Source organism: Gossypium arboreum, chromosome 1 (assembly GCF_025698485.1).
Source record: "Gossypium arboreum isolate Shixiya-1 chromosome 1, ASM2569848v2, whole genome shotgun sequence".
In the NCBI taxonomy this organism is placed as follows: Eukaryota; Viridiplantae; Streptophyta; class Magnoliopsida; order Malvales; family Malvaceae; genus Gossypium; species Gossypium arboreum.
Window position 1 is genome coordinate 3,076,147 of NC_069070.1, and position 70,163 is coordinate 3,146,309.

At 32.0% G+C, this 70,163-nt stretch overlaps 5 protein-coding genes and 1 pseudogene across 12 annotated transcripts; 4 read left to right on the top strand and 2 right to left on the bottom strand.

The window, feature by feature from the left end:
• Positions 1-4,900: 4,900 nt before the first annotated feature.
• LOC108481432 (cytochrome P450 87A3-like) lies at positions 4,901-7,360 on the top strand (annotated as a pseudogene).
• Positions 7,361-14,347: 6,987 nt separating this feature from the next.
• Positions 14,348-16,924, top strand: LOC108481431 (cytochrome P450 87A3-like). Its single transcript, XM_017784570.2, has 9 exons — positions 14,348-14,697; positions 14,783-15,104; positions 15,203-15,352; positions 15,463-15,714; positions 15,797-15,886; positions 15,974-16,052; positions 16,159-16,265; positions 16,380-16,507; positions 16,603-16,924. The coding sequence occupies exons 1-9, from the start codon at positions 14,501-14,503 to the stop codon at positions 16,700-16,702; spliced, it is 1,425 nt and encodes a 474-aa protein (XP_017640059.1). The 5' UTR covers positions 14,348-14,500; the 3' UTR covers positions 16,703-16,924.
• Positions 16,925-22,203: 5,279 nt separating this feature from the next.
• On the top strand, positions 22,204-28,540 carry LOC108480293 (probable serine/threonine-protein kinase SIS8). 8 transcript variants are annotated; one of them, XM_017783232.2, is made up of 15 exons: positions 22,204-22,643; positions 24,269-24,659; positions 24,778-24,894; positions 24,990-25,094; positions 25,445-25,994; positions 26,374-26,414; positions 26,509-26,577; positions 26,662-26,762; positions 27,015-27,093; positions 27,182-27,280; positions 27,365-27,433; positions 27,602-27,651; positions 27,748-27,829; positions 27,925-28,019; positions 28,115-28,540. In XM_017783232.2, the coding sequence occupies exons 1-15, from the start codon at positions 22,348-22,350 to the stop codon at positions 28,215-28,217; spliced, it is 2,247 nt and encodes a 748-aa protein (XP_017638721.1). In that variant the 5' UTR covers positions 22,204-22,347; the 3' UTR covers positions 28,218-28,540. The 8 variants fall into 8 exon arrangements, with proteins under 8 accessions (XP_017638721.1, XP_017638722.1, XP_017638723.1 ...); XM_017783233.2 differs by having other exon boundaries at positions 24,269-24,656; XM_017783235.2 differs by having other exon boundaries at positions 22,507-22,643; positions 24,231-24,659.
• Positions 28,541-43,724: 15,184 nt separating this feature from the next.
• On the top strand, positions 43,725-48,207 carry LOC108480227 (protein IQ-DOMAIN 22-like). Its single transcript, XM_017783141.2, has 4 exons — positions 43,725-44,396; positions 46,343-46,543; positions 47,190-47,267; positions 47,352-48,207. Exons 1-4 carry the CDS (start codon positions 43,932-43,934, stop codon positions 48,072-48,074), a joined length of 1,467 nt encoding a protein of 488 aa, XP_017638630.1. The 5' UTR covers positions 43,725-43,931; the 3' UTR covers positions 48,075-48,207.
• A 3,095-nt stretch (positions 48,208-51,302) lies between these two features.
• On the bottom strand, positions 51,303-54,536 carry LOC108481430 (protein AGENET DOMAIN (AGD)-CONTAINING P1-like). The gene is made up of 4 exons (XM_017784569.1): positions 54,051-54,536; positions 53,470-53,943; positions 51,650-52,153; positions 51,303-51,548 (listed from the first exon to the last, which is right to left on the bottom strand). The coding sequence occupies exons 1-4, from the start codon at positions 54,534-54,536 to the stop codon at positions 51,303-51,305; spliced, it is 1,710 nt and encodes a 569-aa protein (XP_017640058.1).
• A 2,339-nt stretch (positions 54,537-56,875) lies between these two features.
• Positions 56,876-57,994, bottom strand: LOC108481429 (protein AGENET DOMAIN (AGD)-CONTAINING P1-like). Its single transcript, XM_017784568.1, has 2 exons — positions 57,515-57,994; positions 56,876-57,385 (listed from the first exon to the last, which is right to left on the bottom strand). The coding sequence occupies exons 1-2, from the start codon at positions 57,992-57,994 to the stop codon at positions 56,876-56,878; spliced, it is 990 nt and encodes a 329-aa protein (XP_017640057.1).
• Between the last annotated feature and the right edge of the window lie 12,169 nt (positions 57,995-70,163).

Genomic DNA, 70,163 nt, shown 5'->3' on the forward strand with positions numbered 1-70,163 from the left:
TCTCTCATCTTATCACATCCTTAAGAGCTTCATAAGTAGGTACCATATTTTGAATTAAAAGTGATATGTACATAGGTGTTATTTTGATCACATCAGAATGTTACAAGACTTTTGTTGTAATTAGTATTTTAATGTTTATACTAATGAAATGGTACAAAAGTTTATATAGTATATATGGTATTGGTTGTTTTTGGTTTGAACTTGCAGGGGGTTTTTATTCAAAATAAGCAGAAATGCTGCCGAAATTTTGAAAAAAAAAATTGTTCCACTCCTAATACGTATTTTGGGCCTCGAGGATCTATTATAAAGACTTAAAAGTTAAATTATGCTATGAATGTTATTTATTTATAAATTATTTCTAAGTTGTCCAATATGTCTGATAATGCTCTATAACCCTGATCGAGTGACGGTTTAGGGTTAAGGGGTGTTACATCCGTCTTAGTAAATCGAGTTCAAAAATAATTATTAGAAATATTTATGAGTCTAATGATCTTTTAATTAGGTTTAAATTAGGTGAATTTAGCTTAATTTAGAGTAATTAATGAAAATGACTAAATTAAATAAGGTGTAAAGTTTAATTATAAAGTAAAAAAATAAGAGGGACTAAATAGGTAAATAAGCCAATGGCTTAAAATGAGACAACAAATGGGTAATAAAAATCTAAGATTTTCTTAGACATTTATTATTAATTAAATTAAGAAAAGAAAAGTGTAAGGTAAAAATAAAAGACAAGTGTATTAATTTAAATAAGTACATTTGTATTATTTATGCATAATTATTGAAAAGATATTTTATTATTTATTATTAATTAGTAAAAGATATTTATTAGATGTTTATTATTATTAAAATTATTAATTATATTATATTATGAAATAGATTAGATCAAGACAAATGTAGGGTGGATATGGGATACAATTGTAATATATACATTTGCTATTAAATATATATTTTACATTTAAGAACTAATTAAAATGATAGTAGAGTTTTCATTACTTAAGTTGTTAAGTCAATATATCAAGTATGATTCATGTATATTTCAGTGTATAAATATATTGGTTGAAATTCGGAATTGGTTTGGTTTCGATTTAAAATTTATAGAGAAGGTTAGATATTTATAAAGGAGTTATATTGAATTTTTATTTAAAATAATAATAATAATAAAATAATGAATGAATTCAATTAGTAAAAGTTCATATGAATTTATGATTATTCTATAACATGTTTGTTATTTATTTAAGAATTATTTGTAAATTATCTGATATGTCTGGTAATGAATGTCTCATAACCCTGTTCCGGTGACTGTTTAGGGTTAAGGGGTGTTACACAATTTTACTTTACAAATGCCACAATCATCCAATATTCAATTATCAAAAATTCATATACATTCAATTCAATATGATAATGATAATTACTCACCTCATTTGCTTACCATAGTAATATTCAAAATACAACAAATAGTAATTACTAGATTCGGATTATAGAAATAGAAACTAGAATTTCTAAGCTACTCCTTGTCGACTTTATCTTTTTCCTTCTTAGCCGAGGTTTCTGGCACAACGTTAGCTATGGAATTAAAACAATTGAAATTCATCAATACAATACAATTTCACATTGAATATTCCAATTTTTATTCAATTTTTGCCCAAATTCCAATTTAGTCCCTAAATCGAGACTAACTTTATTTCTTTAAAACTAATTCTGTATTTTCATTCAATTTCCACTTTAAACTAATTTCAACTCTCTAATTTCACTTAAATCCCTAAATTTTAAAATTTTCTCAATTTAGTCCCTATTACACAAAACTTATAATTTATTTTACAATTCAATCCTTTTCTCAATTCTAACTTAAAATTCTATCCATTCAACCCCTAATGCTTAAATTATTCAACATGAACAACATTTAAAAATCCAATAATTTCTAAAATTTTGACATGGACTAGGTAGTATTTAATACTAAGATAGTATTTAATACTAAGATTCTAAAAAATAAAATTTATAAGAAAAGGGACTAAATTGACTTACCAATTAAGCTTTGAACTTTAAAATCCCTAATTCTCCTTTCCCTTCCTTCTTTCTTTTTTTTCCCTCTTTCTCTTTCATTTCTACTATTTGTTCTTCTTTTCTTTTTGTTTCTTTTATTTGTTTTATTTAATTAAAATAATATAATATAATAACATTTACTCAAATAATTAGTAAATAGGTAATTATTATAAATATATGCATTTTATTTTGACACATGTCATCACCATCACCGTACACTTGTCAACTTTTGGCTTAATTGCTTATTTAGTTTTTCACTTTTCTCTATTCTATATTTCAACTTTTACACTATATGCAATCTGATTCTTATACCTAATTATTCTTAATTTGGACAAATTCAACTATTCAAAACCTAATTAGCCACACAACTAACTTCATAAATATTTTTAATAAATATTTACGAATCCGTTTTTCGAAAACAGAGACCTAAAAATACACTTTTCGATACCTATAATTATCGGGTCGTTACAAAAATAGGGATGGCCAAATGAAGCTTCATCCATGACTTCTTTTTCCTTTCATGTACGGTGGAAGAAGAAAAGAAAAAGATGATGCCTTTTAATTGTTTTAACCTTTATTGACTATTTACTTATTTAACCTTGAAAACTAAACAAAATTTCAATAAAGCCAAACCATTGCCATCCACTACCAACTATAATGGTCTAATTTCCATTTAAAGGCTTCCATTTTAAAGTTTTATAGCTATTTAATACCTTTAGCTAATAAAACTCAAATTTTGCACTTTACGCTATTTAGTCCTTTTATCAAATTGAACATGTAAACTTTAAAATTTCTTAATAAAATTTTTATACGATAATACTATCATGCTGTAGATCATAAAATAATATTAAAATAAAATTTCTAACCTCAGATTTGTGGTCCCGAAACCACTGTTCCGATTTCATTGAAAATGGGCTGTTACATAAAAATAGTTTTCTGTTACAGTGAAAAATTAAAATTTTTAAAATCGAGCCGGTTTGTGATATTTATATCAATAAACTTTTCTTGAAAAAGTACATGTGCTTTGCTCGAGACGGGTTTTAGATGTTCCCGACTTTCAACCAAACGACCTTCTCCACTATTCTTGTTAGATGAATCACTTCGAGTGTGGGCTTGAACAATCACAAAGTAAACACAAAACTAAAAATATAGGCCTAAAATTTTGCCCAAATCTGCCCATATTTGCAAAAGACTAACCTAAGCCCATTTTAGACCTGCCCATATTGTATTTTCATTTTTTTTAATATTTATATTATATTATTTTAATATTTAATAATTTTATACATTTTTTACTTATTGAAAATTCTTATATAGCCATATTAACATTGTTTCAATGTTTACCTTAAAATAGTATTATATATTTAGTATAGTTTTTACTTTTTAATGTGTTCTAAATTACATAATATAAAGTATTATAAACTTAAAAATAGGTCGGGCTAGGCACAAGCCTTGAACGTTCAAACCCGAGCTCGCCCATATTTTAAACAGGCCTAATATTTTAAGCAAAAAATTTTAAATCTAGTAACTCATATTAATAAAAAGTACATGTGCTTTAACTAATATTGATATAAATATATATTTATTGATATATTAACAAAAAATTATGTTTAAGGTTTAGGTTTTTTTGTTTGGGTTATTATGAATTTAGGTCATTTTAGTTATAGTCACTTCGGTTCAAATCATTTTAGATTTTGAATTCATGTTATTTTAAATTTAAGCTATTTTTAACTCAGAGCATTCTGGGTTTAGGTTAGTTCGAATTTAGATTCAGACTAGATGAATTCAAGTTGTTGCCTTTCTATAATTAAATTGGATTAAATTGAGTTAGAGTTGATTGATCAAATTTTCAAGTTTATATCCAAATTGACAAATCTAATTTAAATTACTAAAAATCTATATCTTAAACCAATCAAACTCCAATATGTTTGATTTACACAACTACTGAAGAAAAAAACCTACAGAATTATGAACTCAAAAATGCCTTTCACTAATAATGAAAAGGATCGATTTATTCCAAAATATGGTCAATATTATTGGTGTCTGGTTTCTGAGCTTTCTAGGGTTGGCCAAAATTATTGATGGGAGTTTACATTAAATTATTGAAGTCTTAAATGTCTGGTCCGTAGTCGGCATGTTGTTCCAATAAGGTTGGAGGCGTGTAAATTATTGTACTGAAAAATCACACAAAGTTCAATTCCCAGGAAAGAGAGGTGGATCACAAGAATCTCTTGAGTACCAAGTCTTTCCTTAGTCAGAATATCTCTTCTATCGTAATTTAATAGCACAATTAAATACTACTATTATGCCCTCAAATATTGAAAGAAAAATAGGACAAGAAAGAACACAAGAGTTCTAATGAAGTTCGGTAAATTATACCTACGTCCTCGGGCACTAACACCATATGATAACTTCACTATCTCCAAAATATTACAAACAAATAGAATTCCTTAAGAATTCTCAAATGGGAGAAGAGAAAAAACTAAGTGAGAAAGAATAGTTGGGATTATTTGAAATGAGAAATGAGAAGGCCTATTTATAGTTGAGGTTCAAGGACCAAACAATAAATAGTCCATTATCTCAAGGACCAAAAAAGAAATTCTCCCAAGCCAATTTTTCAAAGTCATTTACGGTGCCAAACTTGCACCTCTTATTTTGACATTTTAGTCAAAATTGATGGCTGCCATGCATTGTCAACAAGCTGCCACTAATGTTAACACGGCCCACATCCATGTCAAACGGGGCACTCACATTTCAGACAATATACTTAATTTCATGGAGGAGTTACATGCATTAGCTTTCCTATTTAAGTAAAACTCATGGCTAATAAGAATCATAATATGCATTCCAATTGCCAGCACTTTCTTCTCTACGTTTCTTTACTCCTACAACTCTTCCATTTCAGCTAATATCATCATCTTCAACCATTGTCATTTTTTTCATCTATCATAAACCATATATATATAAGAGATGTTGGTGTTGTGGATTGGAGCTTTGGTTTTCATTATATACATCACACATTGGGTTTACAACTGGAGAAATCCTAGATGTAATGGCAAACTCCCACCAGGTTCTATGGGTTTCCCATTTCTTGGTGAGACTCTTCAGTTCTTCAAGTCCAATACTACTAATGATGTTCCTCCCTTTGTTAAAGAGAGAATGGAAAGGTCAATTCAATATCCATGACTTTTTCCTCATGATAATCTTCGTTTTTTCCTTTTTCTTTTTTTTTGTATGCATTTCATAACATATCGGTTGCAGGTATGGGCGGTCTTCAAGACGAGCATAGTGGGACAACCGGTAATCGTATCAGCCGACCGGGATCTCAATCACTTTGTGTTTCTTCAAGAAGGGCAACTGTTTCAGAGTTGGTATCCGGATACGTTCACAGAGATCTTTGGACGTCAAAATTTATCTTCCTTACATGGCTTCATGTACAAGTACCTAAAGAACATGGTGCTTAGTCTCTTTGGCCCTGAAAGCCTCAAAAAGATGCTCCCTGAAGTTGAGCGAACAGCTTGTAGAAGGTTACAGCAATGGTCAATCCAAGAAACAGTTGAATTAAAAGAAGCAACCGCTGCTGTACTTACACATACTTCCTCCCCCATATATCTGGAGAAATCTCATTTTTAAAGCTTCAGAATACAGTGTAATGATACCTTGTGTCTTTATTTGCAGATGATATTTGATCTGACAGCCAAAAAGCTGATAAGTTACGACGAAGAAAATGCCACCCAGAAACTGAGGGAGAACTTCGTTGCCTTTATAAAAGGATTAATCTCCTTTCCCTTAAATATTCCTGGAGCAGCCTATCACAAATGTTTACAGGTAGTTAACGAGTTGAGATTTTGATCATTCTAGAGCGTATGTCTACAGGTAGCTGACCAACTATCTGTTGTCTATTGATTCTTGATTTTTTATATATTTTCAGGGAAGGAAAAATGCAATGAAAATGCTAAAGAACCTGCTAAACGAAAGGCGGGCAATGCCAGGAAAGAGCCCAAGTGACTTTTTTGATTTTGTCCTTGAAGAACTTCAGAAAGAGGGAACAATTCTAACAGAGAAAATCGCTCTGGATTTGATGTTCGTTCTACTATTCGCCAGTTTTGAGACAACTTCTTTGGCTCTAACTTTCGCAGTAAAGTTCCTTTCTGACAACCCTTCAGTGCTAAAAAAACTAAGGGTATGTGAATCTATATTCTCGAATCTGCAAAACCCAAATCTTTTTCCAAACAAACATGAACGTAAGTATTTCCTCCTTATAGGAAGAGCATGAGACAATTCTACGAAACAGGGAAAATACAGACTCCGGGCTTACATGGAAAGAATATAAATCAATGACATACACATTCCAGGTGAGAAAATTTGTGCTTTAAACATATGATCTGTTTTGAAGGTTGTTTGTTTCCATACTGACAACTGCAACTTACAGTTCATCAATGAAACAGTTAGACTAGCAAACATAGCGCCAGTAATATTCAGAAAAGCACTAAGAGAAATCCAATTCAAAGGTGGGCATCAAAATTGTTCTAAGATCCACTTTCCAATTGTTATATTAAAAAAAAAATTGGCCATGCAATTAATAAGAAAGTTAACACACCAAATTTGGTGATAATGTAGGATATAACATTCCAGCTGGTTGGGCAGTAATGGTCTGTCCCCCAGCTGTGCACCTGAATCCAACAAAATACAAAGATCCCTTGACCTTTAATCCATCAAGATGGGAGGTTGGTCAATACTCAAAATTCCATCCGCGCTAGATTGCTTCTAAAACAATAATCACATAAAAATTTACTTTGAAACTCAACAATTCTTCTACTTCTATAACTGCAGGGTGTAGAAATAAATGGAGCCACAAAGAATTTCATGGCATTTGGTGGTGGCATGAGATTTTGCGTCGGAGCAGACTTCAGTAAAGTGCAGATGGCTGTGTTTCTCCATTGCTTGGTGACAAAGTACAAGTAAGACCAAATTACAAGATGTTTTATATTTGCCCAACACACTGTGTTTGAGAGAGCAAGAGACAAAAAGTCATCAAAATCTTGAACCTTCTTTCAGGTGGGAACCAGTCAAAGGAGGAAATATACTCCGAACTCCAGGTTTACAGTTTCCAGGCGGCTTTCACATAAGGCTCATGGAGATAAACTAGAATGGATAAACTTTAATAGAAACAAGGCAGATAATAATATAGAGCTGGGAACCAACCAAAGGTGGAAATATACTCCATAATGATGTCCACACTATACTGAGATCAAAATAACACTTTATGATGTAAAAGCCCTAGCAGCAGAAGCACTACACTTCCGAATGCAATAATAAGCAAATTCTTACCTTCTCCCTAACTTGTCCTCATAAGAAATATTATGTAACTGTAACTTAATTTTTATTGGTTATAAATAACATAATATATAGATGAACAGAAATTTAGTTAAGTAATTTAGTTGAATTGGTAGTTAATTAAGGTTCAGAGATTAAATTCTAAAAGTTTAATCGTTATAGATTTTTAATTAGTAAAAGCTTAGAGAATTAAATAACAATTATCTAAAGGAATAAAATGGTAAATAAATCAAATTTAAAATATATGATAGAGGGATTTGATGGTGGATACCATTGACTTAAACTAATTAAATATTTTTGTAAATTAATTAGATTAAAACATGCTAATTTAAGTATAAATAATAAACATAATGGAAAGAAAGAGAAGATGATATCATCTTCATCTTCAACCCGTGGAAACCAAAGAAAAAAGGAAAGGAAGAAAGCTTGAAAATCCGTGGACATTCGGCTATCAGATTGAAGTAAATTCCTAGATATTTTGCTTTGATTTTTATGAAAATTAAATCATGGGAGCTTGATTTAGCTAGCTTATATATCCATTTGCAAAACTGTTAACTTTTTTGAAAAATGTCACTTTTGAGAAATGGATGAATTTGGTGTGAAAATAGAAATTAAGCTTAGATTATGAAAAAAAAAACTAAATTGTAAAGTATAATTGTTAGTTTCATACATTAAGGACCAAATTGAGTAAAATGCAAAACTATTATGAAATTTTTGTAGGAATAGAAAGTAAGAGGTCCCTAATGAATATATGTGAAATTAGATTTCAATCCGAAGCTTTAGATCGAAAGTTATGCTTGTCCTGTGTTTAGGGATTAAATTGAATAATTATAAAACATGTTTGATATTGTATTTGATTGTGGATTGAATGAAAATTGATGGTGTTATATATATTGTGATTATACATAGCTAACGTCGACGCGAAACAGTCAAGAGGAAAAGGAAAAGTGAGATCCGACAACAAGTGATGCGAGCTTTCAGTTTGTATTTCTATTATTCGTGATCAATCTAATTATTGCAAATTCATATTGAAGTGCATGATTTAGTAATGAGGTGAGTATATAGTGGTTGTATGAATTAAATTGTGGTGATTGTTGTCGTAACTATTTTTTTGAAAAACGGGTATCAACTTGGAGAAAAACGAAAATGGGAGTCGCCACCAATCTTTTTAGGTGTGATTAGATCACCTTGTAAAAGTGGTTGTTTTTAATAAATGGTTTAATTTATTTAAACAACGATTTTGGTCCACGTAAATCAAGAAAACAAGTTCGGGAGTCGGTTACATACGAGGAAGGATTAGCACCCTCATACGCCCAAAAATTGGTACTGGTTGATTAATTAGTGTCTTAGTGTCGAAAAAATGAAGGCTTGAAAGACATTGAAATCGATCCTCTTCGTAAAAATGCTAATTTGAAAATGACCGAATAAATTAAAAATGTTAAAGACTCCATAATAATAGTAGTAATTATAATGAAAGTAAAAATAATCTGGATATAACAATAGTAATATTAGTAATAAAAATAATAGCTATAAAAATATTAATCATGACAATAAAGAATAATAGTAATAATAATAATATAGATAATAATATATATAAAATAATAATAATAGTTAGAGATAAAAGATAATGGAAGTAGTAATAATAATGGTATTAAAACAAAATACATATAGATACAAGTATAATAACAATAATGGTAATAAAAAATAGTAATAATATTTAAAATATATGTATATAAAAATAGTAGTAAAAGGATATGTATATATATAATAATAAAAATGACATTAGGATAAAATAAATATAAGTATAAATATGATAATAATAATAATGATAATGATAATAATAATAATATAGTAGTAATAATAAAAGTAAAATTAATAGTAAATTGATAATAATAATGTACATTAATAACAATAATAATATATAAAGGATAGGAAATAATGAATGATAAAAAAATGACAATAATATGATAATAAAAATAATGGTGATGGTAATAATGATTATAGTAAGAATATACAATACATAGTATTAGAAGTAAATACATAACACATACATATTAGAAATAAACATAATAATAAAAACACTATTAATAACTATATAAATATATATACATGATATAGTTTGAAAAACATAAACATAAGATGATATGAAAATAAAAATAAAAATGATATAGTATTAAAGTATATGCATAACAATAAAAATACAATATTAAAATATATATACGAGTAATAAAAATGTATCCGTATTAAAATATATACATAATAAAAATACAATATTTAAAATATTTACGCAGTATATGCATAATAATATTAAAAATAACTATTAATGATATTACATAGATATATACAAATGTAAAAAAATAAATACATGATAATATTAAAAGTATGTACATAACATAAATATCATACATATAATATCTAAATATACATACATATATATATATATAGTATTTAAAAAGAAATATACATAATATAATATTGATATATAAATATGTGTGATATGGAACATAATACATATATATTTATAGAGTACATAGGTGTCATAAAAAATAAAAACAATAATAGTAAAACTATTACTAATACTATTTAATATATATAATATACATATATATAAGTATGACAAAAATATAACAATAATTAAAATATAATAGCATGAATAAAATTAAAATTAAAGTAAAATAATGAGAAAGAGTAGAAGAGGGACGAAAATCGAAGCAAAAATGAATTTTGGGGTGAATTTCAAAGAAAACAAAAAGAAAAACAACCAAATTGCAGCATGCGCATATCCTAGAAGTACTGAAAATGCAATATTCCCCATCCTAAAAAGCAGCACGTGGTCGAGGACCAAATTGAAAAACGGGACATATTCCAGGGCCGAATTTAAAGTAGCAATAACTTGATTATAGAGACATGAAAAAATGGAAGGGCTAAATGTGCAAATAGCCCTTCCACTAAAAAATGTGCGGATCCTCTTTCTAGGCGGGTCGGGTCGCGAGTTTTCTCTCTCTCACCCGCTAGCCAGAGTTAAAGTCCGGTGAACAAGCCACCATATGCCCGACCGGTCGTCGTCGCCGGCCACCGCACCCGAAGGTACGTTTTTGCTTCTTTTTTTTTTATGTCCTTATGATATATTGTATGTAGAGGTAAGCAAATTCGAAAATAAAATAAAAAGGAAAAAAATAATAAATAGAAAGAAAATAATAATAATGTAATATCACCTTTTGTTTTAGATTTTGATTCTTGATATTTCAACTTTTATTTTCCTATTTCTTTGGTGTTGCTTGGATCTCTACTTTCTTTTGTGCTTAGATCTAAAATTTGTCAAATGCTTTTTTTTTTTTTATATTTGCTCAAAAAAAAAAATTCTTCTCCTTCTACAATGGTTTTAGTATGGCCTTTTTATAGCCATTTACAAACTTTATTATATATATATATATATACTTAATGTCTTTTCTTCTTTTTGTATGGCAGGCAAACGGTGGTAGAGGCAAGTGCTATTTGCACTGTCAATGCAACTAAGGCAGTGGGATTAGGTGATTTAAGGTTTCTTTTTCTTTTTCTTTTTCTTTTTGTTTTGGGTATTGGGCTAATTGGGCTAGGGTTAGGTATTAGGTTTGGGTTTAGTGGGTCATTTGGTTTAATCTGGGCCTGCAAATTGGGCTTGTACAATTGTTATAGTATATCAAGATAGAGAACTAAATTGAATAAAATAGGAAGCAATATGATTTAATTGATATGTGATAATTGTTATGAAATTGAGTTGAAACTTGTTATATGATGTGTTGGAATGGTGAATTGATGATGAATTGAGAATGATGGAATGTGAATTGAACTATGTGATTACCCTATTAACTGTTCGAGCAGAGTTGGATATAAATGGCATGCCATAGAATTAGATTGTGTATGAGTTTATACTTCAGTTTATCTGATGATGCACTTATGTGCCAATATATTTGTTTCGGTTGTGTTAGTATATTTACTTCGGTTTATCCAATGATGCACTATGTGCGCTAGTGTATTTACTTCGATTTATCCGATGATGTACTGTAGTGTCAGACTAGGATGCAGGTTGATTAATTTGTGTACCCGTCTTAAATCCGCGTCAAGTTAATAGAGTTATAAAATGTGAGTAGGTTAAATGATACATGAATTGGATTGATATCATGGTTTGATGATTCAAATGTAAATTGCGATATATGAATATTAATAGCATGTGAAAGATCATGCAAACCGATTATACAAGCCTAGAAGGTCGAAATGGAATTTGGCAAATCAATCAATTTGCTTTGAAAATGATATATATAATGTTATGATCAAATATCATATATGATTGTAAACACTATTGACACTAGTATGTTAATATAATATGATCATTAGATTGATTAATTGAATTATGTATGGGTTAATACATAAGAGATACATGGTACTCTTAATGACATGTATTGATTGATGTGTTGGTTAAGAATTGACATTAATGGCATATGAATTAGTTGATAATAAAACTAGTATTGGATGAATGCAATTTATATAAACTTATATTGCATTTACTTGATTTATGGAAATTATCACTGACAATTATCGTTCAGCGATAGTTTTTTTTCTCGTGCACAAGTCTAGGTAATCTCAAAGTCACAATAAATTATTCCAGTATCTAAAAAGCGATCCCTGACTCAACAATATTTATATGATCCCTTTTTGTTCATTATATGGCATGTACCTAAGTTAATTAGTGTTGAACGAACGTCAAAACGAAGTTACGACAAGGAACCCTTGAAGTTACGACATCAACCCGTTATTTTAAAAATATTATAATTTAGTCCTAATTTGACCTCGGGTTAGCAATAGACCTTTCGTAACTCATATAAGATCCAAAAGTTATTACAAATTGTTTTATACACATGTTTTGCTTATACTTGAATGTTAATGATTTTAAATCAAATGTTATTTGATTGTAGTTGCTTCGGGAACAAATGTGAGACCTTGTAACTCGAACTCGATAATCGGGTCAGAGAACAGGGTGTTACAAGAGATGTAGTCAACAAAACCTCAAGAGAGATGAGACTCAAACCCATTAATTAAAGTCGTCCTTGATTGAAACTTAACTTAACGCTTGATATAACATCAAGTCTTGAGTTCTATGAGACAAAATACATCATCAGTATGTGAATGCTAGCACTATAAATAATTTCATCTTAAAATTAAAGTGTTAGGTACCTATAATGATAAAGTAAGGATGTGTAATGTAATCTTAATAGACCCATAACGTTAATATGTGAGAGTTACGATAACACTCTCAATGGGATCTACTTATGTGAATGGGAAGTGTCGCCGCTTCTAGGAGCTTAAGGCCTTGACTCTAACAACACTCATGAAAAGAGAACAGACAAATGGTCATAATAGTGTCTCCAGATACTATGCATTGATCGATGTTGAAATAATTGTGTGAGATGTGTCCAGTTAACCAAATTGAATAATTAGTTCAAAGCTTAATCTACCGTGCAATTTCAATTAACTTTAACATGTTTTCACTAAGTGAAAGTTTGATTGTAAGATACTTTCATTTATGCAAATTGATTTCCAAGTTTATCAAAATGTAAAATATCTTAAAAATGAGAGGAAATTGTTGGAAAACTTTTAAATATTTATAGTATTTCAATAACTATAAATGAAAGGGTGCAAGTAATCAAAAGATATATTTTTTTGTTAAAAATAGAATGTTGTTAATGACAAGAAAAGAGAGAAAAATAGAACATACATGGAAACACACTCCTCGGGTAGATAAGTAGAAAATTTACTATGTCGAGTTCGAATAAATTACAAGGAGTATAGACTGCGTCTATTTATAGGTTTAGAAAACCTTATTCTAATGAACCTCAGTAAACTTCTATGCGGATTCTTCTTGTGCAGCCCGTACCGTACCGCAAGGGCCGTATCTTGCTTATTGGGGATCCACGATGGGTTGCGGCCCTCAATCTTCGCCCTCGTGGATCCCTTTATCTTCCCACTTGTATTTTATTTTAATAAAGCATTTGGGTCACAACTCTAACATTTTTCGTTATAATAAAGAGTTATAATTATTTATAGTAATGAGTGATGTCTCTTAAAAATGAAAATTTATATTTCTTGATTTTAATAAAGAATTATAATATTCAAGTAATATTACTTGAAGTTATATTTATTTATGAAATGTTATTTGAATAGTTATATCTATTTAGGATATATTAATTGAATAATTATATCTATTTAAAAGGTATGATTATTCAAAAAAAACACCTATTGAACAAATATGTCTCTACGAAGAGAAATAAGAATTATTATAAATAGAAGTGAGATTTCATTTAGATGGTATACCAGAAAGTTCTCAAAATGTTCTATTATTCCTCCATCTTCTACTGATCTTATATTGTTTTATAAAGAATTATTGTAAATTTTTTTTATTGAAATTGATTTTCCTTTTATATTCTACCCAGTACTTAATGGACTCTTTTTTGTCAATGCAAAACGGAACAAGTGCTTAAAATTCATTTGCACACCAAATATGGTTGAAGGGAATAGAAACTTTAAGTTTTTCCTCACCAAAATTTCACATTAACAGATCGACCTTCGATCAATGGGGTTCGGAAATGCTCATCCATATTCATGATGCGGGGATCCAATCCATTTATGGTCAATAGAGGAAAAAATCTATGATATTAGCTCAAGGCTAATTATTCACTCTATGTACATGTAAGAAAATGCATGAGTCATTACTAAGTTCTTTTGCTGAAGCTAAAAATCGGCTTGTTTACTTAAAGAGTCTATATATTAGCTCCACAATTGTTGTGTGAATATAATTATTTGATGTTAATACTTTTATTATTTAATATTTACTTAATACTCACCCAATTGTTGTGTGAACTGTAAAATATAATCAATTTCATCCAAGAGTTGAATGTATCGGCTTACCTATTTAAGGAGAACTTCCCATGACTGATAAGAATCATAATATGCATGCCAATTGCCAACACTTTCTTCTCCACGTTTCTTTATTCCTACAACTCTTCCATTTCAGCAAATATCATCATCAACCATTGCCATTTTCTTTATCCATCATAAACCATAATTACATATATCAGCATTTCAGTAAGAGATGTTGTTGTTGTGGATTGGAGCTTTGGTTCCCCTTATATGCATCACATATTGGGTTTACCACTGGAGGAATCCTAGATGTAATGGCAAACTCCCACCAGGTTCTATGGGTTTCCCACTTCTTGGTGAGACTCTTCAGTTCTTCAGCCGCAACACTACTAATGATATTTCCCCCTTTCTCAAAGAGAGAATGAAATGGTCAATTCAATCTCCATGGCCTTTTCCTCGTGATAATCTTCTTAATTATTCCATTCCATAACATGTTCATTGCTACTGGTTGCAGGTATGGGCCAGTATTCAAGACGAGCATAGTGGGACAACCGGTAATCGTATTGACCGATCCGGATCTCAATCACTTTGTGTTTCTTCAAGAAGGGCAACTGTTTCAGAGCTGGTATCCGGATACGTTCACAAAGATCTTAGGACGTCAAAATGTAGGATCCTTACATGGCTTCATGTTCAAGTACCTAAAGAATATGGTGCTTAGTCTCTTTGGCCCTGAAAATATAAAAAAGATGCTCCCTGAAGTTGAGCGAACAGCTTGTAGAAGGTTACAACGATGGTTAATCCAAGAAACAGTTGAATTAAAAGAAGCAACCGCTGCTGTACTTATACAAATACTCCCTCCCGCATATTTATGAAGAAATCTCAAATTTTAAGTTTCAGAATACAGTGTAATGATACCTTTGTCCTTTTATTGCAGATGATATTTGATCTGACGGCCAAAAAGCTGATAAGTTACGACCAAGACAATGCCTCCAAGAATCTGAGGGAGAACTTCGTTGCCTTCATAAAAGGATTACTCTCCTTTCCCTTGGATATTCCTGGAACAGCATATCACAAATGTTTACAGGTAGTTAACCAGTTATATTTTTGGCCATTCTAGAGCATAATAACAAATGTTTACATGTAGTTAACCATTTCTCTATTGTATATTAATTCTTGAAATTTTTATATTTTCAGGGAAGGAAAAATGCAATGAAAATGCTAAAGAACCTGCTAAACGAAAGGCGGGCAATGCCAGGGAAGAGCCGAAGTGACTTTTTCGATTTTGTCCTTGAAGAACTTCAGAAAGAGGGAACAATTCTAACAGAGGAAATAGCTCTGGATTTGATGTTCCTTCTACTATTTGCCAGTTTTGAAACAACTTCCATGGCTCTAACTTTAGCAGTAAAATTCCTTTCTGATGACCCTTCAGTGCTGAAAAAACTAAGGGTATGTGAATTTATATTCCTGGATTTGCAAAATCGGAATCTTTTTTTGGAACAAAAATGAACTTAGTATTTCCACCTTACAGGAAGAGCATGAGACAATTCTACGAAACAGGGAAAATACAGACTCTGGGCTTACATGGAAAGAATATAAATCAATGACATACACATTCCAGGTGAGAAATTTGTGATATAAGTTTATGAGGACATGGTATCAGTTGTGAAAGGTTGCTTGTTTCCATACTGACATGTACAACTTACAGTTCATCAATGAAACAGTTAGACTAGCAAATATAGCGCCAGTAATCTTCAGAAAAGCACTAAGAGAAATCCATTTTAAAGGTGGGCATGAAAATTGTTCTAAGACCCACTTTCCAATTGTTATATTAAAAAAATTTGGCCATGAATTAATAAGAAAGCTAACACACCAAATTTGGTGATAATGTAGGATATACTATTCCAGCTGGTTGGGCAATAATGGTCTGTCCCTCAGCTGTGCACTTGAATCCAGCAAAATATAAAGATCCCCTGACCTTTAATCCATCAAGATGGGAGGTTGGTCAATACTCAAAATTTCATCCGCTTTTACCTGCGAGATTGCTTCTAAAACAAAATCACATAAATTCTACTTTGAAACTCAAAACAATTCTTCTACTTCTATAACTTCAGGGCGTAGAAATAAATGGAGCCACAAAGAATTTCATGGCATTTGGTGGTGGCTTGAGATTTTGCGTCGGAGCAGATTTCGCTAAAGTGCAGATGGCTGTGTTTCTCCATTGCCTGGTTACGAAGTACAGGTAAGAACAAATTACAAGATGTTTTATATATGCCCAGCACATTATGTGTGAAAGAGCAAGAGACAAAAACTCATAAATCTTGAACCTTGTTTCAGGTGGGAACCGATCAAAGGAGGAAATATACTCCGAACTCCAGGTTTACAGCTTCCAGATGGCTTTCACATACGGCTCATGGAGAAAACTAGAATGGAGTAAGTTGTTCGTGCAGAGTGATTGCTCGTGACTCAAAAGGCATGGAAAAGAAAACCCAAGTATATCACTCTGCACAACAAAAGGCAACAGGTATATTATTAACACAACATCATCATAAGTAATTAAGGTTCAATTCAAATAAATGGAACTAAATATGAAATGTTATTGTCACAATAACCTATATGTTTCTCTGATAATGAAGTGCACCAAACATTTTTGCAGGTATTACCAAATATTTTTTAGAGGCTCAAAGAATTTATAATGAAATCATAAAGGGGTAATCTGAAATAAATTCATAGTTTACAAGATTTACTAATCAATAATCATACACATCAATCGCAATTTGTTATCCTACTTCTAAAGCTACTGCAATAAGATTTCATATTCCAGGGTAGATAGCACAAAATTGACACATATAATTAATCCAACAAAGAAAGTGGACTACCTCAAGGCAGATCCATTTGTTGGCATAGACTTCTACCTCAAGGCAGTAAAAACATAGAAGCATATTATAAACTCTAATTGTCCTACCTTGATCGATTGTCAAGAAGTGTAACCGAGTACTAAATTGGCACTCTTCTCCCTCAACTTCACTCAATTCAGAGTCCTTCAATATAGCTGCATCTATCCCAGTATCTTAAATTTTGGGAAGGTAAAAGGCTAAAAGACAAAAGTAACATGCTCTGAAAACCACTTGTTTCTTACCAGATGCCGCCTGATCAGTTTTTGTATTGAATTTAAAAGATGGAGCTGAAACTTCTTTTGACTTAATTGTTCCCGCAGCAATCTCAATATCAATGACGTTATTTCTCAACATGGTGTTCATTTCATCAATTTCTCAACCATCCACAGACATATAGTTGAGCAATCAGATTCTACATTACGTCATTCCATATAATTTTTTACAGTGCTGATAAAACTGAGCGTTAACAGATATTTCCACAAGATGAAGGTACATGCCTCTGCAAAGGACAGCAAATAAGCTAAACAGGAGAACAGAAAATCAAAAAAGACATAGGACTAAAGTTCATTAAAAGAATAATTCAAAGCAACATAAATGTTAGAGTTGTGACCCAAATTCCAATTAAAGAAATAATACATTGATAAAATTAGGGTATTTGTGGTGGGCTTAAGGCCGAAGGTCGAAGAACAAGTGTCAATAGTTTATCCCTCTCTAGAAAATGGTTGTGGCTAACTAGCTTCTCCATGTATAAATTTTTTATCTTTTTAACTTTTTGTTATTTCAAAAGCATGATAAATCAAAGCTAACAATATTGCATATTTTTATATTATTTATTTTTATTATCATTATTCTTCTTTTATAATTGTTTTCTAACTCATGAAATTTCAATAATTTAATTTGTCTAAAAAATATTTATCCAAATAAAATAATCACTAAAATGATGCATTTTGTAATGCTAGCATTTTAAATATCTCTAAAATTTTAAAGTTCTTTATCGAAACACATTCTAAATTATTTAATTTAAAAATTATTAATATTTAAAATATTTTTATTTAAAGAGAATGGAGCAGGTGAGAGCAACACTCCACGATTAGTATGCTTTGCCCCGACCCCATCTTGCCATGTGATGAATGTTAAAACTTGAATATCACTATCACCTCTATGAATGTCGAATACAACCATAATCATCTCAGTCTCCACAATTAATATGTATTAGTTATTTCTAATTTATTCTATATATATCTAACATATAGACACAAAAGAACAAGTTTCAAATATCTCACCTAAACATCTTTATAGTTTATTATTGTTATGTAAACACTCCACCACCCAATGACCTTTACCCTGATACCATATAACCACATAGATTTCGCTTGCCTAACTCCGCCAACCATAACTGCTTTATCGTGAGCATTGTTCTACCAAGACCTATAGAACACACAAACCAAACACTTCTAACAATCAAGTCATTTTGACAAGACAATCATCACTTATCACTCATATACTCTATAAATTAAGTAATGTCACATTAATCACACAATAAAAGACCACCAAAAACACTAACAAACCTTCAAGGATGACATGTAACCCATGAAAATCAAACTCTCATAAATACCTCTCTCACCTTCACGAATAAGCTATATTCTCTTATCTTTTACTCCAAACTTCATCGTCAAGAGCATCTCCCTTCACCTCTAATCACCTCCCAAACTGTTGACTGAACTAGTAAGTAAAATGTAAAAAATGAGTACAATAAGTGACAATAGAAGTAGGCACTTTTGATCAAACTATGATAACCACAATGAAAACTGGAGATAATAAATTTGTTTACGCATTTCAGTTTCCCTACATCTGCAGAGCGTAGCTTAATAAGATGGATTCAATATCTTTGAACTTAATACTACCAATGATACTAGTTCTAGCACACCCTAGTTAAAAATCCTCACTTTTGTACTTCAAAAACTAAACCACTTACCGCTAAATTCTCCCCCAGCCCCCAAGAACTTAGCTTGTAAAACCAATCACAAAAAAGGTTTTACTATCAAAATACACTCTCACAAATAACGTTTCTTATTGAACAAATAAGAGCTCAAAATTAATACAACAACCTATACAAATCTCTCAAAATATATAGGGATTCTCAAGACTTGCTAACAAACTAAAAGATCAATCACAATCCCTTCTAAACAACAACTAAAATAGCTTAATACAATATAATATTAATGACCAAAGTAAAAAGGGTTGTTGACTTAAGACTTCAAGTTTTGATTTGATCCATCTTCTTTAATCTAAGAGATTTGATATAACCGATCCGATCCTCAGGATATATGTCTCCAAGTGAATTGATAGTCATTGATAAAAGCTAGAACCATTTCAAGATATCAACATAGTCTAAAGAGTTCTTTCAAAAAATTGTCATTCTTTCAAATAAGATAAATTGTTGGTTAATCACAATGGTGATGAAAGTGGACACTGCCACTAGCACATTGCAGCAAGGTAAACAATACGCCTCCCAACAGTTATATAATATATTACATTTTAATCTTTTTAAATTTAAATATATAATAATAAAATAATAATTTCAAATATCAAAATAAAACAATCAAATATTATTAAAAACCCACAAAACTTTTCACTAAAAAAGGGAACTTTTTTAGGTTTTTATGATCTACCCAAGTATACCAATTCTAGGCAAGACACACAAAAAAGAGTCCTTTTTTGTTTTGTTGACCAAAAAAAAGTCTTGCCATTTAAAATCCAATTATATCAAAATGACTTACACTTATATATAAATGATATTTAATATAAATATTACTTTTTATTTATCAAAATATAAATATTACTTTTAGGAGTAAGTTTAATAAATATCTTTTAAAAATTTGTGGTGCAAACGAATTTTGTTGATTATTCAATTATTATTATATAGGGCTAGTGTTTGCCAAACCTGGACCCCCTCCCCCTACGCCCTTAACTCGTGAAATCTTATGTCATCAAAAATAAGTACCACTAAATATTTTAATATGGTGCCACAGTTAATTTCCAAAAAAAAAAAAAGTGTTAGAAAAAATTATTGTATATTTCCAAGTATTTAATTTTAAACCATAAAAAAAATAGTGCAAGTACAGTTGGCACAATTATGAAACCTTTATAAAATGGAAACATCAAATGGCTTTCACACATGTTCATTTCAACTCCATCATCTCCAATGCCATCATGTAATTCTGACCTTTGGATTTCTCTTCAATTTGTCAACCCAGTTAACGATCAATGGCTCACAACTGACTTCATCAGGCTTTGGTATAGTCAAATTTTACTTGTGGTCCCTCTGTTATGTTCACATTTGTAATCCAATCATTTTTTATTTTAATTTAATATGATTTGATCTTTTGTTTTTATAATATTTTTAGATAGTCTAAATAATTAATGCTATTAATTGTTTCGATTAAAATACTAACATGAATCGTTTCTTTTGAGAAAAAGAGGCAGTATTCGTTAAAGAAAGAAACGTCGACAATGGCAAAGTCAAAACTATTTTTACAATAGTAAAAATGTAACTTTATCATTTTAATAACATTTATCTTGTAATTTTTAAAGGGCTAAATTAAATTTTATCATTTTAAGGGTTAAAGTGTAATTTTATCACTATTAATTTAAATTTATAAATAGCCTAAATTAAAATTTTACTATTTTAGAGAGGCCATGAACCCTCTATGTCTCTAGTACACTTTGCCAATAAACTTTGATGGACTAAAAGAAGAGAACAATGACAGCACTTAAAACCCGAGCCAATAAGCTAACCCAATGTACTATAAGCTAGCTCCCCTCATACTCACCCAAATTAACCAACCTATTAACAGTAATAATGTCAACAGTAGAAGAGGGACAAATAGCACAATCAAAGTAGTTCACTTGAGATAAAACCTTTCGTGTCAAAACATGAGCCCCTTAGTGGCAAACTTATTTAAATCGATTAAATGGGTTGGGCAGGGCGATTTTCAATTAAAATTTGTGAGTTTGGGTCGAGGTTGGATTTTGGTCAAACCTGTATTACTTCGCCTCGTAAATTACCAAAGTACTCTTATAATAATTTTATAACAAATTATTTAATTTAATTAAAATTTTGAACATTTATATACTGTTATAAGATTTTAACTATTTTTAATGCATATTAGTTAACTATTTTCATTTTTATAATATTTTATAATTTTATTTTATTAAAATTTGTAAAATTAATATTTCAAGATAGGTCAAGTAAGATATAAAGTTTTTTTTTTTTCGTGTGTGTGTTGGGATATGATATTAAAATTTTAATTAAAATTGAGTTTATGGCGAAGTTGAGGTATGAGGTATAAAAATCGGGTTGGGCTCGTGATGAGCAAAAATTCACTCCATCCCATTGTCATCTATAGCCAATATTATTAATTATTTAAACTAATTAATGTTATTTATAAAAATATAAGAGCTAAATTATGTTAAATCAAAGTATATTGACTAAATCTCAAATTTAAGAATAATAGAGGGACCAAAACTAGATTTTGAACCCTTGAAATTGGTTTGGCTTTAAAGAAGAACAGGAATCTAATATAATGCCAACCGTACCTGATTTTTTTCTCTGTGATTAGACTAACTCCACGTCAGCAAATTATTAAAATAAATGGAAAATGGTTTGAGTACAAGCAACCGAACTCCACCGCACCCCTACGCCCCCACTTGCTTCATTTCAAACTTATGGCGGCAGGGGTAAGAGAAGTAGTTTTCCCGTCAAATCCAAGGATATTTTCGTCATAGAAATTGCTGAATTTGCTGCCCGCTTCCTTAACCAATGGCAAACTCGCTTTCTAAAAATATCAAATTCCCATCGTCATTCGCTTTTTGTGTTTCCCAACGTTGCACCTGTCCGCACCTGATGGCTTCACCTAGCCGGCCAAGACACGTGGCGTCCACCCTTTGACCCCACGATTCGTAAAAAATAATAATAAATAAAAATAATTATTTTAAAAGTAAATATTTAATTACTGAAAAACAAAAACGATAAAACGACCACCTCGATATTAAACTATAGTATAATTTTTATTTATTTTTTATTTATTATCAAAAGCTAATATGCAAACTGGCTATCAGCATTTTTTTTTTTAAACTTGTTGCTTCCATCTCCGAGGAGTCACCACCGGTGAAGTGATTTTCAATGGCTGGGGATGACTCAGTAGCGAGTCTCTATGGAGTTTTAGTGGATCGGTGTTTGAGTTTGGAAGCGAGTCATGTTAAGTTAAGAGAAGAGTTTGATGAGCTTGTGCAGCAAGATAAAAGAAGTGATGAAGAAGAAGTTATGGTAGCCTCAGATTCAGGCGATTCCACTTCATATCCCGTCGTCGTAACTTTTCCCGGTTACTTCTCGACGGGAACACCTTTTAAGAACGTGTTGGATTCCATTGGACATGCTATCCATGTCTCCTCGATTACCTCGGGAAGGATTACATTTTGGTACCTTTTTTTTCCCTTTAATTTCTTAAAAGGAATTTTGAAGTTTTTTATTGATCCTTTGTGTAGTTACTATGTTGGTTCTTTTGAAATGATTGATTCTCGTTTCTGGTTGTTTTGTTGTTTTCACGATGAAACAGTTGTTTGTATGATAATTGTTATAGATTTTAAAAACTGTTTTTTGTTGTATATTTTGGTTTTAAAGTGATAAACATTAGTACTGTTAATTGAAAATTGGAAGTTGGGTAAGGTAGGAATTCTAGATCATGTTTAAAATGGATGCCTTCTCTTAGGATAAGCAATAATGTTGACTTTTAATGAAATTTAAAGCATATAAGAATGTTAATGTAAAGAATAAGGAAGCATTAGATTGGGTTTCTTTTGTATTCTTTTTGTTGTATTCTTCTTGTAGTGTATAGTTCTGAAATATAGTTAAGATGTTCGATAAAAGTTCGCATCCAATTCGAAACCCTCTTTTTTTTGTTTTCTTGTAACCTTTTAGAGTTGGTCGGTACGGATGCCCTGCTTTATTTTCATATGGCAGGAAATTTATTCGCATCAGTTACTTTCAAGATTAAATTTCTACAACTGCTGGTCAAAAGATACCCAAACCACATAGATATCTAGTTTGCATTCAAGTTTTCTAAGAATTTCTATAATTAGTAGTCCAAAGAGTACTAGAGTAATAAGCTCACTTTTTCAAGAAACATGATAGTCTACATGTCCTTTCCTCTTTTAGCCCGGTTTTTTTTTTTAAGTGGTTGGTTGGCTAAATGTGTACTATTCATATGAGTTATGGTGTCAAAGGCATCTATCTTTATCTAGTAAAGTTGAAATTAGCTAATAATGTTAATGGAGAATGGGGATTCCCATGCCTATGAGATCGAGTATGGAATTGTGTTTACTCACTTTAAATTGGGTATATGTTTCGCTCTTTTCATGCTAGGATTGGAGATTCTATATTTTACGTATTCATATGATTGAGTCCTTGAGTTTTCAAAATAGTGTAAAAGGAAGTGTTTCAAATCATTGCTATTTGACCTGGACCTCTTCTAAAAGAGTCGAGGCATTTCGAATTGTTGACGTGGACAAAATCAGGGAAATTGATATTATAATTTTTCTCTTCTTTTTTTTTTTTTATAAGATGCTTTTTGATGCAATTCGTTTGTATTCTTTTCTTCTTGATTGATATGTATATTCAACTAAAAAATTCGTTAGGTAGTTTTGATTCCTAAGGAATGTTGAGAAGTGTCTTCTATTTTATATTACATGTAATGAGGACCATGGTAAAATATTTCACCTTGGACTATGGTAACTTATTACTTATATTTGTTGCTTGTCTTTCAAGCTATATTCTACAGAAGCTATAGGATAAAAAATCAAGGGCCAGCTCTTCAACTGATTTGAGATTATTTATGCGTGCTTTCTTTCAGAGAAAAAGCATCTTCGAGCTTGCTGTTAATATTGTTATCTTTTAGGCATTAGTGAAATGGTCTGCCATTAAAGTTGAAGAAAGTTTTTCTTTTTTTTTTTTTTCTTTTTATTGAATCCTTTTGTCACATGTTCATTAAATCATGCATCACTTTCAAGTTGTGCAGCTGATAAAGAAAAGGGTTCTCTTACCACAGGAATCGCTCAGCTGAAAATCTTTTCGGATGGAAGTCCAATGAAGTCTTGGGACAAAGAGAGAGAGCACTTCTAATAGCTGAAGAATACCATGCTTCCCTTAAGAAAATTATGGAGAAGTTGATCTCTGGGCAATCATGGTCAGGTCAGTTCCCTTTCAAGAGGAGATCAGGTGAAATATTTATGGCCTTGGTGAGTAAAAGTCCATTGTATGAAGATGGTCAGCTTACTGGTGTGGTAACAGTTTCAAGTGATGCGGCCATTTTTAATGGTTTAAATTCAGAGAATACGGGACCATATCAGGATCATAGTAGACCAAGGAGGTCAAAGATGAAAGCCATGCAGTGGCATCCACCACGGCCACAGATTGCATCATCTGTTTCTAATCTGGTGGTTATGTATAGCATTACTAACGTTTTTGCCCCATTTTTCTTTCTTTGTTTTCCATTTCTTGTTCTAATTTCATTTTTTTTCTAAAAAGCTTGACATTGTGCACTGTCAAAACACCCAGGCTTCAAAATTTCTACTCAAGAAACAAGATGGTGTAAGCAACTCATGTAATAAGTCAATGGAAGAACAGGATGCTGCAACAAGTACAGTAGACAAGTTAGAGACTCCTAATATAGCAGTAAGGCTTCGTTCTGAGATTGCATTTCAGCTGGTTCTATATATCTTTAAATTAGATACCTAACTTGTTTTCCTTTCTCTCTTGTATTATTCAAGGAAGGTGAACTTAACTCCAGTTTCCTTGAATGGAGGAACACAGCCGTAGGAATTAGCTCTCAAAAGGATGATACTGCATTCGATCTTGCTCAACCTAAGAAAATTGTATTGACATACTTTCAGTTTAGTTTGTTATAAGCTTATCTCAACCAAATGTTTGAATGATAGTTTTGGGATGTCATAGTTCATAGTAGATAAATAGCATTGCATAATAACTAATTAATGAGAAGTTCCGAATTCAGAATTCTTTAGGGAATTTAAACTGTCTCCAATTGCGTATGCTTGTTCATATCTTACTTCAATTTGTTTCTGAAATCATTAAAACCTGCAGAGTAGACATTATCATGTTATCACCCTACTGAAGATTGCATTCATTGAAGCAATTCTACCTCTCTGTCATATCTTTTTCATATTGTTGAACACTTTTTGCTAAATATTTGATGGAATGACTGCAGGCTGCAAAAGTCTTGGCGAAACTACACATCAGGGGACCTAGCAACCACAGCAACGAAGATGATGAATGTCCTCAGAGAAAGGATGCGACTAGTAGATCGGCAACTAATGATGTGAAAAATGAACATAATGTTTCTAGGGGTTTAAAAGCATCAATTCAGAACCACTTCGATTCTTCCTCTATGGCTGAAAATGCAATTTTAAGTGTAGAAAAGCACACTAGTCCAACACTTGTTGAAGAGAGATCAGTTGTAGACTCTTCGAGAGAGTACAATGGAAAATTTTCAGTAACCGGAATAACAGAACCCACCGCAGGATTAGCGTGCCAAGTAAATGAAAATGAATTGGACCTAGAGTTTCTAAATATGGATGCATCAGAGATGGAAGATGAATCACAAAAGCAAACAGATGGTAAAGGCTTCTCAAGCTTAGGGAACAGCACAGGCAGCCAAGAAAGTCAATCAAGCAAAGGGGACAACAATGAGTCAAACTCTATGGTTGACTGTGAGATTCGCTGGGAAGATCTACATTTAGGGGAGGAGGTTGGACAAGGTAAACTTCTTTTTTTTGAGTTTTGACATGCTTATATATGCCTGCATGCTGGTGCACCTGAGTAAAATAGAAAAAGAAAAAAAATAAAGTTTGACCGGTAAGAAGTGGATTCTGGCACTATTTAAGAGACTTACTCTGGCTCATGTTTCAAGTGAAGTTTAAGATGCGTGTCTGGTAAATGTTACCTGAAATTAAACCATTTTAAAGGTTGTTAATATTACTTTTGTTAGACCTTCATTTTAAAGTGATTTTTCCAAGAAGTACGTTGGTCATTACATATGGCTCCATTGTTGTTTATTGGTTGCACTCTATTATTTCCTTCAATGATAGTGTTATACTTTTTCTAATATCCAATCAATTTGTTTGCTTTTCCCCTCAGGCTCTTTTGCAGTTGTTTATCGTGGGATTTGGAATGGATCAGTAAGTTCTTTCATGCATTTGTTTCAATTTCTTGTACCAAATATTCATGTAAAAACATTTACTAACTTGGACAAAAATCGTTTGCTGCATGAAGGATGTTGCGGTTAAGGTCTATTTTGCTGGTGAATATAAAGAATCAACATTACTAGATTACAAAAAAGAGGTACCCTGAACTCTTCGTTTTTGATGAGGCAATATCATGTGGGAAATGATCTGATACATAAGAGTTTTGTTTCTTACTCTTCAGATAGATATAATGAGAAAACTGAGACATCCAAATGTACTGCTGTTCATGGGAGCGGTGTACTCACAAGAACGACTTGCAATTGTCACCGAGTTCTTGCCTAGGTAATGAAGTTGCTATTTTGTCCAAGGGGTACTCTATCAATGACCCTCTGTTGATAATTCAATCTACAGAGGGTGTTTCGGTGTCCTACTTTATTCTTTTCCACCATTGTTTGTGCTAGGAATGATGTAAAACACTCTTTCCCATTTTGTGATAGTACCTGTTTACATCTAGAAGATCAACTAAAAAGTTTTATGTACACTTATCCTTTATTGGTGGTATGTAGCATTCATTTATTGTTGTTTGATAACCAGGGGAAGCCTATTCAAAGCACTTCACAAGAATAATCAGGCATTGGACGTTAAAAGGCGCATGAGGATGGCCCTTGATGTTGTGAGTTTTCCATCCCTTTTCCTTCATCCCAAGTTCCCGGCTGGTTAGCTTTCAAAAAGAAAACCTCACACTACATTTTTCTCCACAGGCTCGAGGCATGAATTATTTGCATCATAGGAATCCACCAATAGTGCATAGAGACCTAAAGTCTTCTAATCTCCTTGTTGATAGGAATTGGAATGTCAAGGTAACATATATCGGTTGATATCTTCAAATAGTTCGAGCTGGTTTAATCATTTACAGATTGCTTACGGTTCAATTAATGTCTTAGGTTGGAGACTTTGGCCTCTCTAGGTGGAAAAATGGAACTTTCTTAACCACAAAGTCTGGAAGAGGAACGGTAATGACCCCTTCTTATTATTTTCTGTTCCTTTAATAGATCATGTAGCGGAAATTATGCGAAGAAGAATATCAATATGTTTTTTCGTACTTGTTGCGTCAATCTTGTACATAAAAATCACTTGCACAACAAGTTGCTGAACTTCATTCGATGTTTCTCTAATTGCAGCCCCAATGGATGGCCCCGGAAGTCCTCAGGAATGAGCCTTCAAATGAAAAGTAATCTTTAATTTCTAGTTTTTTCCAGTTAAGACATTAAGCATCAAGTTGATCTTTCTTTAACCTTCCCTGGTTCCTGACATCAATCCTAAACAGGTCTGATGTATTCAGTTTTGGAGTCATCTTGTGGGAATTAATGACCGTCTCCATTCCATGGAACAACCTCAACTCTTTACAGGTCTTCCTCTTTAACACACCTCAAAACTTTATTTCCTTTCTTACAAAACTAACATAAATCTTTGATCTTAATACTATATTGAAACCACAATGCAGGTAGTTGGAGTTGTAGGCTTCATGGATAGACGATTAGAGCTACCAGAAGGCCTTGATCCTCAGATAGAATCTATCATCCGTGACTGTTGGCAAAGGTATATGTCGATCTTGCTCTATTTCCTATCTTTACTTTTTCAAATGGAAGCAAATGGACAAAAACTAACCATTTCATTGTGTTCCAAACAAGCAGTAATCCAGAAAATCGACCATCGTTTGAAGACATTATCAATAGAATGACAGGCATTGTCCAAAAATCTGCCATTGGATTAGGTCGAAGACACTCGGAGCCTTGAAGTTGCAATGGGTCATTAGAAACAATGTCACTTTTTTCATTCATTGGGTTGGCTATATTTTAGAGCTTAGGCTAACAGAAGAAAAACATCAAACAAATGCATTGTACAAATACCTTAATTTGTAGCTTACCTTTAGTTACCATTCCTCCCCATTTTGGAAAACACGAAATAAGAAGAGGGGAGGCCAAGAGTGTTGCAATGTAAGATTTTGGGGTTTTTATAGAAGAAAAGCAAAGCTACAATAATTAATTTAATTATTATTTGGATTTAATGTATCTTTTTAATGGATTGAAATGAAGTTATTCCAATGTAGTTGCTATTCAGTAGATGGTATAGATTTATATAGATATTAGTTTTAATGTAACATGTTTTGCACATTTGGTATTGCAAAGGCCAGTTCCTGAAGTATCACCATCGGTGATGAGAGTAGGAAAGATGCGATTCGGGGTTAAAATAATGTTTATTGTATTATGTTAATGTTTAAATTTGTTGATACAAGGGGGATGTAGTGATGGTTTGTAAGGTTCAGTCTTGGAGCAAAGAGTAGTAAGAAGGAATGATCAGAATGTGGGTGTCTGAAGAGGAGCCAATGAGAAGAAGAGACAAGGAAAGATGAGAATGAATTTGGAGTAGAGATAGTATCCTTGCTTTTATCCTAATATTCATAGGCTTTTAAGGGGTTACCAATTGTCATTTTCAAGGTGTCATATGTCGGTGTATTAATCTTAGAGTTAGTGGGATTTAATCAACTTATTAATGTTTTGTCATCGTAAGTATAAGTAGTTATGTCAGGACGATAGACATATATGATGATATATGTGACATATAAATGGTAGAAACTCTATCCATGTTAGGGGTGTGATTTCGATGATATTGAGTGGCGAGATTTTGGGCTTGCAGGTGTCTTTAGCTTACTAAGTGATCTTTCTTAGCCAAAGATGGTGATCCGCAATATTAGGGATATAAGGTGAGTTTGTGAGATATAAGTATGACAACTGCCCCCTTAATTGAATGGGAAGTTATAAAGTAATATCATTCGAGATATTGAGCTCTGTAATTTATCCTTGATCCTTTGACTATAGCGAAGTGGCTTGTATTATTGTGAGGTACCTGTTGCGAGGTGTAATTTCTTTAAGCAATGTAAGTGTTCGAATTTGAAAATTTGTCCTTAAAGTGCTATAAACTTTGAAAGTATTCGAAAATTGAAATGAATGTTGATTTGATAAGAGCATGATTCAAAGCGAGACGTCCTACCATTGGCATAATGGGTGTGAGAGGAGACTAATACTGTGTACTGAGCTACACATCACCTTCTCACTAATTTGAAGGGTAGTTTATTGGGGAATGTACTACCACGTGCCTTGAGCGTTATCATATGCTCACTAAACTTTGAGAGCATGCTTTGCTCCTTAGGCCTTTATAAAAAAGAGACCAATAGCATTGAATTTTTTATATTTCTATCGCATTTCTTTGAAATTATCTTCTTTTTTTTTCGCTTTTATCAGTTTCAAACACATGGTTCTTCATTTCACTTTCTTTCAACAAGTTTGGAATTTTTCTTCTTTCATTTTTATTTACTACTTTCAACAATTGTTAGCTATAATGGCAAGTCAGGGCCCCGGCAGTGCAAGTTCATTGGCGACAACTTTGCAAGGTTCTAAGTAGAAAAGATTAGGGGACGAAGTGGGGACTAGTGTGACGCTATGGTCTACCATCGAGGAATGGAGTTAGAAAGTTTGCTACGATGTTGAAGTCTACATATCAATAACTACGAGTTTGATTTCATCCGTCCCCGAGGCCCCTATTGTTTGAGTGATCTACTTAACAAACTTAATGAAACCTTAATTCTTTTTTGCTACTACGTGTTCGAAGTAAAATTCCATTTACCTTTACATCCTTTCTTTTGCGACGTGCTCTAGATATACCACATAGCTCCTAAATAGCTTGTGAATCTTTCTTGGTGGAACCTAACAACCTTTTCTTTGATCAAGGTAGTGTGAACTTTTCGATGCTAAATAATATTGTCGATAGAGTTAATAGGGCCAATGTCCAATCTACTTTGCTTGCTGAAGGTTCTCGTACACAACCTAATACTTTTGTTGCAAAATGATGCAAAAGCACATGTCGAAGAACACCAGGTTGTCAATCTCTTAGGTGAGGTTTTATGGCGAGCTCTTCTTTTAATAGCGTAATAGAAGTTAGCTCCGATAATATGAAGGTCCCTATTAATGTGACTCCTTTGAAGTGAGTCATGAACCTTGACGACTATGCGAGCTTAAGCCTTGGAGCTAGGGGAAAGTTATATGAAGAAACCATGATGGAACTTAAGGATATGGGTTTCGAAAACCATGGTACAGGTATGTGCCGTTGTATCGTTTTCCTTATTGGTGCGAGATTAATAAATCATTTGTTCTGTGTCTGCAGATCCTGCGTCAAGTGAGATAACAATCAACAAACCTACCCCCAAATTATCTCATGGTTGACTTGGATCCAAAAATGCGAAGGATGGCCATTGCACCTTGGCTGGTATGTACCTTTGAAGGAGTCTTTGTGGATTTTTTTATATACATAATTTTTAAAAACTAATTAATTACAAAAATGGGTTAGGGAAAAAAATATTTAGCAACGGAATATAATTAGGTAATTTAAATAAGAATGAGAATTATTTATTTTTGTTATTCTTACCATTTTTAAGAGCTATTTAAATTTAATTTCAAAATGAGACAGACTTAACATGCAAATAGACCAAAAATTAAAAATAACGGCACCTTATGTTTTAGTTAATCTAAAAAGGGTAATTGCTTAATTAGACTGAACGTTTTATATAATCACACTTCAGTTCAGTATCTCCACTGTATCAGACAGCATCATTAAAAAATTATTCTTTTAAGGTAAAAATTAAAGCATGATTGAAGGGAAAGTAGCTTAGTGTCGCCTGACATAGTAGCGATACTATTGAATACAATTGAAAACGATCCATTTTTCATAAATAATTTTTTACTAACCCATTTTCGTATTTAATTATTCTTTTGAATTATGTATATAAGAAAAGCGGAGTCCTTATCTACTAAGTCAATTAGGGTGCAGCTGCAACCAAAACAAAAATGTCACAGAACTTACACAGCAGGTGCCACTTCAGGGTTACCTCTTCGAATTCCTGCTCTTATGGACACCACGGGGAAAGTTTGTTTGAGTTTTGTTGCTGGGACCACAATAGGGGATGTGGCCCATATGCATATTTGTGGGTTGTTATATTTGTGAATTTCCCACTTATATTTCCCCTATATATAAGATGCCCGAATCAATATACCATAACTAATGTATTTATATCTGACCCTAAAATCCACCGACATACTGATGTTGTAGTCATTGATTCTTCTTTGCACAACATTTTTAATAGAAGTATTGGTTGAGTAAAGGGTAATTCAAATCTAACAATTCATAGGCATATTTCATTTATGTGCATCAACATTTAGTATCTGATCATAGTTTAAGGACTCTTATGTATAATTATTTCGGCTTATTTTGACAAAAACTATTGGTTCATCTTGTGACTTGAGATCACTATATCAATAACTTCAACATATGTTTTTTTTCAAGCTTAACTTAGATGAAGTCACCACAATCATCATCATGACATTTTAGTTATAGGAACATTGTAAAAAAGGTAGGTTAGTGTTCCGACTAGACTATATTTGAATAATATCTGGATAATATAATTTGACAATTGGAGGTTATCTGAACAATGACATAACCAATCATTTATCATACAACTCATGAATTTCTAACATTGTGGACTCTTGAGTTTAGTACTGAAAATATTCCACTTAAGAGATTTTTTGACATTATAGACCCTTGACTATAGTAATCGATAAAAAAACCCGAACTATCTAACATTAATGGAATTCCCGATATATAAGCAATGGGATAGCTGATAAACTTGCATAATTAAAAAGCTCATAGCCAATGTTGGCTATATATTTCACCTTTAACAACTCCACAACATCTCATCTTTTACGAAGGCCGTCACAATATTTTCATTATTGTTGAGATCCATTGCTATGCATTTACACACTTTATACTACTACATCTTAAAAAACTATTTATATTAGATATGCACTTAATACTTTCAACCAGTGCTGATGAACTTGGATCGAATGGCTCGATTCAACCAGTTCAAAACTGATAAGTCCAACAATTCAACTACAATAATTAAAAATGAAATGAAATGTAAAACTTAAGACAAAATGCCAAAAAGAAGAAGCACAGAGTCATGAAAAAGAGAAACAAAGGCGAAAATTTGGAAAAATAAAAATAAAGAGAAACGAAGAGACTTCAATAAAAAGAGAAACAGAGAAGAGTTCAAAGAAAGGGAAATTTAAAACAAAATAATTTTTTAACATTAATCTTATAAGTTTTTCTGATATTTGTTCTTTTTTAACACAATATCAATAATTAATCATAGTCACTCCCCAACTTTTAAATGGGAGGATAATGCGATTTAACGCACTCGAACTCATATTCTCCTACAATGACAATAGTATTAATATCAATCGAATTAAAAATCCATTCATAAATAAATAATTAAATGAGAGAAGGTGATAAAAAAAATAGTAATGAGATAGGTGGATAATCATGGGCTAAGACAAAGCTTGACAAAAAAAATAGGCTTTGGGCCTTATAATTTGTTTATATTTGAAGCCCTAAAAGGTAAAAACTTAATTGTTGGATGAATAAAAATATAGTTTTTTTTTTTCTATAATTAAATTGGTTGAATATAGAATCGATGGTTGGATCCGATTTTTAGAACATTACTTTCAGCTTAGGTTTTTTTCAGGTTTTTTGTCTTTAATGTTGTCTAAAGAATCATCATTTTCAAAGGTCATATCCAATTGAAATGTAACTCAGTCATCAGTTGAAATCATACTCCATTCAAATTGATTAGTGCCATAAATTAATCTAGCGTCTCGAGGTTGTTAAATATTAAATTTCAAACATTACAAATATTTTTAATGATTTTTATAATTCTTATTAACAAAATTAACACTTATTTACTTTCGTGAAAAGTAAAAACTATAATAGAACTTCTTTATACCACATGTAGTACATATTTAACAAATGTAACAATAATAATATAGGAATTCTAAAGAACCAAAATATCCATACCTTTCAAGAAGTGCCATGGAATATAGAGGAGATTATCAAATGCGCTTACAATTGGGCGAAACATTACGGTTCTATTCGTAGGAGAGGGAGAGAGAGAATTGGTAGACATACTTCAAGGGAGGACTTTGTGGGAACAAGAAAGTGGATTTGCATTAGGTCTGATGGAGTTGTTAAAGTTAATATAGGATCCGCTTCGGCAGGTGGAGTTATGAGAGACCAAAATGGTGATTGGATCCTTGGTTTTAATCGCAAAGTGGGAAACTGTTCTGTTTATGAAACTGAATTGTGGGGCATTCTTGATGGTGTGACATTGGCACAATGAAATTTTCATGACAAATTATCGATTAAAACCAATAATTTGAAAGTCATTGGAGACATTAAGAAAGCTATTTCAAATAGGTAAAATTCTACTTTAATAAGGCACATTACTTATCTCTTACAAAAGAGACATTCTTGTACATTGGTTATATCTTTAGAGAAGATAATATAGTAGCTTATCAAACTACTAAATTAACACTTGATAGAAAAGAATGTTTACAGTTACATGTTAACTCTACTCTTATTACTTTCTAATTTTTTGTATTTCTTCTTTATTCACCCAAAAAATAAAATATTTTCTTAACCAATATAAAATTACTCGCTCTACATTGCCAACAGATATCATAGTAATATCTTTCTATTATAAGCAAATAAACACACTGTTCAGCATGTAGAACCAAACTTGACACCCTGTCGAGATAATTTCATATACCCAAGTATAAAAAAAATCAATTTCTTTTATATATACACACATATCAAATTATAAAATGATTTGTTGGTATCGTAAACAGCATAGAACAAGTCCAATATGTCGACGCATGTTGTCTTGTCCCCAAAACACCACCCAACCCCACCTCTCCGTTTGTAACTCTGTGTTTCTTTCATCTATATTCTTCTTCTACTAACTTCTTTTCTCTCCATTTCCAACCCTAAAGCTTCTTAGTTTTGACCCCCTACCATCACATTAAATGCCAATACAAACACATAATATAAGCCCCGGATTACATCACCATCAATATTCAAATAACAAAAAACTAAATCAATATGGATTGAGTTTTAGTTTGGTTAATATTGCTATTATTATCATCAGTGCAAGACGATATGGGTTTGTATATATTCAAACGCATTTATCCTTATATTTAAAGGTTGAGGAGGGGTTATGGGTAGTTGTAAGTATTGTATCAAAAAGAACAAATATGATAAGAATCTGTAATTAGATTAATATTTAAAAAAAACTACATTAATAGTAAACTAATTATTAGTATTTTTTTAGTGATTCAACTATAAAAGTTACAAAATGACCATCAAACTATTAGTATTTTTTGTCACCTAATTATGAAAAGTTACAAAATGATACACAATTATTCAATTTTATCTTTTTAGCCACCAACTAACTAAAAGTGACAGCTTTTAAATTGACATAATAATAATTTTAACTCTCTACATTTATAAATTATGTCAATTTAATATTAATTTTAAAAAAACCTTCAACTCTCAATATTTAAATATTTTTTTGCAGTTTTAATTTTATTTTTAATATTGAGTGCTAATTTTAAAAGTGACGAGAAAAGATAGAAATTATTATATTAAATTTTTAATGTTTCTATTTTTATATATTTTAATTAAAGTGATAAATTTAATTTTTAAAATTTTTTAAGTGAAAAGATAAAAAATCAAATTATATAATTTTTAAATATTGAGAATTAAATTTTAGAATTAAAATTAAATAAACGCATTATATAAAAATTAAAAATTAAAAATATTTTTATATTAATTTTTAAAATTATTATCATTAATTAAAAAAGATAAAATTCAATAATTGAATAATTAGTTTAAAATAAAAAAAGGGAAATGTGTAGAGGCTATACGGGTATGAAGATATATAGTTACTACAGTAGTAGGAATGTAAGGAATGGCATTAAGCATTAAGTAGTAGGGTAGGGGTAGTAGTAGTAGTAGGCTATAATCTCTTTTAGCTCTTCAGTGTTGTGTTTCAGTATGAAGAAATGACCCTTACTGCCAGACTTATCTCAGATTATATTTCCAAGGAATATATTTTAGCCCGTGAACCCTCTCTCTCTCTCTCTCTCTCTCTCTCTCTCTCAACAGCATCCATTCCTTTACTAATCCTAATTATTTTGGAGTTGAATCAAAGGAATGTCTAAATCTTTAATATTTTTTTATCATTTATTTAATAATTGTTGGTATAATTTTCTAAACAAATTTTTAGGCTAATATGTAATATAAATTATTTTTTAATTGATTAAATGAATTATTTTTAAAATTTAAAAATAATTTTAAAAAGAAAGTATAAAAGCATATTTTCTCTAATTAAAAAATTTTCTTACCAACTGTTCAGAAAACACGTTTATATTCTCTTCTAAAATTAATTCTATTTTATGTTACTTGTTTAGTCAAATTTTTAAATATAAAAGAGATTTGAGTCAAAATTTGAGTAGTATTTTGCTGACACAGTTAAGTGTATTTTATTTTCCATTGATAAGACGAGACAACATCAATCAGAAAAGCGAAAAAAAGGAAATGGGAATTACAAAAATAGATATTGCCTTTAACTTTTGAAACCATATAATTCTGTTTCTAGTCATTTCTTCAGCACATTGGCTTTGAACTTCAAGAGAATTTACCTAATTTATATTCGATTTTTGTATTTGTAAACACCGTAATTGTTTGGATATGGCTAACAAATAATCAATTTGTCCATGTGCTAGACAGGAATTCTATCCATTATGATGTTGATACGATATGATTTAAATGTATCGATAGATATTGATTGACTCCTAACTCAATTGACATACTCAATCAGCATAGTTATTATTGTTAATGTAAAAAGATATGGGTTCGAGTATGCTAAAACGTATTATTCTCGTATTTATAAGTTGAGGATAGATTATGAGTAGTTCTAAACATCGTGTTAAAAAAGAAAAGATATGATCAGAACTTATAATAAAATTATTCAAAAACAAAATATTACTTTATTTATAATGAAATTCTTTTAAATACACGAGTTTACCCTAATTAGTTCAAACACTTTCAAGAGAAATTGATTCTAGATAAAAATAACAGTCTCCTCATTTCTATCTTTTAACTATAGTCGTTGATTTAGTAAAAGATCTCATGAGATCCCACTATAATAATATCTCACCTTAGACGTTACTCTCTTTAAGGCATTAAATGTCAGATTGAATTTGACGTGGAATATGTTTAAAACATATACATGAAATCGTAAACATGTTAAAAAAAAAAAGGACAATATCAATAAAATTTAAGATAGCTATTGGTTCAAGCAATGAATATGCATCTCAGCTTTGAGCTACCATTTAACGAAAGGACCTAATTAATATGATAATGGTACTTTAAAGATTCAATTAGAATATATGAAAATATTGAGGATCAATTTATAAAAATTAAAACATATTTCGAAGGAGCCAGATGCAATTAACCCTTATTTTCATCATCATAATGAAAAGAGTTTACCTGCTCTGCTCTGATTTGGGAACTCACCCGAAGAAGGCGAAGCCCCCACATGATTGCACAAAATCTAATCGTATCCATTTGATTAAACACCGTCGGGTGGGATCACGAGCCGTCTTAATTTACCAACGATCTCTTCCACCATGTGATTTGAATCAAACAGATGTGGTGACCCACTTCATTTTTTTTAAATAAATAAATATTCTAAAATTAATTTTTATATAATTTTTCAAATTTATTTTTACTATTTTAAAATCGATTTTCCATTTTCTTTTTCCAGCCCTACAATTTTACATGATCTGTGGTCCAAATTTTAGGGGTATATATTTTTATTCTAGAACACATGGATACTTAGGGAGGGGTGGGAGTGTCGTAGACCGATTCATGCACACTATTTCAACGCCGTGGGACATGAGTGTTCATACGTATCAAAAAGTATGAAAGTACAAATCTTTGGTCAAAAAATAAAAAGTAATTACAAAATTGTGTAATGGAGGTCTTTTTTTGTATTTTGGTTAAATTAGTCCTTATACATTATATCAATAAATAAATTAATTTTTTAGTTCAAAAATTAATAATTTTTTAATAATGAATAAATTAATCATTTTAAAAAATGATTATTAATGGAAGCTTATGGTTTTAATGTTTTTCGTTATTTTCCATAAATTAAATTATATGAATTCCAAAAGTGTGCATTAATTTTTGAAAGCAATGTAACACGGAAATTCTAATTTGATGTAATTATTTATGGTTTTGATTTTATTTAAATGATGATATCACTTTCTGGCATTATTTTAGTTTATTTTGGTATATACAAGCAATAATTTATTACACGATGTAGACAATTGATTTTACTTGTTGCTTTTTGGCTTTCAGGTTAGTGTGGCTTAGATGAGTGACAAACTTATGATAATCACATTTCCGTTTGTAGGTAAAATCACCTCTATCATCCCTTTTAATTTTAATATTAAGCAAATTAATCTTTAAAAAAGTAATTAAATTTCTATCAATTTTAAAATTAAGTAATTAAAATAATTAGTTGGTAACGTTATATATGCTATCAATTTGGCTACAGTTTAACAAATTTACCTCGCGATATTTACATAAAATATATAAATATTGAGAGTTAAACTTATTATTATACTAATCATATTTATGTATAAATGACAAAAAATGTTAACGTTGTGATTAATTGTAGTTGTCTACTTTCAAAATTGATAGGGATTAAATTGCTTCATTTTTTTTAAAAGGGATCAATTTGCTCAATATTGAAATAGAAAAGGATTGAAAATGAGTTTTTACCCATTTGTATTAAGGTTAATATAAATATTGGCCATGAATTTAATAATTAGGTATGTTTTGATATTTGTAATTTTTGTCTACTTTACTTTTGAGCTTGACAATTAAATTTATTTTAATTTTGGACTTAAAAAATATAAAAATTTGATGATAAAATACTTTAAATTGTATCACACCATTACTTGAAAAAAGTAAATCTAATGATAGAAAAAAGATTCTTTTTATATTGAAACTTTTGACTGTTCCATGTCTTGTTGGCATATTTGACAAAACGGTTTTGTGGGTCACATTTGCCAGATATTTGGGTAAATGAATATTAGTTCTTTTGATATTTACTTGGTTGAACGAACGATGATTCACCATGAGCTGAGTTATTGGATAAGGATTGTGACTTGATCCTTATCAGCTTCTTCTGAATTTGAAGGAATATTTTAGTAGACTTGTCGATTGTTTCAAATGAAAAATTAACTTATTGATTGTTTCAAATGAATTATCAAGATATTATTCCTTGTTGATTGCTTCTATTTGTTATTGGTGAATTATTGTGGTGAGGCATGCATTTGCTGAAAGACTAGATCATTTTCTTGAAAGTATTTTTGGTTTCCAACTTTTTTTTTTTTTTTTTGTAATATAAGTTGAGTTGTTTTGTATTCCATTTATGTTGTTGAGTGAAGAATGTACATGTGCTGAGTAAAGAGTGTTATTGGTTGAGTGTAGATTTGGCTGTGTGATAGATTGTAATTCTTTACTCTATTGGGGCTACATATATCTTATTTGAGAGGGATCGTTTGGGCTTTAGTCGATGAGGATTTTTGGTTGGATTATCAAATAATATTACACTTTGAGCAAAGCTCTGCAAATGTATGATCGTTATGTTCTAACTACGTTAATAAAGTTTGATTTTGCATTCTCTATTTCGTTGTTTATTGTTGTTGTTCATATCTTCGTTTGTTTTATTCTTAGTTGCAACATCCTTTAGAATGATATTTTGTTCCGATTATTGCTTATTAATTCTTTTCCATTTTACATTTTCCAAATACAAAGATCAAAATAAATTTAGTTACCAAATTCAAGTATTAAATAGAGTAAAAAAAATCCAGGTATTAACATGAATTTAATTGACAAGTTTAGAGTCCATAACTTGCATTAATCATTTCGAAAACAAAATATTTATTCATACTAATTTAAAATTTTTAATTAATCAATCTTGCATAAACAAAATTTATTACAAAAATATTTATACATTTTAATAAATTTATAATTTCATTTTAAATTAAATGATTTAAATTGTAAATTTAAAACGTGTTTCAAAATGTTAATGTTTTAAATTAGACCGTGGTCGAATCGATCAAGTCACCAGTTCATCAATCCAACATATTCCACCAATTCAATTTAAAAAAATCCAATTTAACTACCCAAATCAATCAATTCAAAGCTTCTCTTCATAATGATACTCTAATCAATTTCCGATTTGACTAACACTGTGAAGAGAGTATAGTAGTAGGGGATAGCCAAATACATTTACAAGTCTCGAAAAAGTAGTGGTATAGTATACATAATTATTCTTTTGACAAAAGTTCATTTCTCCTTTATCAATTATTTTTACAAAAGTTGATATATAATTACTTTTATTATAAAAAAAAAAGTTGTATACTTTTTAAAAGGAAAAATATTTGGGATTTCTTTATATTATATTATAGGGTTAACAGAAAAATATTTTTTAAAATCAACGGAATAATTTAATTAATAAAAGTGAGAAAAAACATAATTTATAACAAAATTAACTATTTCCTAATAATTCATTAACTCATGAGCAAATTAACTCTTCTATTTTTAAAGTGAGCAAACAAATAATAATTAAATATGATGTCGATAATTACATGTGTCTATTTATGATTGGATAATTTTTAAAAGTTAGAAAAATTCAAAAACATTATATAAAAGTTATAAAAATTAAAAAGCAAAATTTTCAAAAAGTTACAGAAAGAAAAAGGTTTAAAATTTTATTTAAAATTTTTTATGAAAATGAACTTATTATATAATTATAAAAAGTTTTAAAACTCCTATTTTATTTTTTAAAATTTTATATCATAAACCAAGATTTTTTAAAAATCTCTCTTAATTTATATTGTACTTTTTAAAAATATTTTTAGATTTTTAATTCAAAATTTTGGAATTAATTATTAATTTTTAAAAATTTAAAACATTTTATTAATTTAATGAATATTATATATATATTTTTTATTTTGTGTTTTTTAAATTCAATCAATTATGCATCTATACACAGCCATGTTTTCTACAAATGTATTTATCCTTTTTGGCTACAGTATTTTATTAATAAAAATAGCATCGCTTTATTTGTCCTTTATTAATAAAAATAGCATCGCTTTATTTGTCCTTTTTACTCAATTTTAAATATTATAAAAATTAATTTGAATATTTTTTATATTGACAATTTTACTTTGATCTCTTTAGTATTAGTGTTTTTTTTCAAAATTTAAATTATTTTTCTAAATACGCATGTTAAATTACTTTTAAAATTAAATTGAAATTTATAAAACATAAACAATCATCATTGTTTTTTAAAATTTTTAAAATTTTCTTTCTATGCATCCCTATTACAATAAAATCTCTGATTATGTTAAAAGGCGTAGTCGAGATTAGTAGAGATCTCGACTCCTTAAAATAGAAAATATTTTTCATTTAGGTCCCTTTAAAATTTATAAAAATTTAAATTAGTAAAGATAAAATTACACTTTGACACCATAAAATGATAAAAATTTGATTTAATCATTTTAAAAATTATAAAGATGTAGAAATTAAAATAGTAAAATTATATTTTTACTATTGTAAAATATATAATTTAATTTCAACCCTAAAATTAAATTCGACTTTGCCCTTGATTATGTTGATGTTTATTCAAATCTCAAGTTAAATAGAAAATTACCAATTTTTTTTATTTTATAAATTTAGTTATGTTCTAAAGGTATTTTTATCTTTTCATATTTTTATAAATAAAAAAATTACGATAGAATTTGAAACAAAAATATTATAAAATTTAAATCTTTAACTTTATCACTTCAACCAAAATATCATTTAATTTATATATATATATATATATATATATTTAATAAATATATGTATTATATAAATTTTTTATTTGTATTGTGACAAAAGCTAGATTCACATATACTAACTTACTGAGAAAAAAATGTAAAAAAAATGCATAAAATTGTAATAATAATTTGAAAACTTGTATTAGTTTTGTTTTTATATAGTTATTATATAAAGGAAATATTGAATTTGATTTTGTTGTAGAACACGTAAAATAACGAATAAATCGAAAAAATTGAACACACAAATTTTGCGTGAAAAATTTCATCTGAAACGAATAAAAAAAATCACGAACAAAAGGAGATTTCACTAATAAAATAAAAATTCAAGATGGAGAGAATTAAAATAAAGGTCTAACTCACACACTAATCCCAGTGACTCTAATGTGACTTATATACGTTACATGTTACTTGTTGCTCACTTACCCTAAATACACTTTAGATACTAATTAATGCAATATACCATTAAATATTTGGGGTCTAATTACTAAATAATCCCAGATTTGTCGTCCAATAAATCAACTACACATTACCATATCTCATTGCGTATTTGTCCTGACTGCTCGTTGTGACATTACTCTCTATTTTAGCCTGAAATACGAAACATACTCCACAAATATGATATTTAAATCATACTATTTTACTAATAAAATTAAGCTAAACTATTTCAGAAAGTATGCAATTTGTCCTTTAATTTAAATAAACCCTCGCACATTTTGTAACCTTTAACTTTTAGCTATTAATTTATATCTAAATAAACCTTTCAACATTTACTTTATATTTAAATAAACCCTTAACATAAACAAACATTCTATTAAAGGAACCTAAGATTAAGGGATTATTTTTAAAAATATTAACTATAAATAATTCTCATTTTAGACATTCAAAATAAAAAAATTGTAATTTAAACACCTACGTTACATAATTTGTTCATTCTGATCATTCATGTTAAAAACTCTAATCGAAATATGACATGATATTTTTGACACAGACCAATCATTGATGCTACATAGCACAATTTACCATCTTATAAATGTTGCATACTACTTTAAAAGACTAAAATATAATTTTCTCAATACTAATTATTAACCAAAACAAAACATTTAATTATTTTTTAGGTTTGGGTTACCCTGATCATTCTATGGTAAATTGTGTCATGTGTCATCTAATGATTGATTCATGTGTAAAAAAATGTCATGTTAGATTTCTATCAAAGTTTTTAACGGGAATGACTAAAATTAACAAACTATGTAACTTGGGTGCTTAAATTGCAAACATTTTATTCTGGGTTTTATAGTTGAGTGACTATCTATGCAATTTACCCCTTATAAAATTGCCTATAATTTTTTACAAAATAAAAAATTGAGTAAAAAATAAATGAAAATAAAAATAAAATCATGCATTACATATATATATACATTTTACATTTTTAGTAATGTTAATAAAATAACTAATAATTAATTAGTACAAAGAAAAATATGATTAAGAGAATTTTATTTTTCATTTAAGTGTCCTAATTCCACTCAACTTCTAATTTAGTTAAAATCACATTGAATATAGAAATAAGACTAATAATAACAAGGCTAAATGTTAAAATAAGGGTTAATCTTTTTAACAATTGTTCACATAAGGTTTAAACTTCTTAAATTGGTTTTTACACATTCCACCTCGATTTATAATAAGAATTAGGTGAATGTTGACGTATTTAAAATAAAATTAAAATGCACGATAATTGAATCAATATTACTTAAAAAGAAAATAAAATTATAATTTAAAATTTGATTTGAAAAAACCCCTATTATTTGAACGCATTAAAAAAAGTTTGACCATTATTTGAATATTTTGGAAGGTTTGGCCTTCAATTGAGCACTCTTGAAAAATTTCAGTTATTATTTGATAATTTTAAAAGTTTTGATCCTTAAATGAACAACAATAATAACTACACCCAAAGTCACTAAATTATCAATAATTTTATATTTTTGTCACTCTACTTCAAAAAGTTATAAAATGGTCACTAAACTATTCAAATGTTTTCATTCAAGTCACATAACTATTCGAAAGTTTTTGTTTAAGTCACTAGACAATGAAGTTTTTTTAAAGTTCGGTTATCGAGCTCTAAGCGAAGATTAGACAATCGGTGCGGTAGATTATTACCCATCGATGGGTAGAAGAACATACTTTAGCTCCAAGCTAATTGGTGCTGGTGGTGCAAATGGAGAAGGCTATATAACAATGATTTTAATAGCTTAATGACTTAAATGAAAATTTTCTAATAGTTTAGTGACTATTTTGTCACTTTTTAAAGTTGAGTGACCAAAATAAAAAGTAACCAATAATTTAGTGACTTAGGAGAAATTTACCCTAATAAAAATAAGTAAACAAAATACACCTTACCGTATAATTTCCGCATATCATAATATATACAAACCAAATTCCCTCTTTCTCTCTCCCTCCCCTCCTCAGTAAGCTTACGAAACTTCTTCTTCGCTTCTTCTCTGCAAATGAATCCCGAGAAACCTCCCAAACCCTTATCTTTTTACCCTTTTTCACCTTCTTCTCCATCACCAAACTAACGTTTCCGTACACAACGAACAAAATCAAAGCAATGGGTAAAGCTTCCAAGTGGTTCCGCAGCATCCTCGGCTTCAAAAAATCCGAACCCCATAACCAACCTTCTTCTTCTTCAAAACCAACTTCCCATAAAGACAAACGGCGTTGGAGTTTCGTCAAATCGTACCGTGAAAAAGACTCCTCCACGAACAGTAGTAATGGGAAGTTGCCGTCGTCTTCGCAGCAACTGAAAGACTCTGTTTCCTTCGTTGAAAGGAAAGGTGACAATGAAGTAACGGATCCTAGCAAGCACGCCATCGCTGTTGCTGCCGCCACTGCCGCCGTTGCCGAAGCAGCCGTTGCGGCTGCTCAAGCTGCCGCTGCAGTGGTTAGGCTCACTAGTAACGGTGGTAGGTGCGCTCGTGAATCGGCAGCGGTTCACGTTTGCAACAACAATAGCTATATAGCACACGAAGAGTCATCCGCCATTAAGATACAATCTGCATTTCGTGGATACCTGGTTAGTTTTTTTTTTTTTTTAATGAAAATTTTCCGGGATTAACAAATGATAACGTGTTAATTGCTTGACACGTGTCCTTCTTCCTCATCTTAATCACCCCCACTTGCGGTTCCAAGGCGTTGAATTCGTTGAACATTGCTGTGATTGCAAAAACCCAAAATTCTTTTTCCATTTTTTCTTTTTATTTTATTCAAATGGCCATAAAGAAAAAGAACAAAGCACGAAAACGTGTATTGTTCCCATTACTTAATTTAGTTATCTGCAAGATTCACGTTTTTACACAAATCGTGTCGTTTTCAAGTTCATCTTCCTTTCCCATCAAGTAGATAGCAAAAGAAATTACCCACCAAGCTTCCATTTTCATACATCTGAGTTGTTTCTCTTTATATGTATACGTATTGCCATGCTTTATGTTGCACAATGGGCACCCTTCTCCATAAAGAAAACTACCCTGTTTGATCTCTGTCAGTATCACCTGCAAGCTTTTACCTTACTATTTCATAGTCATGGCGTTTTCAAGCATTTAATTGTTTTGGGGGGAGGCGGAGAACATAGTTTTTGAGGTTTGGTGATTTGAGTAATTTGATACTATTTCTGGGGTTGGTTTAGGTAGTCTTTCATTTTATAGTACTACTGTAAGTATAGCAAGTTTAATAGAATTATTTGATATTGGGTGGTAAATAAAGTGGATTAGTTAGTTTATTGGTGTCTAATTATTGAAAAGCTTTGAAGGGGGTACTCCCCCCCAACTACTCTTTTGCCAGGGTCAATAATTATGCAATAATTTATTATCTTACTGAATAAAGGTTCAACCCATTTGTCAGCATTTTCTGATCACAAGACTTTGAATGCAATTAAACTTTTTTTTTTTTTGAGAATTTGGACGACTTGGTTCTTTGCCTATCCTTTTTTTGAGGGTGGTTTTTTGCATATATTGGGTTTGAACTTTTCTGGGTAATTGCAAATTTTGATTTCTGAAAGGGGTGGGTCCAAAACCAGTGAAAAAGTTTTTTGTGGGTAATACTGAAGATATAGGTGGCAGAGCTTTTAACATAGATAAAAGTTATGTTTATATGTCAAGGGTAATGATCTGGTATATTTTTTCAACCTTGTGTGTTAAAAACCCCATTATCTTTGTATCCAATATATATTTGTTTGAAATCATTTGTTATCTAGCAGTCACATTGGGTTTTGATCGAATCTCAAAACCAGGAGATGTCACCTAACGGGTCGAATTTCGTACCATTTGATCCAACAAATGTTTTTGTTTATCTAAAGTAACCCTAATGATTTTGTATGACTTTTCTAAAGTAACCAAAATGACTTTGTATGACTTTTTATGGAGATGATATAGAAAGCTTGGTGGTATTAGTTGGGGTACCAGAAGTGGAATACAAAACCCTTTAGCCATGGTCAGAGCATTATTGGGAAGGCTTGTACTAGGGGTCTGGGGTGGTAGGGCGGCTAGTGTGAAGTCCTTTTCCCATTTCATATTACATCAGAAATTTGAATATTTTGGGAAATTTATTAACAATTGTATACTTCTACGACTTACCTATTATCTTCATGGCGCCAGTGACCATTTAAAATTTTCATGTTGCTAGTACTTGGTTTCTACATTTGCCATGGCGCCAGATTTTTAAAATTTCGTGTTAATTAATTAGTTTAATAAATGATTCATTGTGGTCCTTCTACCTTGTTTTTTGAACCTTGGGTTGCTACTTACTAGGCGCCTTTGTGAACGCCCTTTATTCATGGGCACCTGGTTCCTTCCCTTTTCAGGTGCTTTTATTTGTTTCTGCTGCTTGCATCCATAGTCATTAGCATAATTACATAAAAAGCTTTTTACTTGATAGAAGAGTGGAAGATCTTGCTTGAGTGATGCCCTTTATATGTTTCTGTTGTTTGCCTGATTATACATATTTTCATTGATGTAACCTTTGAAGGCAAGAAGAGCATTGCGAGCACTAAAAGGATTAGTGAGACTCCAAGCATTGGTTAGAGGTCATATAGAAAGGAAGAGAACTGCAGAATGGTTAAGAAGGATGCAAGCATTATTGAGAGCTCAAGCACGTGCTCGTGCTGGCCGGGCCCAAATTTCCGAGTCTTCACAATCAAGCTGCAAATCGTCTCACTTCCATCATCCGGTAAAAGCCAGAATCTGTTCTTCCTTCCTGTGTTTTTCCTTGAAATTTCTCACTGCGTATTCTTTTTGCCAAAGTACATCTTCATGTACTGTGGGCTCCTTTACTTTATACCTGTAGACAACTTTCAAAGCTCAAGAAAGAATTTAAGGCTTTTAATTAAGTCGGTTGATGCTGGATAAAAGTCAACTTTGTAGGAATTATGACAAGATGTGATGCAGCAATATATCAATAAATTTATGCTTAAATTTAATTTTCTTTGGAGAAAACATGGTCATGGTGGACACCAAAATGTCTGGTAGCTACTTTATTGCGAAAATTATGGGACCAATTGAGTTATTTTGACAAAATGATACTTCCTGCACTTAAATCTTTAACATAGAAACCTGTCATTTTCTTTGATGTATATATTGCTTGCCACTAATCGTAAGCTGCCATTTTTTATGTTTATCTTTTGAGTGGTATGATCTTGAAGCTTATTGCTGAAAGGAAATTTAGTGAGAATAATTATCAGCCATTGCTTTCAATTCTATGTTGATTGACATGGTTGGATTTATTACATGGACATACTTTTCTTTGTATATTAAATTGATGTAAACTTGTCTATTTTGCAATTGTCGGTGACCATGAAATCTCTTTTTTTGTATAGGATCCAGCAACCCCTGAAAAATTTGAACATGTTAGTCGATCCCAGGGTACAAAATATGAACAATCATCAATGTTGAAGGTATGTTCTTCACATGTTTGATCTTTATGTGTATCGTTTGGCATTGTATATTCGTGTTTAATTAACTTGATTCAACAATATCAGAGAAATGGATCAAAGTCAAGTGGAAGGACTGTTGATAATCAAGAGAAATTACACTCAGGTTGGTATCGCCGTGTTGATGAGCAAACATGGGTGCATTCAACAAGAATTGGTCCTAATGATGATGAAAAAAATGACAAAATCCTTGAAGTTGACACTGGGAAACCAAATTTCATCTCTAAACGGAGAAACCTCTTTCATTCAACACATCTTTCTCTAAATTCTGATTTATATAGCTGTAGTTTCACTAATTCGAGAGACTCACACCAAACAGCTCCTAGTCCTTCATCTGGTGAAGTTCAGTCTTTAACTCCATTGATGCTATCTCACTCTGAAGCAATACAGGAAAGCCCTTTCTGCGATGCTGTTGATGATAATAGTCCACAATTCTATTCTGCATCATCAAAAGGAGCTAGTTCCAAGAGAAGCCCTTTCACTCCTGCTAAGAGTGATGGCACTAGAAGCTACCTAAGTGGTTACTCAGACCATCCAAATTACATGTCTTACACTGAATCTTCAAAAGCTAAGGTAAGGTCTTTCAGTGCTCCAAAACAAAGGCCTCATTATGAAAGATCGAGTTCAACAAAGAGGTACTCCATTCATGGTTTTGGTGAATTGAAATCAACTACACAAAGGTCTGCCATGCATGCAAACTTCGCCAGCAAAGCTTACCCCGGTTCGGGGAGGTTGGACAGGCTAGGAATGCCCCTTGGGTATAGATACTAAATAATAGTTTCACCATTGGGCTAAGGAATGTTATGTAGTTTATGTTTAGATGTTAACGATGATGACTCTCACCTACCCTAATGTATCCATCCTTTAATGTTTTAGTGCATGTGAGTTCCCAAGTTAAAAAGAATAGTAGCTGCTTTACAAGTTAAATTATGAAAATATGATATGGGGTTAAATCATAATTTTGTCATTTCATCCTTTTCTTAGATTCCTTTTAATTAAAGGGTGATTAAACTAATGCAAAGTTTTAGTTGCTAACAAAACTCAAAAGGCAAAAGGGTGGCTATGAACTCTAGTTGTGAAAAGCCTTTTTAGTGAGTTCATCAATGTCCTTTTCAAATAGCAAAAGTCATATTATGGCTATGGGATTTATAATTATGAAGCAAGAGGGGGTGGTGAAGGTGTGCCCCCACTTGGATTATGTGGGGTAAGGGGGTATATGTACGTGCAGATATTGGGGGGTAGGGATGTCGGCGGTGGGTGGAATAGATGTGCTAAGCTGACCTAGAAAAACTGAAGATCCCAGTCAGGTTACGGTAATACGGTATGTATGTAGAAGTCAAAGATAAACAGTACATATTGTCTTGAAATGTCTCTATTGGGCTGGCATGTAGGTGTCAAGGTATTATTCAAGAAGTATATAGGTGTTGATCTTCTCTTTCATCTTTCTCGTGCTTTTTCTATTAAAATTATGAAACTTTTTATATATATTGGCATAACTATAAATTTGGGCTCTAAATGCTTATTTTTTGTTAATTTTTTAATTAATGTGATGTTTGAATTAAACTTTTAAAATTTAATTGGGTGAAAAACCTGAATCGCCAATCTCTTTATCATGCATTTTTTCCTTTTATCTCTATCTTTTCTTATATCCCCATTTCTATGCAATCTAGTAATTCGGATGTGAATTAGACTTTTTTTCAAAGTTGGAATTATTTATTAAGTTTAAAGGCTAGTTCGAAATTAGGAAGGAGTTAGGTTAAGGATGGTAACGACACGAGATAGATTTTTGCTTGCCTCGGCCTTGGTCCGAAACTTGACTAATTTGCCTCGACTTTGATTCTTAAGAACAAAAAAATCAGCCCAAATCCTGAAGTCGAAACTTAATAGCAAACCTGACTCTAATTCTAACTCAAATTTAATTTAATTGTTTCATTTTGAAGCAAATAAGATTTTTTTTTTGAATTTATACTTAAAATTTAATATATATTTATTTATTAAAATAAATAACTTAACATATTTATATATATATCAAGGGTATTTTTGTAAATATATCGAGTTAGGGTGGATTTACTTCAAATCCAACTTGCTTAGCCTAAACTCGATTTTCCAAAAATTTTGACTCTAACAAATTAGGTCGGGTTGAAACCCGTCGGATTTGAATTTTTTTACCATCCTTAATTTGGACCAAAATATTAAGCTCCAAAAATAGGCTTAGTTAAAATAATAAGTTTGTTTAAAATATGAATCGAGCTTAAACATTTAAGGTTCGAACTTAATTCAGCACGACTCATTTTCTATAGTTGTAATATATTATGTAATTTATAATGCATAAAAAATTAAATCTATAATAATATATATAATGATATAACTGAACATTAAAATGTTAAATTGTGTATGTATAAAATTTTAATAAATAAAAATATATATTAAAAATTTAAAAGAATTAAAAAATAGATATAAATTAACTATTTCCAGATTAGATGTTTTAATTGATTCCATACCAACCGAATAATGCCTTTGTATGTTTCCATTCCCTATCCCAAGAACATGAGCAGCCAAGTGCCTTGGTTTCAGCAATTTCTTCCAGCTTCAATTTCTATTCTGCGCGCAAGCTATTTGCATCAAGCTCCTCTCTTTCAAAACATATGTCGTTATCCAGACCCTGCTTGCATCAGAATAGTCCAAATGTATTGAATAATACAAGCTTGGTTCCAAATTTGAATGTCCTTAAGTCCAAGACCTCCCTCAGATTTCGGTTTACAAACTATATCCCAACTCACACGAGCTCCAATAGCTAACTCTCCATTTCCCTTCCATAAGAATCTCTTAACACAACTGATTGATCTTCTTAACTATTGCTATGGGGAGGATGAAAAGCCTAGCCCAAAAGTTCTGTACATGAAAAAGTACTGCTTGAATGAGTTGCTTACCTGCATAGGAAAGCAACCATTCCAGCCAAAAACACTTCACTCTTTGAAGAATTTAACTGCAATCCTGAAAACTTGTGAAATTGCTCTATAATGCACTTAACCCCCAATAGAATCCACCCTACCTTTCACAAGAATTAAGTAAGATTGATTTTCTTACATTTTGGATGATAAATAAACAATCCATTGACAGCAGCTACTAACGACTTCGACAAAACGTTCATTGCAATCACAGAGACATATGATGAAAGCGGATCTCCTTGATGGACACCCCACTAGTCCTCCATTTACAAAAAAGGAAAATCTAGGAGTGGTGATACATGCCTTAATCCAAGAAATGAACACAGGATGAAACCCCATAGCTGACAAAACAGCAAGCAAAAATTTTCCAATTCACTGAATCGAAAGCTTTCTGCAAGTCAATCTTCAAGGCACATCGAGGGGAGACACTCTTTCTGCTATAGCCCCTTACAACATTTAAATAATATAAAAGGAAGAAAAAAAATTTAAAATAAAGATACATAGTACATTAAAATATATCACTGGAATTTCCTACAATTATGATATTTTCTTTTGACCAATTCTAATTTAAAATTGATAAAATGTTTAAATGAATAAAGCATTATTGTTTTAATTTTAATTATAGACATTTATTATTTTATAATAATATTTTAAAACACATTTTTAAGTTAAATTTTAAACTTATATTTTAAGCTGAATTAAGTTTCAACAAGTATTAAATATATTAATAAAATGTAATATGAGCCTATTTTAAGCAGGCAACAATCATGTAATATGAAGTAGGTCAAAAGCAGAACAAGAACAGTTAAAATGGTGAGCTTTTGCACAGTTAAAACAGAGAAAGATGTAATATGAAGTAGCCAAAAAGAAACCCTCCAAGCTGGACTACTTTTATGATCATGCACATGCTTCATACCTCTGCACCAAAAAATGATGAACCAGACATTAGCTAAAAAATTTGTACAAGCACATCACTGAAGAACACATATCTACTGATATACAGAAGGGTTTAGAGATGCACACACCTGGGGAAGGTTTAGTCCATTTTCCATTAATCCAGTCTTGGTTTAACAATAGTTGCAGCAAACCACCAAGCTTGGTTAAAATCATCTTCATCATTGGCCACCTCAACAAGTTGTCCCTCACCAAACACTTCTTCTTCTATTGTTATCTGACCAAACCCCTCCAATATGTTACCAGTCCCTGATTTGCTTGCTTCTGCATTGTCAGCCTCAGACTCCAGTATCACACCTTTGTTAGAATCCATCTCCGTCACTTTCTCCGTTGAATCTTCTGCCTGTTCCAAGAAACCCCAAAGAAAAGAGAAAGAATTGCATATACTCAAGATTCAAGATGAAAAGAATCAAGACACAAGAAAAACCCAAATAGAGTTTATACCTCCACAGCTAGCTCAGATTCATCCAATGGCGGTATCCAATTCCCATTAAACCAGGTTCTATGAAGCCTCAATTGATTTACTCCAACCAGTAAGCACATTTGTGACATCTGAAAAATATAGGTGTCATCATGCAACACTAAAGCAATCTTGCCTTCGTACCAGCCGTCACCGCAATAAGCCTCCACTATGTCACCCACCTTGAACTTTCTTGGTGGCAGTAGAGGGGGCAGAGGGCGTATATCGACGCTGTTGTACTCCATGAAGGGTTTTGTCTCTCTTTTTCTGTCTTGGAAAAGATCGGTGAAGTAGACCACGTACCTCTTGTGGTTTGTTGAAGTAGCGCGCCGCTCGATGATTCTGGCGGTGTACCACGCACGCGGGCTATCATCGTCTTGGGGGTTGACCTCAACTATGGAACCTGGTTGCAGGTACGGTGGATCTTCTGTGGCAGGGGCGTCGATAGCCTTGCCATTTTCTGACATATTCCTTCTTTTGGCGGGTGACTGAGAAATAGAGAATGATGAATGAAACTGCCAATCAATGCTTATATATATATATATATATATATATTCTTTGAACCAACTGTTGGATTGAATAACGGTGCATGAATAATCGTTTAACAACTTGACTATTCCCATACTACTATTTATTTATTTAAAATAAATTTAATTAACTTAATTAAATTATTTTCCAACTTAATTCTAATCACGTTATGAAGAATTAATTATACTAGAATCTATGAAAAATTAATTTAATTAGCTCGTTTAGTGAGAGACCGATAACTAATTAATTTAATTTTCACTCCAAAATTTTTAATTATTTAATCACAATAATTAAATAATAATTCAATGAAATTCATTTAAATTTTAAGTCATCTCTTATATATTGTGAGAAAATGCATTCATTACGATCTATTTCTCTAACTCATTGTTTTTAATTTATTTACTTTGGTTCAGTTTACAAACCGTTTAGAGTTTGTACCGAGCTAGCGAAGGAACCGGTTAGACACATATAATTAGGCTCAAATAATTTGTAATTAGGTTCTAACTTTTTACCTATTAATTATAATATTATTTAGTTACGTAGTCATTTCACTAAAGTACCATAGTTGAACCATTACGAAACCTACTTATTGAGAGCTCGCCAATTAACTTTATTATACATGTGTTATTCTTATAGGATATACCGTTCTTCTAATATGACATTATTTTATCTAATGATAATCCTATCTTGTTTCACGAAAAAAATTAATTACTAACATCCAATAATTAAATCAATTTTAGACAAACAACATTACTTTCTATCATGTAATGCCAAGCATCTTCAAATAATACTTTGGAAGCCTAGAAATAAGAGTTAAGTGATCTTCACGTTGGGTTATTGTGAGAAAGAATATGACATGATTTAAGATTTACATCAATTTTCTTCCAAGATGAAACTAAGCATTAAGAGAAAAAACATTAACTCGATTGCTTCATCTTTTACTGACAAGGAAAAAAAAAAACACTAAAATAGGAAATCGACATCAAAATCAAATTTGAACAGCTAACAACAAAGTAATATGAAGTAACCAAAATAGCAGAAAAAGAAACCCTCCAAGCTTGACTACTTTTATGATCATGCACATGCTTCATACCTCTGCACCGAAAAATGATAAACCAGACATCAGTTAAAAAACTTGCACAAGCTCATCACTCAAGAACACATATCTACTGATATACAGAAGGGTTTAGAGATGCACACCTGGGGAAGCTTTAGTCCATTTTCGATCAATCCAGTCTAGGTGTAGTCTTAAATCAGAGTGTTTAAATTCCATTACTTTTCCGTTGTTATCCAAATGGACCTTATATCTAGAACCACGAGGAAGGACCCGTGTAATTATACCTTTCCACCACCCACCTTTGTACAAAGCATCAACGTTATCAAACATTTTAAACTGGTGAGGCACTGGAATATCCGGCGGAGGAGGCCTAATGTGCAAGCTATCCATCTCTTTCACTAAGAAACCAGTATCTTTTCCGGTTCTCAAGGTCTCATACCGAACGATGTACCTATTATTCTCCACTGGTTTAACAATAGTTGCAGCCAACCAAGCTTGGTTAAAACCATCTTCATCAATATTGGCCACCTCAACACGTTCTCCCTCACTAAACTCTTCTTCTTTTGTTTTCTGATCAGACTCCTCCAACATGTTACCAGTCCCCGCTGTGCTTGTTTCTGCACTGCCACTGTCAGTTTCCCACTCCAGTTGGTTAGAATCTATCTCCATCATTCTATCTGTCAAATCTTCGTCCTGTTCCAAGAACCAAGAATATTAATTAAAGGAGAAACCCCAAAGAAACAAGAATAGCATATACTCAAGATTAAAGATGAAAATTAGAATCAAGAGACAAGAAATACCCAAATAGATTTTGTCACATATAAATTCAATGGCGGTATCCAATCCCCATTAAACCAGGTTCTATGATGCCTCAGTTGATTCACTCCAAACAATAAGAACCTTGATGAAATCTGAAACATACAGTTGTAATTATCCAACATTAAAGTAATCTCCCCTTCGTACCAGCCGTTCTGGTAATAAGCCTCCACTATGTCACCGGCCTTGAATTTTCTTGGTGGCAGTGGAGGGGGCAAAGGGCGTATATCGACGCTTTTGTACTCCAATAAGAGTTTTGTCCCGCTTTTTCTATCTTGGTAAACATCGGTGAACTGGACCACGTACCTCTCTTCGTTTGTTGAAGTAGCGCGCCGCTCGATGATTGTGGCGGTGTACCACACACGCAGGCAATCATTGTTTTCGTGGCTGACCTCAACCACGGAACCTGGTTGCAGGTACTCAAGATCTTCGGTGGCAGAGGCGTCGATGGCCTTGCCTTTGTGCGACATACTGCTTTTGGCGCGAGACAGAGAATGATAAAGTTTTAAGATTATGCTTTAAGATGTAATTCAAGTTTTTAGGTTTTTAGTTTGCACAAGCACTTCGTAATGAAAAAAAGGATATTCATATATGATAGTACGTAGAAAAGGATATTCATATATGATAGTACGCATACGAGAGAATTAAAATAAGTTTGAATTAATTCTTTATAAATTTATAAATATAGATAAATTTACATAAAACTCTAAATTTATATTTTGAGTTAAATCAAATTTAAATAAACATAAAATATATCAACAGGATCAATCTTGTAAACATCTTTTAACTTCAATCAACAAGATTTGAAGACTTCCTTATACCATTTGATCATAGAAATATGAAGCCATCCCCAGGTCATATGCTCTTTTAAGAGCATTTAGATGAGCGATACAAGTTTTTTTTAGTAGATCTTAAACCCAGTACTTTTCATATTTTTATTATTTTTAATATGTTAAAAGAAATATAAATTTTTGTAATTGCCTTCATTTAAAAAAATCTTTCTATTGAAGATGCAAATCAAGGATCAAAACCTGAATTTTAAAAACATTTTTTTTAAGCAGTTTGCTTCTTATTTTTTGTTTTGTCTAGTAACGATGTCAGCCTCTTGGTTGCTTATTGCTCGCCTTTTTCTCCCTCCCACCAATCCTTTCTTTTTTTTTTCTTCTCATTCACTCCACATGTCTTCTCTTTTTTCAGTTTGTAAATCTATTTTGTGAGTATTTTTATTGTCTTCACAAGTTGTGATGGACAGATGGCGATGTCTTTTTTCAGTTTTTGTTTTCTTTTGTATTATGTTTTTAGTCTTACTTATGCATATAATCTTAGTTTTACAAGTGATTTTAGGGATAGTTTTTTTGTCGTCCTCTCTAGTTTGATAAATGCTCAATTCTTTTGTCGATTTTTGCTCGCCGCTTTAGACCATCTGGAGTTAATTTTCTTATCGTATTAAGTGCTTGTAATCACTCTAGATATGTTGTGTTCGAGTTGTAACAAAGCCAATTGTCAATGTGTGATAATGTTCTATTGATGCTAAGGCTAAAGCATTTGTAGTGTTTATGGACCTTATCATTCACCATCTACGACGAGTGTGTGCTATTTTTTTTCCCTAAATTATATGATTCCATTCATTGAATAAATCAATGAATTCACCTTTAAAAAAATTAGTTAAAAGAAATATGAATGTACAAGGTTTAAAAGATGGATATATTGCAAATCTACAAAACTAATGTACATAAAATAATAAAATAATTTAAAAATAAGATATTTCTTATAGATTAAATTAAATAGTTTAAATTATAATAAAGTGTAATTAAAGATAGACTTTAAACACTTATGAGATTTAATAAAGGTAAAAGAATAAATTTATCTTAAAATTTTATGTAAATATCTTAAATGTTCATATATTTAAAGTCGCTGCAATATACTAAGGGAAGTGCTCATTTCTTCCAATGCGGCAACAAAATAGCAACTTTTGAATGCTTCAAACCCATCAATGAATGTAACATTTCAAAACTTTTGATGTCAAAATTCATATTATACTAGTGATTAAGTAAATAAAATTTTGAGTACAAATGTCAGTTAAATGTGGATTATTTATCGATTTAATATGACATCCATCTAAAATTGAATTGAAACACCGATAGTAAATAAATTATGAATTTAGATAGACATAAAACAAATATGAGAACTTAATAAATAATCTGGTAGTTGGTTGGAAAGTTGGTTAAAGATTTTTTAAAATTTCGGTTAACAATTAATTCGGTTCAAATCGATTAATTAATCAAACTTAATGAATAATTTTATATATTATATGTATTAGATTGTTACTAATTTAGTTAATTTAGTCAAATGAACATTATCAATTTATTTTTTGATATGTTTTATAGTTATTTTATTACTAATTTCGGTTAATTCGATTAATCGATTGAAACCGAGTTAACCATTAAGCACGTTGAAATTAAGCATTTAAAACTTAAAAAAAAAAGGAAATTAAGCATTAAGAGAAAAAACATTAACTCGATTGCTTCAATCTTTTATTGACAAGAAAAAAAACACTAAAATAGGAAATCGACATCAAAATCAATTTTGAACAGGTAACAACAAAGTAATATGAAGTAGCCAAAATTGCAGAAAAAGAAACCCTCCAAGCTTGACTACTTTTATGATCATATGCACATGCTTCATAGCTCTGCAGCAAAAAATATGAACCAGACATCAGTTAAAAAACTTGTACATGCACATCACTCAATAACACATATCTACGGATATACAGAAGGGTTTAGAGATGCACACCTGGGAAAGGTTTAGATCAGTTTTCGTCAATGCTGCTTTGGCGTGGCCTTAAATCAGAGTGTTTACATTCCAATTTATCATAGTTAGCCAAAATGACCAGATATTTAGAGTCGTCAGGAAGAACCTCTGCAATCACGCCCTTCCACCACCCACCTTTGTACAAAACTTCAACGTGATCAAACATTTTAAACTGGTCAGGCACCGGAATATGTGGTGGAGGAGGCCTAAAGTGCAAGCTATCCATCTCTTTCTCTAAGAAACCAGTATCATCTTCGGTTCTCAAGGTCTCAAACCGAATGAGGTACCTATTATTCCCCACTGGTTTAACAATAGTTGCAGCAAACCAAGCTTGGTTAGAACCATCTCCATCAATATTGGTCACCTCAACATGTGCTCCCTCACTAAACTCTTCTTCTTTTTCTTTTGTTTTCTGATCAGACTCCTCCAATATGTTACCAGTCCCTGTTTTGCTTGCTTCTGCATTGTCAGTCTCAGGCTCCATCATTTTCTCTGTTGAATCTTCTTCCTATTCCAAGAACCAAGCATATTTAGTAAAGGAGAAAGAAACCCCAAAGAAAAAGAAAGAATTGCAATATACTCAAGATTCAAGATGAAAAGAATCAAGATACAAGAAAAACCCAAATAGAGTTTATACCTCTACAGCTAGCTCAGATTCATCCAATGGTGGTACCCAATTCCCATTAAGCCAGGTTCTATGAAGCCTCAATTGATTCATTCCAAACAGTAAGAACATTGATGACATCCGAAAAATATACCTGTCATTATCCACCACTTGATCAATCTTGCCTTCGTACCAGCCGTTGTCTATATAAGCCTCCACTATGTCACCCATCTTGAACTTTCTTGGTGTTTGTGGAGGGGGCAGAGGGCGTATATCGACGCTGTTGTACTCCTTGGAGAGTTTTGTCCCGCTATTTCTATCTTGGTAAAGATTGGTGAATTGGACCACGTACCTCTTGTCGTTTGTTGAAGTAGCGCGCTCCATGATTATAGCGGTGTACCGCGCACGCGGGCAAAGATTGTCTTCGTGGTTGACCTCAACTATGGAACCTGGTTGCAGGTATGGCGGATCTTCGGTGGCGGGGGCGTCGATGGGCTTGCCTTTTTGCGACATATTCCTTCTTTTTGCGGGTGACAAGAGAAACAGAGAATGATGAATGAAAATGGAGAAATGTGATTCTTATCTGAGTTGATGTGAACTGCTAATCAATGCTTACATATATATATAGTCTTTGAGCCAACTGTTGGATTAACGGATAACGGTTTATGAATTAATTGTTTATTTCTTTTTTTTTTTCATTTTTATATTCGGAATAAATTCGTTAATTAAATTATTAAAATTCTTTGAGCCTAGTAGAGGCCCATTGCCATGGCACCTAAGGTTTAAGATTTTTGTAGAAGTAGTCCTTCTAATATTTTTATAGTATTAAAATAATATTAAAAAATTCACTTAATTTTTTATAAATTTTAAATTTTTAAGCTTGTTTTATATATGTACCAATAGTTTTTACTTTATCAAGTATATTAAAAGTTGTCATTAAAAATATTGATTGAAGCTTATAAAATTAAGTGAAATGTGTATGTTTTTTTATGGAAAATGATTGAGAGATGATTTCTAACTTGTTAGAAGTGTAAAAACGAAACAAAAATAGTTAGATAATGTTATAGTAAGTTTCGGCCAAAGTTTGTGAAGCAGTGAATATTTTGGTGAAAACGGAATAAGAAATGATTAACCGACTCGAAAGTTATGTGAATTTCAAATTAGGAAACTGTGAAAAATATATTTATTTTTGGATGATCATGAATTGGTCAAGTTTGGATTGAATCGAATGTTATGCTAGAATATTCTTTTCAATCGATTGTTTTTTATGTTTAAATAAATTGTCATGTTGAAATGTTGTTTCTTTTAAATATATTATTTATATGTTTAAATCGATTGTTATGATGGAATACTACTTCTTTTTTTAATTGATTGTTTATATATTTAAATGGATTGTTATGTTGGAATATTGCTTATTTTGAATAAATTGTTTATATGTTCAAATCGATTGTTACATAACAAGTCTAATTTTAACTTTCTCTAAGATTAACATCCTAGCTCTGCCATTGCCCCAGACTTGTTGGTTTGGATATTAGCAGGGTGCCATTACGTTACCATTGATGGATACATTTTGACATGTCTATATCTGTATATGTAAGCCATGAAGGCATATATCTCACCCCTTCAATATGCTTTTCCACGTCCAAGAGTCAGGTGATCATCTCTGCACGTCTAGAAATTTTTTATTAGAGCAGTATTTAGTTAAGAACGTAGCATGGGCCACAGCATGTAGCCTTGTGAGTATTCATCAGGCTTGTTTGCAAAGAACTGCATCGTTCATTACTTCAGCTTAACGGATGTCCAATCCATCCTTTCAATATGCTTTTCCACGTCCAAGAGTCGGGTGATCGTCTCTGTACATCTAGAAATTTTTTATTAGAGCAGTATTTAGTTAAGAACGTAGCATGAGCCTCAGCATGCAACCTTGTGAGTATTCATCAGGCTTGTTTGCAAAGAAGTGCATCGTTCATTATTCAGCTTAACGTATGTCGAATCTATCCTTTTGTTTTCACCAATACAATTGATTCGAGTTACACATGTGAAGCTTTCTATTATTGATGTCCTGGCTCCACCAGATGTCCCTAATAATTTCGTGAATCTAGTTAGTGACTGACTTAGGTGCTTTTGTGCAAGAGGGTGAGTAAATTGGTGTTTCTGATAGAGTAGACTGTTGTTAGGTTTTTCACACAGGAAGAAAACCAGAACAAAGTCATCCGGATGAAATATGAAGCTCTTGTTGAAGCTAGAGCAACAAAGCAATAATTCCAGATCAAGTATGAAATAAGTTTGAGATTCAAAGAAATGAGAGTTGCAAGGAAAGCAACCAAACAAACAGAAGCAAAAGGGACGAGAAATTGAAAGAACAAGAATTGGCTATTCTCATTACATTAATTCATCAAATGTAAGATGTACATATATAGAGCTACAATAATATTTTTGACTTGTAGAAGTGAACAAACATTAAATACATCCTAATGATAACCTAGGACCTGTCTAAAACTGGAAAGTACTTGACCAACTTTATCCAGTCAAAAAGTTTTCTGTCAAATCATATACAGGTCGCTTGTTACAAAAACGTACTTCATCCGAACAACATACGTACATTTGTAGCTGCTGTATTTCATCCAGGTAACATACATACTACTGTTTGTTGCCACCTTTAACACTCCTCCTTGGCTACAAAATAGCAGACTCCAATTTGCTTCTTCAAATACTCGAACCTGGTGGCAGTTAACGGCTTGGTCAAAATGTTTGCCAATTGAGCTTCTAAGCAGCAATGGACCAAGTTGATCTCCTTTGACAACTCTGCCTCCCTCACAAAATGGTATTTGATCTTGAAATACTTAGTTTTGCCATAAAACACAGGGTTCTTGGCAATTGCAACAGCTGACTGATTGTCAACTTTGATTTCTGTTGCTTCCAATTGTTCAGCATTCAAGTCATTCAACAGCTTTTTAAGCCAAATTCCTTGATTAACGACCGCAGCAGCTGCAATATACTCTGCTTCAGCTATTGATTGAGCAATAGTTTGTTGCTTCTTTGAGCTCCAACAGAAAACTCCCGATCCTAGAGTGAAGAAGTATCCCGATGTACTCTTCATGTCATCAACTGAGCTAACCCAATCACTGTCTGAATAACCCACCAGCTTCATTTTTCAGTTCTCTCAAACTTCACACCATAGCCTAAGGTGCCTTTGACATACCTTAGGACTCTTTTAGCAGCTTTAAAATGCGCAACATTGCAGCAGTGCATGAATCTCGATAGAAGACTAACAGCATACAAGATGTCTGGCCTTGTTGCTGTCAAGTAGAGTAGGCAACCAACCAAACTCCTATACTCCTTTTCATCTACTCAATCATGTTCACTGGTGCTTGAAAGTTTCTCTCCTAGTGCAACATGAGTGCTAATAGGCTTGCACTTTGACATGCTAAATTTGCTTAGAACTTTCTGTGTAAATGCTTGCTGGCTTATGAAAATGCCATGCTCATTCTAATTAACTTCCATACCAAGGAAGTAGGTCATCAAACGTAAATCAGTCATCTCGAACACATCTTGCATCTGCTTCTTGAAATCTTCAATCAGCTCACCTCTGCAACCAGTAACCAATAAGTCATCCACATAAAGTGAGACTATCAACAAGGTTTCTTTCTTAGCCTTCTTCACATAGAGTGTAGGCTCACTTATACTCTTCTCGAATCCAAGCTTTGACAGGTATGCATCAATCTAGTCATACCAGGCTCTTGGAGCCTGTTTTAGGCCATACAAAGCCTTTTTGAGCTTGTAAACCTTGTTTTCTTCACCAGCAACCTTAAATCCTTCAGGCTGTTCTATGAAGATTTCTTCCCAGGGAAATCCATTAAAAAATGCTGACTTTACATCCAATTGATGCACCTTCCACTGTTTCTGAGCAACTAAGGCAAACAACAGCCTTATGGTGCCTAACCTTGCAACAGGTGCAAAGGTTTCAAAATAATCAACACCTTGCTGCTGACTATACCCCTTCACAACCAGCCTAGCCTTATGCTTGTTCAGAGATCCATCTGCATTGTTCTTGGTTCTGAACACCCATTTGACATTTATAATCTTCCTGTTTACTGGCCTATCAACCAGCTCCCATTTGTCATTCTTATGGATCATCTCTATTTCATTTTTCATTGCCTTCTTCCAACATTCTTCTTTAGCAGCCTCTTCAAAATTTGAAGGTTCAACTATTGCAACATTACATCTTTGGTATATGTCTGCAATAGTCCTTGTCCCTCTCACAGGTGTTTCATCGAAATTATCATCAATTGGCCCTTTTTCAGTTAGCTACAAACTGCTGTCCAACTGATCTTCATCAGTCAACCTTGCATCAACATCATTCCAGCTCTATACTCTACCTTCATCAAACTTCACATCCCTACTCACCAATATTTTCTTTGTCGAGGGATCATACACCCTATAGCCCTTATTGGTGCTGTTGTAACCAACAAATATTCCTGGAACAGCCTTTCTTTCGAGCTTGGTTCTCCTCTCAGCTGGAATAAGGGCATAGCAAACACAGCCAAACACCTTTAAGTGTGAAACAGAAGGCTTGATTCCATGTCAGGCTTCAAAAGGAGTCTTTTCCTTCACAGCACTGGTTGGCAACTTGTTGAGTAGGTACACTGAGGTATTGATAGCCTCAGCCCAAAACTTGCTTGGCAGCTTGCTCTCAAATAGCAAACATCTAGCTATATCAAGTACTGTACGATTCTTCCTCTCACATACTCTATTTTGCTGAGGAGTATAGACTGTTGTTAGCTGATGGTGAATCCCTGCTTGCTCGCACAGCTTCTGTGTAAATGCTTGCTGGCTTATGAAAATGCCATGCTCATTCTGATTAACTTCCATACCAAAGAAGTAGGTCATCAAACGTAAATTAGTCATCTCGAACACATCTTGCATCTGCTTCTTGAAATCTTCAATCAGCTCACCTCTGCAACCAGTAACCAATAAGTCATCCATATAAAGTGAGACTATCAACAAGGTTTCTTTCTTAGCCTTCTTTATATAGAGTGTAGGCTCACTTATGCTCTTCTCGAATCCAAGCTTTGACAGGTATGCATCAATCTAGTCATACCAGGCTCTTGGAGCCTGTTTTAGGCCATACAAAGCCTTCTTGAGCTTGTAAACCTTGTGTTCTTCACCAGCAACCTTAAATCCTTCAGGCTATTCTATAAAGATTTCTTCCCTGAGAAATCCATTAAAAAATGCTGACTTTACATCCAATTGATGCACCTTTCACTGTTTCTGAGCAACTAAGGCAAACAACAACCTTATGGTGTCTAACCTTGCAACAGGTGCAAAGGTTTCAAAATAATCAACACCTTGCTGCTGACTATACCCTTTCACAACCAGCCTAGCCTTATGCTTGTTTAGAGATCCATCTGCATTGTTCTTGGTTCTGAACACCCATTTGACACCTATAATCTTCCTGTTTACTGGCCTATCAACCAGCTCCCATATGTCATTCTTATGGATCATCTCCATTTCATCTTCCATTGCCTTTTTCCAGTATTCTTCTTTAGCAGCCTCTTCAAATTTGAAGGTTCAACTATTGCAACATTATATCTTTGGTATATGTCTGCAATAGTCCTTGTCCCTCTCACAGGTGCTTCATCGAAATTATCATCAACTGGCCCTTCTTCATTTAGCTCCAAACTGTTGTCCAGCTAATCTTCATCAGTCAACCTTGCATCAACATCATTCCAGCTCCATACTCTACCTTCATCAAACTTCACATCCCTACTCACCAATATTTTCTTTGTCGAGGGATCATACACCCTATAGCCCTTATTTGTGCTGTTGTAACCAACAAATATTCCTGGAACAGCCTTTCTTTCGAGCTTGGTTCTCCTATCAGCTGGAATAAGGGCATAGCAAACACAGCCAAACACATTTAAGTGTGAAACAGAAGGCTTGATTCCATGCCAGGCTTCAAAATGAGTCTTTTCCTTCACAGCACTGGTTGGCAACTTGTTGAGCAGGTACACTGAGGTATTGACAGCCTCAGCCCAAAACTTACTTGGCAGCTTGCTCTCAAATAGCAAACATCTAGCCATATCAAGTACTGTACGATTCTTCCTCTCACATACTCTATTTTGCTGAGGAGTATAGACTGTTGTTAGCTGATGGTGAATCCCTGCTTGCCCGCACAGCTTCTGTGTAAATGTTTGCTGGCTTATGAAAATGCCATGCTCATTCTAATTAACTTCCATACCAAAGAAGTAGGTCATCAAACGTAAATTAGTCATCTCAAACACATCTTGCATCTGCTTCTTGAAATCTTCAATCAGCTCACCTCTGCAACCAGTAACCAATAAGTCATCCACATAAAGTGAGACTATCAACAAGGTTTCTTTCTTAGCCTTCTTTATATAGAGTGTAGGCTCACTTATGCTCTTCTCGAATCCAAGTTTTGACAGGTATGCATCAATCTAGTCATACCAGGCTCTTGGAGCCTGTTTTAGGCCATACAAAGCCTTCTTGAGCTTGTAAACCTTGTGTTCTTCACCAGTAACCTTAAATCCTTCAGGCTATTCTATGAAGATTTCTTCCCTGAGAAATCCATTAAAAAATGCTAACTTTACATCCAATTGATGCATCTTCCACTATTTCTGAGCAACTAAGGCAAACAACAGCCTTATGGTGTCTAACCTTTCAACAGGTGCAAAGGTTTCAAAATAATCAACACCTTGCTGCTGACTATACCCCTTCACAACCAGCCTAGCCTTATGCTTGTTCAGAGATCCATCTGCATTGTTCTTGGTTCTGAACACCCATTTGACACTTATAATCTTCCTGTTTACTGGCCTATCAACTAGCTCCTATATGTTATTCTTATGGATCATCTCTATTTCATTTTCCATTGCCTTCTTCCAACATTCTTCTTTAGCAGCCTCTTCAAAATTTGAAGGTTCAACTATTGCAACATTACATCTTTGGTATATGTCTGCAATAGTCCTTGTCCCTCTCACAGGTGTTTCATCGAAATTATCATCAACTGGCCCTTCTTCAGTTAGCTCCAAACTGTTGTCCAGCTAATCTTCATCAGTCAACCTTGCATCAACATCATTCCAGCTCTATACTCTACCTTCATCAAACTTCACATCCCTACTCACCAATATTTTCTTTGTCGAGGGATCATACACCCTATAGCCCTTATTGGTGCTGTTGTAACCAACAAATATTCCTGGAACAGCCTTTCTTTCGAGCTTGGTTCTCCTATCAGCTGGAATAAGGGCATAGCAAACACAGCCAAACACCTTTAAGTGTGAAACAGAAGGCTTGATTCTATGTCAGGCTTCAAAAGGAGTCTTTTCCTTCACAGCACTGGTTGGCAACTTGTTGAGTAGGTACACTGAGGTATTGACAGCCTCAGCCCAAAACTTGCTTGGCAGCTTGCTCTCAAATAGCAAACATCTAACCATATCAAGTACTGTACGATTCTTCCTCTCACATACTCTATTTTGCTGAGGAGTATAGACTGTTGTTAGCTGATGGTGAATCCCTGCTTGCTCGCACAGCTTCTGGAACCTTTCAGACATCTACTCAGTGCCTTTGTTAGTTTTCAAAACCTTAATATATCAACCAGACTGATTTTCAGCCAATTCCTTGAATTTGCTGAAGGCTTCAAATACTTCAGACTTCTGCTTCAAGAAATAGACCCAGCAAAACCTAGTCAGATCATCAATAAACAGCACAAAATACTTACTATCATTTAAGGAAGAGGTCTTCATTGGTCCATAAACATCAGAATGAACTAAATCAAGTCTTTCTCGAGCCCTCCATGCCACACCAACTGGAAAAGGCAACCTGATTTGTTTACCAAGCTGGCAAACCTCACAGACAGTGTCTTTGACTTTAACTTTCAACATGTCTTCAACCAAGTTCAACTTATGCAACTGATCAAGTGACATGTAATTCACATGTCCTAATCTCCTATGCCATAGACCAGCATCATCAACAAGGCTGGCGTAAACCTTCTTCTCGAGTTGATTAACATCAAGCATAAAACACATGTCTGTCATTGCTACTGTGACCAACTCCTGACCATAAGAGTCTTCAACAATGCATGAGCCATTCTTAAAAGTAAGTGAGTAACCTTTTTCTACAAGATGACCAACACTAAGTAGATTCTGATCTATTTCAGGCACAAAAAGTACATCAGAAATCACTTTGTTACCTGACTTTGTGTTGATCACCACATTGCCCCTACCTTTGGCTTCAATCAAGTTTCCATTTCTAATCCTGATCTTTGAGGCAAAACTTCTGTCGACCTCCTTAAACAGCCTTTCATCAGCTGCCATGTGGTGTGTGCAGCTACTATCCACTAGCTAGTCACAACTGACCTTGCTCGAGGTTGCAAAATAGGAGGCTATAAAAACATGCTCCTCCTGAGCTTGAAGATCCTCAACAGCCTTAGCTTACATTTGTTGCTGAGCTTGTGCCTTCCCTTTGTTTTTACACACCCTCTCAACATGTCCCAGCTGTTTGCAGCTCCTGCACTGAACATCTGGTCTGTGCTAGCAGTTCTTCTCCAAATGTGAAGTCTTCTTGTAGTGAATGCATGGTGGAAACCTCTTCTTCCCTGCATCTCTTCTTGATTTCTCCCTTCTATCAACCCAAGGTTTCTTTTTTTTTTTTTACCAGAACTTGAGCCTTTCTTGGCTTTTGCTTGAAAAGCTCCTCCTTTGCTCAAGTGCATATAGGGAATTTACCAACTCAGACAATGAGATGGCTGATAAATCCCTCGAGTCCTCCAATGAAGAAATCTTTGACTCAAACTTCTCTGGAAGAGTTGTAATGACCTTTTCAACAACTCTGCTCTCACTGTAATTATCACCAATGAGCCTAATGTTGTTGACTATGGCCATTATTCTGTCAGAGTACTACTTAATGGTCTCTGACTCTCTCATCTTCAGATACTCAAAATCCCTTCTAGGGTTGATCAGTTATTGCTGTCTTGTTTTGTCTGACCCCATAAACTCCTCCTTTAGCTTCTCCCATGCTTGCTTTGGTGAGTCACAGGCCATTATCCTTGTGAAGATCACATCAGATATGTAACACCCCCTAACCCCAAACCGTCGCCGGAACGAAGTTATGAGGCATTAATGGACATATTAGACAACTTACAAATAATTTACAATTAATATAACTTTCATAGTATAATATAATAATTAAGTCTCTATATTGGACTCTCGAAGCTCAAAATACGTATTAAAAGTAGAATGGGACTTGTTCGAGTATTCCGGAAAATTTTTCCGTATTTATTTTTTTTTTGTAAAAATTTCGGCAGTGTTTCTACTTATTTTTACCTAAAACCCCCTGCAAATTCAAACCAAAACAACCAACACTAATGTTTCACATTCATATAACTAATATTTATATCATTAACATAATTTTAACTTAATAACTATCATAGCATCATTCAAAATTGATTAAAAACTTCATTCATTTAACAACTTAATGTTCATGTATCTAAATCTTATAATTCATCCTTCACTACCCAAAGTAATATACATATTCAAGTGACTAAACAACACCTATGTACATGCCACCTTTACCCAAAAGAAAAATATACATCACCAAATTTGTGTTGGAGTCGGGATTGTTATGGATGCTGAGCCGGGACACTTGACTTCTACTAACCTGCGCACGGAAACAACCGTACGTTGAGTATGGATATACTCAGTTGTATTACCATAATTCAAATTATATCAACAATAATAAAACATAAATATTAAATACATAACAATTAATTTCTTATATACTAATTTATACTTTATTATTATTATTATTATTATTATTATTATTATTTTCTTTCATCATTTCATAATAACAATTCAATTTAATTATTCATAAATCAATATACTTTTCACAAACTTGAATTTAAATCACTTATGAACATTTAGTTCATACTTTTCTACTTCTATCGCAATTCCAATTCATAATTCAATTTCTTTTTCTCATTTTAATACCTCAAATTCACATTTCAAATTTTCACCCTATTAACATAACTCGGACTTTGGCGGATACACGGATCCAACCAAACACACCAAATGGCACCCAGTGCCTCATCGGATAGTTCGAAGCAATAGTTGACACCTAGTGTCTCATCGGCCTAGCCGAAGTAAAGTTGGTACCCAGTACCTCATCGAATCTATCCGAAGAAATATAGTGACATCCAGTGTCTCATCGACTCGAGGTCGAAGTATCCCTAAACACTTCCAATCCTATGGCATGCCAACTATATATGACTCAGCCCGACTAGTTAATAGGGTATTCAATTAACTTTTTCAATTCTATATCACTTTCAATTCACAATTCAAATCACCATTCATTTTTCAATCAATACACTTTTCAAATAATCACATATTCCATAATTCACTTATTCAATTCAATTTGATTCAATTTGCATCACTTTCATTTTCACTCAATATTCATATCAATTTCACATACTTACCTCAAGTCTTACTTACCATACATAACAATTAAAAATTCAGCAATCAATAATAATTAAAATTCGAATTATAGTAATACACACCGTAATTCTCCTGTTTTAGTCCTCGATGACTTTCTCCTTTCCTTTCGATGCTGATGCTTCAGGTTCTTTGTTGGCTACGAAAATAATAGTAATTTACATTATTATTTACAGCATTAATTATAATAAATAATTAAATTTCTAAACAATTCCTACCTTATTCCCAATTTAATCCTAACTAAACTTAATTACTTTCTTAATCCAATTCACTCTTTCTTTCTATTCAAATTTTGTCTAAACTTATATTTAACTATAAAATTTCCAGCATATTTCCCTAATTTCAAAATTTCTTCAATTTAGTCCCTACAACATAAAACTTATAGCCTAGTTTACAATTTAACCCCTTAATCAATTCTAACTTAGAATTCATTCAATTAAATCCCTAATTCCATAATTAATTTTTTTTTCCAACATAAACCTTACTTGGAAACATATAAACTCTTGAATTATCAACTTAATTTCATCAAAACTTGTTTTAAGGCTTCTAAAATATCAAAATTAAGAGAAAATGACTTAATTAAGCTTACCAATTAAACTTGAAGCTTTAAAATCCCAATTTCTCTTTTTATTTTCTTTCCCTTTTTCTTCCCCTGTTTTCGTTTTGTTCTCTACTTCGTTTCTGTTTCTTTTGTTTTGTTTCTTTGTTTCTTTAATTCTTTTATGCTTTATTATTTTATTAACATAATATAATATTAATGTCATATATTAAAATATCTTTTAATTTAATATTAAGTAAATTAATAATTATATAACAAGTGTACATATTTATATTATTACAAATGTCATTATCTAATTTGCTTATCAAATAAAAATCTCATGATTTAATTAATACAATTAATAATTATAAAATATCTTTATACTTAAATTATAAATAATTAAATATTTAAATTACAAATGTACCAATACAATTCTTACACATGTATATTTTATTACCATACAATTGTCTTCTATTTAATTTATTTATAATATATTATCAATTAAATAATCATAATAATTTAATATAAAACCATAATAATAATCATTATAATATATAAAACCTAAAAAATCTTTGATTTTATTTCACCAATATGTCGCCTCATTTGTAGTCAATGGCTTAATTTCCATTTTAATCCTTTTTATTTTCTATTTCTTTATAATTAAACTTTTACCATTTATTCAATTTAATCCTTTTTATTACTTACTCTAAATTAAGCTAAATTCACCTAATTAAATCCTAATTAGACACACCACTAGGCTCATAAATATTTTTAATAATTATTTTCGAACTTATTTCACTAAGACGGAGGCCCTATAACTCACTTTTCCGGTGCCCGTGAATTTTGGGTCATTACATTTCTCCCCCCTTAATAAATTTCGCCTCGAAATTTACCTAAGAAGAGATGAGGATATTTTACTCTCATAGTTTCCTCTGGTTCCCATGTCGCTTCTTCAACATTATGATTTCTCCATAGGACTTTCACTAAAGGAACCTTTTTATTTCTTAATTCTTTCACTTCCCGTACTAAAATTTGAACCGGGTCTTCTTCATATGATAGATCAGGTCGAACTTCAATATCTTCTGTAGAAATTATATGAGAAGGATCTGATCTATATTTCCGTAGCATCGAAACATGAAAAACATCATGAATCCTTTGTAATTCAGAAGGTAAAGCCAATCGATATGCAACTGGTCCAATTATTTCCACTATTTCATACGGCCCAATAAAACGTGGGGTCAATTTACCTTTCCGACCAAATCTCAAAACTTTTTTCCAAGGAGAAACCTTAAGAAATACTTTATCTCCAACTGAATACTCAATGTCTCGATGTTTCAAATCGGCATAAGACTTTTTTCTGTCAAAAGCTACCTTTAATCTATCTTTGATCTTTTTGACTATTTCTTCTGTTTCTTGAATTAATTCCGACCCAATTACTTTCCTTTCATTCAACTCCGTCCAACATACTGGTGATCTACATTTTCGACCATATAACGCTTCATACGGAGCCATATGAATACTAGATTAGAAACTATTATTATAGACAAACTCAGCTAGTGGCAAATATCGCTCCCAACCTGCTTCAAAATCAATAATACATGCTCGAAGCATATCTTCTAGTACCTGAATTACCCGTTCAGAC

Coding starts and splice junctions, on each gene's coding strand:
- LOC108481431 (XM_017784570.2), top strand. CDS start 14,501: ATGTTGTTGTTGTGGATTGGAGCTTTGGTTCCCCTTATATGCATCACA. Junction 15,105..15,202: donor TAAAAGAAGCAACCGCTGCT/GTACTTATACAA, acceptor CTTTTATTGCAG/ATGATATTTGATCTGACGGC. Junction 15,353..15,462: donor CATATCACAAATGTTTACAG/GTAGTTAACCAG, acceptor TTATATTTTCAG/GGAAGGAAAAATGCAATGAA.
- LOC108480293 (XM_017783232.2), top strand. CDS start 22,348: ATGGCTGGGGATGACTCAGTAGCGAGTCTCTATGGAGTTTTAGTGGAT. Junction 26,415..26,508: donor GTGGGATTTGGAATGGATCA/GTAAGTTCTTTC, acceptor TGCTGCATGAAG/GATGTTGCGGTTAAGGTCTA. Junction 27,281..27,364: donor ATAGGAATTGGAATGTCAAG/GTAACATATATC, acceptor TTAATGTCTTAG/GTTGGAGACTTTGGCCTCTC.
- LOC108480227 (XM_017783141.2), top strand. CDS start 43,932: ATGGGTAAAGCTTCCAAGTGGTTCCGCAGCATCCTCGGCTTCAAAAAA. Junction 46,544..47,189: donor CGTCTCACTTCCATCATCCG/GTAAAAGCCAGA, acceptor TTTTTTGTATAG/GATCCAGCAACCCCTGAAAA. Junction 47,268..47,351: donor AACAATCATCAATGTTGAAG/GTATGTTCTTCA, acceptor CAACAATATCAG/AGAAATGGATCAAAGTCAAG.
- LOC108481430 (XM_017784569.1), bottom strand. CDS start 54,536: ATGTCGCACAAAGGCAAGGCCATCGACGCCTCTGCCACCGAAGATCTT. Junction 52,154..53,469: donor ATTTGGATAACAACGGAAAA/GTAATGGAATTT, acceptor TCTATTTCTCAG/TCACCCGCCAAAAGAAGGAA. Junction 51,549..51,649: donor AATCTGAGCTAGCTGTGGAG/GTATAAACTCTA, acceptor TTCTTGGAACAG/GCAGAAGATTCAACGGAGAA.
- LOC108481429 (XM_017784568.1), bottom strand. CDS start 57,994: ATGTCGCAAAAAGGCAAGCCCATCGACGCCCCCGCCACCGAAGATCCG. Junction 57,386..57,514: donor AATCTGAGCTAGCTGTAGAG/GTATAAACTCTA, acceptor TTCTTGGAATAG/GAAGAAGATTCAACAGAGAA.